A 72,089-nucleotide genomic window follows, 5' to 3' on the forward strand; every position below is an offset into this window, starting at 1 on the left:
AAGTATATTTGATCCTGTTTACATATACAAGTAAAAACTCATAATATAACAATGTAGTCACATTGAATAAGAGTATATTTGATCCTGTTTACATATAGAAGTAAAAACTTATGGTATAACAGTGTATTTACATTAAATACAAGTATATTTGATTCTGTTTACATGTAGAAGTATAAACTAATAATATAACAGTGTATTCAAATTGAATACAAGTACATTTGATCCTGTTTACATATAGAAGTAAAAACTCATGGTATAACAGTGTATTCACATTGAATACAAGTATATTTGATTCTGTTTACATGTAGAAGTATAAACTCGTAATATAACAGTGTATTCACATTGAATACAAGTATATTTGACCCTGTTTACATATAGAAGGAAAAATTCATGGTATCACAGTGTATTCACATTGAATACAAATATATTTGATTCGGTTTACATGTAGAAGTATAAACTCATAATATAACAGTGTATTCACATTGAATACAAGTATATTTGATTCTGTTTACATATAGAAGTAAAACCTCGTGGTATAACAGTGTAGTCACATTAAATACGAGTATATTTGATCCTGTTTACATATAGAAGTAAAAACTCATGGTATAACAGTGTATTCACATTGAATACAAGTATATTTGATTCTGTTTACATGTAGAAGTATAAACTCATAATATAACAATGTCTTCACACTGAATACAAGTATATTTGATTCCGTTTACATGTAGAATTATAAACTCATAATATAACAGTGTGTTCACATTGAATACCAGTATATTTGATTCTGTTTACATGTAGAAGTATAAACTCATAATATAACAGTGTATTCACATTGAATACAAGTATATTTGATTCTGTTTACATGTAGAAGTATAAACTCATAATATAACCGTGTATTCACATTGAATACAAGTATATTTGATTCTGTTTACATGTAGAAGTATAAACTCATAATATAACAGTGTATTCAAATTGAATACAAGTATATTTTATTTTGTTTCCATGTAGAAGTATAAACTCATGGTATAACAGTGTATTCACATTGAATACAAGTATATTTAATCCTGTTTACATATAGAAGTTGAAACTTATGGCATCACAGTGTATTCACATTGAATACTAGCATATTTGATCCTGTTTACATGTAGAAGTATAAACTCATAATATAACAGTGTATTCACATTGAATACAAGTATATTTGATCCTGTTTACATGTAGAAGTATAAACTCATAATATAACAGTGTTTTCACATTGAATACAAGTATATTTGATCCTGTTTACATATAGAAGTAAAAACTCATGGTATCACAGTGTATTCACATTGAATACAAGTATATTTGATTCTGGTTACATGTAGAAGTATAAACTTATAATATAACAGTGAATTCACATTGAATACAAGTATATTTGATTCTGTTTACATGTAGGAGTATAAGTTCATAATATAACAGTGTATTCACATTGAATACAAGTATATTTGATTCTGTTTACATGTAGAAGCATAAACTCATAATATAACAGTGTATTCACATTGAATACAAGTATATTTGATTCTGTTTACATGTAGAAGTATAAACTCATGGTATAACAGTGTATTTTTTTAATATAAACACGGAATCAACATTTGATTCAACTTCGGAACGTTTGCGAACGTCATACTTCGGAACGTTTGCCTATCGTCTGTTCTTCTCCCTTTTCTTTGTGGAGGAGAAGTATCTCTCTTAGTGTCTCCTGAGTCCTCTTAAGAGATCTACCTTTTGATTCAGAAGGCTACCAAGTTTACAACTTGAAGTCAATAAAAATTTTCTTAAAGCGTACAAAAGTGTGTATTTTGTCTCTTCGTTTTCTCTCATAATTTAACAGGTTATTGGCCCAGAGAATTATTTGTTTTTTGTTTAATTTACAAATTTGTAAGTGATGGCGGCATATTCTTCAAAAGATTTTAGTCACATTAAAAAGTTTGATGGAACAGATTTTTCGTTCTGGAAATTTCAAGTGGAGTTGGTACTAGAACAGCATCAACTTTTGAGTGTTATTAAAGGTCAAGAAATCTTCCCCTTGCCTGATGTCCAAGAAGAACTAATTGCTAATCAAGACGCAATCACTTTATGGAAGTCCAAAGATGTTGCAGCCCGTTCGTGTTTAATCAGCACAATTGAAGATTCCTGCAAAAGAAGTTTGTTAAACTGTCGCACAGCGGCTGAAATGTGGACAAGGTTAACTGTTCAGTATCAGCAAAATGTAGCTGAGAGTAAGCATATTCTTTGCAATCAATACTATCAATATGCCTTTGAACCCGGTAATTCAGTAATGGCACACATCTCTACCATTGAAGGCATGCAATTCAACTGAGAGATTTAGGAGTGGAAATTGGTGCTACGCCATTAATGACTAAGATTCTTCTTACTCTTACACCCAGTTTTCATTGTTTTCAGTCTGCCTGGGATCTTTTACCAGATCAAGAAAAAAACATGGCCACTCTGACATCGAAGCTTGTTTTAGCCGAAACAATGAATAAGCATTTTGGTGGCAACACGGAAAAAGATCAAGCATTTTTTAACAAACGAACAGGTTCATCACCTCCCAAATCTCGCGGTTTGTTTGCAAAACTTTTTTGTTCTGTTTGTGGGTATGGAACTCATTCTACTACCACTTGTCGTAGTCGTAAGCGTAAATGGAACCAAACTACTGATGTCCCACCTTCAAACAACAGTGAAAAACAACCTTCAGGTAGCAGTGACAAACAGGAAAAATGTACTTATTGTACCTGGGAAAATCATCGTGTTGAGGATTGTTCAATTAGATTTAAGCATGAACGAGAGTTAGCTGCCACAAAATCAAGAGTGAAGAAATCAAAGGATCGAAGCGGTTATGCTTCTAAAAAAAGAAGAAGATCCGAATGTTGATCGGCATCACAACAACGACACTTTGGCGTTTCCAGCGTATTCGTCTGCCTCTTCTAGACGGTCTGGATCAACTTTATTTGTAGCTGATTCCGAAGCTACTGATCATATGAGTGATCAGTTGCATATCTTCAACGTTTTTACAGCTGTTACACCTGGAGATTGGAAAATAAAGGGAATTGGAACTAATTCAGCACTACAAGTTCACGGCTACGGCACAGTTAAAATTCGTAGTAAAGTAGATGGCATCTGGTATGATGGTATTTTGGAAAAAGTCCTGTATGTGCCTAACTTGGGAATCACCCTCTTTTCAATCGGGACAGCAGCTGATCTTGGCTGTGTTGTATCTTTTGACAAAAATCAGATCCGACTTTGTCAGAATAATACTCCAGTAGCTGTTGGAACGCGCTCAAGTCAAGATGATTTGTATTATTTAAATATTGAGGTTGTACCAACCACGGCAAATGCTTTTTTGTCGGTCACATCTGTTCCTCTCACAACTTGGCATCTACGTTTGGGGCATATCAGCACAACAATTATCAAGTTAATGGAGTCAACAAATTGTGTTATTGGTTTACAATTGTCAAAATCAGAAGAACATCCAGTACAGCAATGTGAAGGATGTGCGTACGGCAAGAGTCAACGGCTGCCTATTCCAACTTCCGGACACATCAAAGCTGCCGAAATTGGTCATCTCATTCACTCGGATCTGTGTGGTCCAATGAGTGTAGCATCACCAAGGGGGGCTGTTTATTTTTTTATTTTCAAAGATTACTGCACTGGTTTTAGAGTTTTATATTTTTTAACTCACAAATCACAGGTGTTTCATTATTTTCAACTCTACTCATCTCGACTTACTACAGAAACTAATCAACACGTAAAGATTTTTAGATCGGATAATGGAAGCGAGTTTACTAGCAGTGAATTTTCAAATTTTCTGAGCAAAGAAGGGATCAGACATGAAACTAGTGCGCCGCATACCCCGGAGCAGAATGGAGTAGCCGAACGTGAAAACCGGATCGTCATGGAGTCGGCGAGGAATCTATTGCATGCAGAAGCCGTTCCTCTTCAACTTTGGGCTGAAGCCGTGGCATGCGCGGTTTATTGTCTTAATCGTGCCTTGAGTACCAACAACACCATCTGTACACCTTTTGAAGAATGGTACAAAAAGAAACCAACTATTTCTCATCTTAGAATTTTTGGTACAAAGGCATATGTTCATATCCCTGGGGTGGAACGTAAAAAACATGACGCAAAGAGTAAACTTTGCATTTTTGTTGGTAATAGTGATACTCAGAAAGCCTATCGTTTTTGGTGTCAGGAGACAAGAAAAATGGTAATCAGTAGAGACGCTATTTTTTGTGAAAAGACGGAACTTTTTTTTCCTGCCAATCCGCTTTTTCCAGAGAAAATCAGCAACGAACTCCCTCCGTCCACTTCATTTCTACCGAAGAGAAAGAATGACGTTTTTCCTCCATCTGAAATCAAAAAAGAAGTTCCGTCTCCGGGGAATCGCCGAAATCCAGCCAGAGTGAGACATCAAGCAGTTCCAAGAAGTTCGCTTCATGCTTTAAGTGCAGAAACTACAACTACAGAACCACTAACCTACGACGATGCTATCTCGTCACCAGATTTATTGCTCTGGGAACAAGCTATGGAGGAGGAGATGGCAGCACTCAATCGCAATCATACCTGGACATTGACTACCTTGCCCAGAGGTCGTTCGGCAGTAAAGTGCCGCTGGATATACAAGCTTAAACACCGAGTTGATGGTTCTATCGAAAGATGCAAAGCTCACTTGGTTGCTAAAGGATTTTCCCAACGTCCAGGAATTTATTACGATCAAACCTTTTCTCCAGTAGTCAAGTATGATTCCTTGCGTACTATTTTAGCAGTTACAGCTGCAGAAGATCTGAAATTATATCAACTATATGTGACCACAGCTTTTCTTCATGGTGTTTTGAAAGAGGAAGTCTACCTTACCCAACCAGAAGGCCGTGTCATCTCTGGACAAGAAACTCAAGTTTATCGTCTTCACAAAAGCCTGTACGGTTTGAAACAGGCGTCGCGAAATTGGAATGAGAAATTTGATGAATTTTTGATCAAATTTGGACTTGTCCCTAGTCAAGCCGATTCGTGTGTCTATTTTCTTCGAAAGAATGCAGAGATTACTATCGTAAGAATCTGGGTAGACGATGGTTTGGTGGCAAGCAGCAGTAAGAAAATTGTCTCAGAAATCATCGAGTATCTACAGCTCCAGTTCGAAATTGTATCAAGACCGGCTGATTTATTTGTTGGCCTCCTCATTAACAGAAACCGTGACAAGAAGTATCTGCATCTCTCACAGCCAAATTACATCAACAAAATCTTGTCCAAATTTTGTATGCAGGATTGTCACTCTAAAACTACACCAGCCGATCCATTCAATAGACTGACCAAAAATTCTTCAACTGCAGATTCAAGCAAGTTGTTCCCTTTTCAAGAAGCGGTCGGCAGTCTCTTATATTGCATGATCACTACAAGACCTGATATCAGCTATGCAGTGGGCCAAGTGGCTCAGTTCACTACCAATCCCGGAAAGTCTCATTGTGAGGCTTTAAAACGTATACTTTCCTATCTAAAGGGAACAATCACTTACGGTTTACGTTTTCAGAAGACTCAGTCAAATGGAATTTTGTTAGCATTCACGGACGCCGATTATGCTGGTGACTTGGATTCCCGAAGATCTACAACTGGCTATGTGATGACAATGAACGCCGGACCGGTGGCTTGGGGTAGCATCAAACAAAAAAGTGTAGCGCTCTCTACTACAGAAGCAGAGTATAACGCTGCCTGCCACACCGCAAAGAAGATAGTTTGGCTGCGCAATCTGCTTCATGAGATTGGTTTTGAGAAAGTTGATTCAACCACTTTGTTCTGCGACAACCAAAGTGCTGTTCGTCTTGTTTTCAATCCTGAATTTCACAAGCGAACTAAGCACATCGACGTTCAACATCACTTTATTCGTGAAAAGCAGAATGATGGATCTCTTCACATGCAGTACCTGTCTACAGAAGAACAGCTTGCGGATTTATTTACTAAACCCCTTCCCGGCCCACGTTTCAAAAAATTACGCCGGGAAATTGGTGTTGAAGATTTATCAGTTTAAATATGGTCTAACATTTACTCATGATGTAAACCTATTCTTCAAACTCTTATGCTTGCTTAAGCGATTTGTTTTCTTCCTTCTAAAACTTAGAAGAAGTATTATTTCTGACTGAAGATTCATCATCAGTTCTCACATTTAAATCTTATGTTTTTTCCTTCTGAACCTAGAAGAAGTAATTAACTTCTAATTCAATACCAAATTGTCTCCTAAAAACGTATTCCTTGTTTAAGGGAGGGTGTTGAATATAAAAACGGAATCAACATTTGATTCAACGTTTACTGAGAACCGGTATTTCCAAGTACTTCGGAACGTTTGCCTATCGTCTGTTCTTCTCCCATTTCTTTGTGGAGGAGAAGTATCTCTCTTAGTGTCTCCTGAGTCCTCTTAAGATTCACCTTTTGATTCAGAAGGCTACCAAGTTTACAACTTCAAGTCAATACAAATTTACTTAAAGCGTATAACAGTGTATTCACATTGAATATAAGTATATTTGATCCTGTTTCCATATAGAAGTAAAAACTCATGGTATCACAGTGTATTCACATTGAATACAAGTATATTTGATCCTGTTTACATATAGAAGTTAAAACTCATGGTATTACAGTGTATTCGCATTGAATACAAGTATATTTGATCCTGTTTACATGTAGAAGTATAAACTCATAATATAACAGGGTATTCACATTGAATACAAGTATATTTGATTCTGTTTACATGTAGAAGTATAAACTCATAATATAACAGTGTATTCACATTGAATACAAGTATATTTGGTCCTGTTTACATATAGAAGTAAAAACTCATGGTATCACAGTGTATTCACATTGAATACAAGTATATTTGATCCTGTTTACATATAGAAGTTAAAACTCATGATATCACAGTGTATTCACATTGAATACAAGTATATTTGATTCTGTTTACATGTAGAAGTATAAACTCATAATATAACAGTGTATTCACATTGAATACAAGTATATTTGATTCTGTTTACATATAGAAGTAAAAACTCATGGTATAACAGTGTATTCACATTGAATACAAGTATATTTGATCCTGTTTACAAATAGAAGTAAAAACTCATGGTATCACAGTGTATTCACATTGAATACAAGTATATTTGATTCTGATTACATGTAGAAGTATAAACTCATAATATAAGAGTGTATTCAAATTGAATACAAGTATATTTGATTCTGTTTACATATAGAAGTAAAAACTCATGGTATAACAGTGTATTCACATTGAATACAAGTATATTTGATCCTGTTTACATATAGAAGTAAAAACTTATGGTATCACAGTGTATTCACATTGAATACAAGTATATTTAATTCTGATTACATGTAGAAGTATCAACTCATAATATAAGAGTGTATTCACATTGAATACAAGTATATTTGATTCTGTTTACATAAAGAAGTAAAAACTCACGGTATAACAGTGTATTTTCATTGTATACAAGTATATTTGATCCTGTTTACATATAGAAGTAAAAACTCATGGTATCACAGTGTATTCACATTGAATACAAGTATATTTGATTCTGTTTACATGTAGAAGTATAAGTTCATAATATAACAGTGTATTCACATTGAATACTAGTATATTTGATTCTGTTTACATGTAGAAGTATAAACTCATAATATAAAAGTGTATTCACATTGAATACAAGTATATTTGTTTCTGTTACATGTAGAAGTATAAACTCATAATATAACAGTGTATTCACATTGAATACAAGTATATTTGATCCTGTTTACATATAGAAGTAAAAACTCATGGTATCTCAGTGTATTCACATTGAATACAAGTATATTTGATCCTGTTTACATGTAGAAGTTAAAACTCATGATATCACAGTATATTCACATTGAATACAAGTATATTTGATTCTAGTTACATGTACAAGTATTAACTCATAATATAACAGTGTATTCACATTGAATACAAGTATATTTGATTCTGTTTACATGTAGAAGTATAAACTCATAATATAACAGTGTATTCAAATTGAATACAAGTATATTTGATCCTGTTTACATATAGAAGTTAAAACACATGATATCACAGTGTATTCACATTGAAAATTAGTATATTTCATCCTGTCTAAATGTAGAATTATAAACTCATAATATAACAGTGTATTCACATTAAATACAAGTATATTTGATTCTGTTTACATGTAGAAGTATAAACTCATAATATAACAGTGTATTCACATTAAATTCAAGTATATTTGATTCTGTTTACATGTACAAGTATAAAATCATAATATAACAGTGTATTCACATTGAATACAAGTATATTTGATCCTGTTTACATATAGAAGTAAAAACTCATGGTATCACAGTGTATTCACATTGAATACAAGTATATTTGATTCTGATTACATGTAGAAGTATAAACTCATAATATAAGAGTGTATTCACATTGAATACAAGTATATTTGATTCTGTTTACATATAGAAGTAAAAACTCATGGTATAACAGTGTATTCACATTGAATACAAGTATATTTGATCCTGTTTACATATAGAAGTAAAAACTTATGGTATCACAGTGTATTCACATTGAATACAAGTACAGTAATCATCATTCACTTTGAACGCTTTTGCGTTTTACCATAAGCGCCCGTGTTAAATGCGCATGACTCCGACCCGCTTATTCTAGTCTAACATATAAGCTATTTCTTATACATTTATATCGCTTAATAGCTAAGACAATTTTCTATTTAGCGGTGAGATTGAAAAAATTTTCTGATTGCTGGTTTTTCCGTCAAAGTAAAACCCCGCTATCTTTGAACATGGTGTTTCTTATATGTTAGCTTATGGAGAAAGGGTGTTTTTATTTCTTTAATTGTACACAAACGGCTTGAACCATTTGCATGCCGTTTGTTGGCATTGATACGGATTTCATTCTTCTGTAGATGCTAGAAATCCCCTGGTTCTAACTTATGAAATGAATTCCCTGAATTAATTTTTTGTCGACACACGTGTAATTTTAAGCGAATCGGCGCGGTGTCCCCCTCTGGCATACTCCCAGTACCACCCGCTGAACCTTTGTTCAGGCGCGCTTGTAAGTACAAAGTAGAGGGTGGTACTGGGAGTATGCCAGAGGGGGACCTGTGCCATCCACATGTGTCGACAAAAAATTAATTCAGGGAATTCATTTCATAAGTTAGTACCGAGGGGATTTCTAGCATCTAAAGAGGAATGAAATCCGCATCAATGCCAACAAACGGCATGCAAATGGTTCAAGCTGTTTGTGTACAATTAAAGAAATAAAAACACCCTTTCTCCATAAGCTAACATGTAAGAAACACCATGTTCAAAGATAGCTGGGTTTTACTTTGATGGGAAAACCAGCAATCAGAAAATTTTTTCAATCACACCAATAAATAGAAAATATTTTTAGCTATTAAGCGATATAAATGTATAAGAAATAGCTTATACGTTTGACAAGAATAAGCGGGTCGGAGTCGTGCGCTTTTAACACGGGCGCTTATGGTAAAACGCACAAGCGTTCAAAGTGAATGATGATTACTGTATATTTAATTCTGATTACATGTAGAAGTACCAACTCATAATATAAGAGTGTACTCACATTGAATACAAGTATATTTGATTCCGTTTACATAAAGAAGTAAAAACTCATGGTATAACAGTGTATTTTCATTGTATACAAGTATATTTGATCCTGTTTACATATAGAAGTAAAAACTCATGGTATCACAGTGTATTCACATTGAATACAAGTATATTTGATTTTGTTTACATGTAGAAGTATAAGTTCATAATATAACAGTGTATTCACATTGAATACTAGTATATTTGATTCTGTTTACATGTAGAAGTAATAACTCATAATATAAAAGTGTATTCACATTGAATACAAGTGTATTTGATTCTGTTACATGTAGAAGTATAAACTCATAATATAACAGTGTATTCACATTGAATACAAGTATATTTGATCCTGTTTACATATAGAAGTAAAAACTCATGGTATCTCAGTGTATTCACATTGAATACAAGTATATTTGATCCTGTTGACATATAGAAGTTAAAACTCATGATATCACAGTGTATTCACATTGAATACAAGTATATTTGATTCTAGTTACATGTACAAGTATTAACTCATAATATAACAGTGTATTCACATTGAATACAAGTATATTTGATTCTGTTTACATGTAGAAGTATAAACTCATAATATAACAGTGTATTCAAATTGAATACAAGTATATTTGATCCTGTTTACATATAGAAGTTAAAACACATGATATCACAGTGTATTCACATTGAAAATTAGTATATTTCATCCTGTCTAAATGTAGAATTATAAACTCATAATATAACAGTGTATTCACATTAAATACAAGTATATTTGATTCTGTTTACATGTAGAAGTATAAACTCATAATATAACAGTGTATTCACATTAAATTCAAGTATATTTGATTCTGTTTACATGTAGAAGTATAAAATCATAATATAACAGTGTACCCAGGCAAAAATCCGACACAATTAAATGCATGTTTTAATATTGTGTTTATATTGGCACACTTTAGGACGATATAAATTATGTATTGAATCATACTAAAGTCTAAAATATAATTTTTAGATAAAAAGAATAATGAATTGTGTCCCACTTGTGGTATACTAGCATAAGTAAAATAATAAATTGAAACATGGAAGAATTGTACTCAATGCGTATCGAACTTCGGACCTATTTATCGGTAGCCGTACGTGCTACCAAGTGTGCCACCTTCGATAGTAGTTGACCCAAGAAATATCTATCCAAATTCGATTCAAGTGCTTTAGGTGATAGAAAAATTTTGGAGATTTTTTTAATATTTGGAAACATTTGATTTTACGTGATAGAATTTGGTTTTCGAACATCAACGATTCATAAAAATTGATTTTGTGAAATTTATAATGATAACTTAACTTAATTGAATTAACATAATAATTTGAAACAGAGAAATCGACATTATAAAGTTAAACTTTCGTATTTATGCGGATACTTGGAATAGAAGTGGCTAAACAAAATAAAAATACCCTGAAAAATTGGTTCTTCCCAACTTTCCAAGTCCATAAAATATTCGGGGTATAATCTCGTTTATTCGGTTCAGGCGTTCACAAGTCCAAAAAAAATAATGGGATATTATTTGATAATATAATGAATGGTATAAACACCTCCAAAAATTTGGGAAAATGTAAAAATTTTGCTTTTTCTCATTATTCCTGGGTTGCTAACCCCGAAAGAATTATATCCTTTTTAACAGTCATATAATAATTTTCCAAAATTTTACGCACTAATCACATCTATGCACTATGTTAACTTTTGTTTCATCGGTGTGAAACACGATCTATTGAAAACTATAATATAACTCATAATAATTGACTTCTAATAATATATACATTAAGCAATAATTGCCTCCGCCTTGTATCAAACTGCATAATATTACTTTTTTATCACATTTTATTACCAGTTTGTAAAGTAACAAATAATTAATTTTGATAGTATGCGATTTATTGAAAACTAGCATAATTAATTGCTTCTGTTTTATTAGCATGTATTAAATTGCATATTGTTACTTTATGATCATACTTAATACAAACTAGTATGATAAAATCAGGCTAATATATCATTAATTATACTAGTATGCGATTCATTGTAAACTTGTACAATTAATTGTCTCAGATTTTTGGCTGGGTATTCACATTGAATACAAGTATATTTGATCCTGTTTACATATAGAAGTAAAAACTCATGGTATCACAGTGTATTCACATTGAATACAAGTATATTTGATTCTGTTTACATGTAGAAGTATAAACTCATAATATAACAGTGTATTCACATTGAGTACAAGTATATTTGATTCTGTTTACATGTAGAAGTATAAACTCATAATATAACAGTGTATTCACATTGAATACACGTATATTTGATTCTGTTTACATATAGAAATAAAAACTCATGGTATAACAGTGTATTCACATTGAATACAAGTATATTTGATCCTGTTTACATATAGAAGTAAAAACTCATGGTATCACAGTGTATTCACATTGAATACAAGTATATTTGATTCTGATTACATGTAGAAGTATAAACTCATAATATAAGAGTGTATTCACATTGGATACAAGTATATTTGATTCTGTTTACATATAGAAGTAAAAAACGCATGGTATAACAGTGTATTCACATTCAATACAAGTATATTTGATCCTGTTTACATATAGAAGTAAAAACTTATGGTATCACAGTGTATTCACATTGAATACAAGTATATTTAATTCTGATTACATGTAGAAGTATCAACTCATAATATAAGAGTGTATTCACATTGAATACAAGTATATTTGATTCTGTTTACATAAAGAAGTAAAAACTCATGGTTTAACAGTGTATTTTCATTGTATACAAGTATATTTGATCCTGTTTACATATAGAAGTAAAAACTCATGGTATCACAGTGTATTCACATTGAATACAAGTATATTTGATTCTGTTTACATGTAGAAGTATATGTTCATAATATACCAGTGTATTCACATTGAATACTAGTATATTTGATTCTGTTTACATGTAGAAGTATAAACTCATAATATAAAAGTGTATTCACATTGAATACAAGTATATTTGTTTCTGTTACATGTAGAAGTATAAACTCATAATATAACAGTGTATTCACATTGAATACAAGTATATTTGATCCTGTTTACATATAGAAGTGAAAACTCATGGTATCTCAGTGTATTCACATTGAATACAAGTATATTTGATCCTGTTTACATATAGAAGTTAAAAGTCATGGTATCACAGTGTATTCACATTGAATACAAGTATATTTGATTCTAGTTACATGTACAAGTATAAACTCATAATATAACAGTGTATTCACATTGAATACAAGTATATTTAATTCTGTTTACATGTAGAAGTATAAACTCATAATATAACAGTGTATTCAAATTGAATACAAGTATATTTGATCCTGTTTACATATAGAAGTTAAAACACATGATATCACAGTGTATTCTCATTGAATATTAATATATTTCATCCTGTCTAAATGTAGAATTATAAACTCATAATATAACAGTGTATTCACATTAAATACAAGTATATTTGATTCTGTTTACATGTAGAAGTATAAACTCATAATATAACAGTGTATTCACATTAAATTCAAGTATATTTGATTCTGTTTACATGTAGAAGTATAAAGTTTTAATATAACAGTGTATTCACATTGAATACAAGTATATTTGATCCTGTTTACATATAGAAGTAAAAACTCATGGTATCACAGTGTATTCACATTGAATACAAGTATATTTGATTCTGTTTACATGTAGAAGTATAAACTCATAATATAACAGTGTATTCACATTGAGTACAAGTATATCTGATTCTGTTTACATGTAGAAGCATAAACTCATAATATAACAGTGTATTCACATTGAATACACGTATATTTGATTCTGTTTACATATAGAAATAAAAACTCATGGTATAACAGTGTATTTTCATTGTATACAAGTATATTTGATCCTGTTTACATATAGAAGTTAAAACTCATGGTATCACAGTGTATTCACATTTAATACAAGTATATTTGATTCTGTTTACATGTAGAAGTATAAACTCATAATATAACAGTGTATTCACATTGAGTACAAGTATATTTGATTTTGTTTACATGTAGAAGTATAAACTCATAATATAACAGTGTATCCACATTGAATACAAGTATATTTGATTCTGTTTACATATAAAAGTAAAAACTCATGGTATAACAGTGTATTTTCATTGTATACAAGTATATTTGATCCTGTTTACATATAGAAGTAAAAACTCATGGTATCACAGTGTATTCACATTGAATAAAAGTATATTTGATTCTGTTTACATGTAGAAGTATAAGTTCATAATATAAAAGTGTATTCACATTGAATACATGTATATTTGATTCTGTTACATGTAGAAGTATAAACTTATAATATAACAGTGTATTCACATTGAATACAAGTATATTTGATCCTGTTTACATATAGAAGTTAAAACTCATGGTATCACAGTGTATTCACATTGAATACAAGTATATTTGATTCTGTTTACATGTAGAAGTATAAACTGATAATATAACAGTGTATTCACATTGAGTACAAGTATATTTGATTCTGTTTACATGTAGAAGTATAAACTCATAATATAACAGTGTATTCACATTGAATACACGTATATTTGATTCTGTTTACATATAGAAATAAAAACTCATGGTATAACAGTGTATTCACATTGAATACAAGTATATTTGATCCTGTTTACATACAGAAGTAAAAACTCATGGTATCACAGTGTATTCACATTGAATACAAGTATATTTTATTCTGATTACATGTAGAAGTATCAACTCATAATATAAGAGTGTATTCACATTGAATACAAGTATATTTGATTCTGTTTACATATAGAAGTAAAAACTCATGGTATAACAGTGTATTTTCATTGTATACAAGTATATTTGATCCTGTTTACATATAGAAGTAAAAACTCATGGTATCACAGTGTATTCACATTGAATACAAGTATATTTGATCCTGTTTACATATAGAAGTAAAAACTCATGGTATCACAGTGTATTCACATTGAATACAAGTATATTTGATTCTGTTTACATGTAGAAGTATAAACTCATAATATAACAGTGTATTCACATTGAGTACAAGTATATTTGATTTTGTTTACATGTAGAAGTATAAACTCATAATATAACAGAGTATTCACATTGAATACAAGTATATTTGATCCTTTTTACATATAGAGGTTAAAACTCATGGTATCACAGTGTATTCACATTGAATACAAGTATATTTGATTCTAGTTACATGTACAAGTTAAAACTCATGAAATCACAGTGTATTCACATTGAATACAAGTATATTTGATTCTAGTTACATGTACAAGTATAAACTCATAATATAACAGTGTATTTTCATTGTATACAAGTATATTTGATCCTGTTTACATATAGAAGTAAAAACTCATGGTATCACAGTGTATTCACATTGAATACAAGTATATTTGATTCTGTTTACATGTAGAAGTATAAGTTCATAATATAAAAGTGTATTCACATTGAATACAAGTATATTTGATTCTGTTACATGTAGAAGTATAAACTTATAATATAACAGTGTATTCACATTGAATACAAGTATATTTGATCCTGTTTACATATAGAAGTTAAAACTCATGGTATCACAGTGTATTCACATTGAATACAAGTATATTTGAATCTAGTTACATGTACAAGTATAAACTCATAATATAACAGTGTATTCACATTGAATACAAGTATATTTGATTCTGTTTACATGTAGAAGTATAAACTCATAATATAACAGTGTATTCAAATTGAATACAAGTATATTTGATCCTGTTTACATATAGAAGTTAAAACACATGATATCACAGTGTATTCACATTGAATATTAGTATATTTCATCCTGTCTCAATGTAGAATTATAAACTCATAATATAACAGTGTATTCACATTAAATACAAGTATATTTGATTCTGTTTACATGTAGAAGTATAAACTCATAATATAACAGTGTATTCACATTAAATTCAAGTATATTTGATTCTGTTTACATGTAGAAGTATAAACTCATAATATAACAGTGTATTCACATTGAATACAAGTATATTTGATCCTGTTTACATATAGAAGTAAAAACTCATGGTATCACAGTGTATTCACATTGAATACAAGTATATTTGATTCTGTTTACATGTAGAAGTATAAACTGATAATATAACAGTGTATTCACATTGTGTACAAGTATATTTGATTCTGTTTACATGTAGAAGTATAAACTCATAATATAACAGTGTATTCACATTGAATACGCGTATATTTGATTCTGTTTACATATAGCAATAAAAACTCATGGTATAACAGTGTATTCACATTGAATACAAGTATATTTGATCCTGTTTACATATAGAAGTAAAAACTCATGGTATCACAGTGTATTCACATTGAATACAAGTATATTTGATTCTGTTTACATGTAGAAGTATAAACTCATAATATAACAGTGTATTCACATTGAGTACAAGTATATTTGATTTTGTTTACATGTAGAAGTATAAACTCATAATATAACAGAGTATTCACATTGAATACAAGTATATTTGATCCTTTTTACATATAGAGGTTAAAACTCATGGTATCACAGTGTATTCACATTGAATACAAGTATATTTGATTCTAGTTACATGTACAAGTTAAAACTCATGAAATCACAGTGTATTCACATTGAATACAAGTATATTTGATTCTAGTTACATGTACAAGTATAAACTCATAATATAACAGTGTATTTTCATTGTATACAAGTATATTTGATCCTGTTTACATATAGAAGTAAAAACTCATGGTATCACAGTGTATTCACATTGAATACAAGTATATTTGATTCTGTTTACATGTAGAAGTATAAGTTCATAATATAAAAGTGTATTCACATTGAATACAAGTATATTTGATTCTGTTACATGTAGAAGTATAAACTTATAATATAACAGTGTATTCACATTGAATACAAGTATATTTGATCCTGTTTACATATAGAAGTTAAAACTCATGGTATCACAGTGTATTCACATTGAATACAAGTATATTTGAATCTAGTTACATGTACAAGTATAAACTCATAATATAACAGTGTATTCACATTGAATACAAGTATATTTGATTCTGTTTACATGTAGAAGTATAAACTCATAATATAACAGTGTATTCAAATTGAATACAAGTATATTTGATCCTGTTTACATATAGAAGTTAAAACACATGATATCACAGTGTATTCACATTGAATATTAGTATATTTCATCCTGTCTCAATGTAGAATTATAAACTCATAATATAACAGTGTATTCACATTAAATACAAGTATATTTGATTCTGTTTACATGTAGAAGTATAAACTCATAATATAACAGTGTATTCACATTAAATTCAAGTATATTTGATTCTGTTTACATGTAGAAGTATAAACTCATAATATAACAGTGTATTCACATTGAATACAAGTATATTTGATCCTGTTTACATATAGAAGTAAAAACTCATGGTATCACAGTGTATTCACATTGAATACAAGTATATTTGATTCTGTTTACATGTAGAAGTATAAACTGATAATATAACAGTGTATTCACATTGTGTACAAGTATATTTGATTCTGTTTACATGTAGAAGTATAAACTCATAATATAACAGTGTATTCACATTGAATACGCGTATATTTGATTCTGTTTACATATAGCAATAAAAACTCATGGTATAACAGTGTATTCACATTGAATACAAGTATATTTGATCCTGTTTACATATAGAAGTAAAAACTCATGGTATCACAGTGTATTCACATTGAATACAAGTATATTTGATTCTGATTACATGTAGAAGTATAAACTCATAATATAAGAGTGTATTCACATTGAATACAAATATATTTGATTCTGTTTACATATAGAAGTAAAATCTCATGGTATAACAGTGTATTAACATTGAATACAAGTATATTTGATCCTGTTTACATATAGAAGTAAAAACTTATGGTATCACAGTGTATTAACATTGAATACAAGTATATTTGATTCTGATTACATGTAGAAGTATCAACTCATAATATAAGAGTGTATTCACATTGAATACAAGTATATTTGATTCTGTTTACATATAGAAGTAAAAACTCATGGTATAACAGTGTATTTTCATTGTATACAAGTATATTTGATCCTGTTTACATATAGAAGTAAAAACTCATGGTATCACAGTGTATTCACATTGAATACAAGTATATTTGATTCTGTTTACATGTAGAAGTATAAACTCATAATATAACAGTGTATTCACATTGAGTACAAGTATATTTGATTTTGTTTACATGTAGAAGTATAAACTCATAATATAACAGTGTATTCACATTGAATACAAGTATATTTGATTCTGTTTACATGTAGAAGTTTAAACTCATAATATAAAAGTGTATTCACATTGAATACAAGTATATTTGATTCTGTTACATGTAGAAGTATAAACTAATAATATAACAGAGTATTCACATTGAATACAAGTATATTTGATCCTTTTTACATATAGAGGTTAAAACTCATGGTATCACAGTGTATTCACATTGAATACAAGTATATTTGATTCTGTTTACATATAGAAGTAAAAACTCATGGTATAACAGTGTATTTTCATTGTATACAAGTATATTTGATCCTGTTTACATATAGAAGTAAAAACTCATGGTATCACAGTGTATTCACATTGAATACAAGTATATTTGATTCTGTTTACATGTAGAAGTATAAGTTCATAATATAAAAGTGTATTCACATTGAATACAAGTATATTTGATTCTGTTACATGTAGAAGTATAAACTTATAATATAACAGTGTATTCACATTGAATACAAGTATATTTGATCCTGTTTACATATAGAAGTTAAAACTCATGGTATCACAGTGTATTCACATTGAATACAAGTATATTTGATTCTAGTTACATGTACAAGTATAAACTCATAATATAACAGTGTATTCACATTGAATACAAGTATATTTGATTCTGTTTACATGTAGAAGTATAAACTCATAATATAACAGTGTATTCAAATTGAATACAAGTATATTTGATCCTGTTTACATATAGAAGTTAAAACACATGATATCACAGTGTATTCACATTGAATATTAGTATATTTCATCCTGTCTAAATGTAGAATTATAAACTCATAATATAACAGTGTATTCACATTAAATACAAGTATATTTGATTCTGTTTACATGTAGAAGTATAAACTCATAATATAACAGTGTATTCACATTAAATTCAAGTATATTTGATTCTGTTTACATGTAGAAGTATAAACTCATAATATAACAGTGTATTCACATTGAATACAAGTATATTTGATCCTGTTTACATATAGAAGTATAAACTCATGGTATCACAGTGTATTCACATTGAATACACGTATATTTGATTCTGTTTACATATAGAAATAAAACTCATGGTATAACAGTGTATTCACATTGAATACAAGTATATTTGATCCTGTTTACATATAGAAGTAAAAACTCATGGTATCACAGTGTATTCACATTGAATACAAGTATATTTGATTCTGATTACTTGTAGAAGTATAAACTCATAATATAAGAGTGTATTCACATTGAATACAAATATATTTGATTCGGTTTACATATAGAAGTAAAAACTCATGGTATAACAGTGTATTCACATTGAATACAAGTATATTTGATCCAGTTTACATATAGAAGTAAAAACTTATGGTATCACAGTGTATTCACATTGAATACAAGTATATTTGATTCTGATTACATGTAGAAGTATCAACTCATAATATAAGAGTGTATTCACATTGAATACAAGTATATTTGATTCTGTTTACATATAGAAGTAAAAACTCATGGTATAACAGTGTATTTTCATTGTATACAAGTATATTTGATCCTGTTTACATATAGAAGTAAAAACTCATGGTATCACAGTGTATTCACATTGAATACAAGTATATTTGATTCTGTTTACATGTAGAAGTATAAACTCATAATATAACAGTGTATTCACATTGAGTACAAGTATATTTGATTTTGTTTACATGTAGAAGTATAAACTCATAATATAACAGTGTATTCACATTGAATACAAGTATATTTGATCCTGTTTACATATAGAAGTTAAAACTCATGGTATCACAGTGTATTCACATTGAATACAAGTATATTTGAATCTAGTTACATGTACAAGTATAAACTCATAATATAACAGTGTATTCACATTGAATACAAGTATATTTGATTCTGTTTACATGTAGAAGTATAAACTCATAATATAACAGTGTATTCAAATTGAATACAAGTATATTTGATCCTGTTTACATATAGAAGTTAAAACACATGATATCACAGTGTATTCACATTGAATATTAGTATATTTCATCCTGTCTAAATGTAGAATTATAAACTCATAATATAACAGTGTATTCACATTAAATACAAGTATATTTGATTCTGTTTACATGTAGAAGTATAAACTCATAATATAACAGTGTATTCACATTAAATTCAAGTATATTTGATTCTGTTTACATGTAGAAGTATAAACTCATAATATAACAGTGTATTCACATTGAATACAAGTATATTTGATCCTGTTTACATATAGAAGTAAAAACTCATGGTATCACAGTGTATTCACATTGAATACAAGTATATTTGATTCTGTTTACATGTAGAAGTATAAACTGATAATATAACAGTGTATTCACATTGAATACAAGTATATTTGATTCTGTTTACATGTAGAAGTATAAGTTCATAATATAAAAGTGTATTCACATTGAATACAAGTATATTTGATTCTGTTTACATGTAGAAGTATAAACTGATAATATAACAGTGTATTCACATTGTGTACAAGTATATTTGATTCTGTTTACATGTAGAAGTATAAACTCATAATATAACAGTGTATTCACATTGAATACACGTATATTTGATTCTGTTTACATATAGAAATAAAAACTCATGGTATAACAGTGTATTCACATTGAATACAAGTATATTTGATCCTGTTTACATATAGAAGTAAAAACTCATGGTATCACAGTGTATTCACATTGAATACAAGTATATTTGATTCTGATTACATGTAGAAGTATAAACTCATAATATAAGAGTGTATTCACATTGAATACAAATATATTTGATTCTGTTTACATATAGAAGTAAAATCTCATGGTATAACAGTGTATTCACATTGAATACAAGTATATTTGATCCTGTTTACATATAGAAGTAAAAACTTATGGTATCACAGTGTATTCACATTGAATACAAGTATATTTGATTCTGATTACATGTAGAAGTATCAACTCATAATATAAGAGTGTATTCACATTGAATACAAGTATATTTGATTCTGTTTACATATAGAAGTAAAAACTCATGGTATAACAGTGTATTTTCATTGTATACAAGTATATTTGATCCTGTTTACATATAGAAGTAAAAACTCATGGTATCACAGTGTATTCACATTGAATACAAGTATATTTGATTCTGTTTACATATAGAAGTATAAACTCATAATATAACAGTGTATTCACATTGAGTACAAGTATATTTGATTTTGTTTACATGTAGAAGTATAAACTCATAATATAACAGTGTATTCACATTGAATACAAGTATATTTGATTCTGTTTACATGTAGAAGTATAAACTCATAATATAAAAGTGTATTCACATTGAATACAAGTATATTTGATTCTGTTACATGTAGAAGTATAAACTCATAATATAACAGAGTATTCACATTGAATACAAGTATATTTGATCCTTTTTACATATAGAGGTTAAAACTCATGGTATCACAGTGTATTCACATTGAATACAAGTATATTTGATTCTAGTTACATGTACAAGTTAAAACTCATGAAATCACAGTGTATTCACATTGAATACAAGTATATTTGATTCTAGTTACATGTACAAGTATAAACTCATAATATAACGGTGTATTCACATTGAATACAAGTATATTTGATTCTGTTTACATATAGAAGTAAAAACTCATGGTATAACAGTGTATTTTCATTGTATACAAGTATATTTGATCCTGTTTACATATAGAAGTAAAAACTCGTGGTATCACAGTGTATTCACATTGAATACAAGTATATTTGATTCTGTTTACATGTAGAAGTATAAGTTCATAATATAAAAGTGTATTCACATTGAATACAAGTATATTTGATTCTGTTACATGTAGAAGTATAAACTTATAATATAACAGTGTATTCACATTGAATACAAGTATATTTGATCCTGTTTACATATAGAAGTTAAAACTCATGGTATCACAGTGTATTCACATTGAATACAAGTATATTTGATTCTAGTTACATGTACAAGTATAAACTCATAATCTAACAGTGTATTCACATTGAATACAAGTATATTTGATTCTGTTTACATGTAGAAGTATAAACTCATAATATAACAGTGTATTCAAATTGAATACAAGTATATTTGATCCTGTTTACATATAGAAGTTAAAACACATGATATCACAGTGTATTCACATTGAATATTAGTATATTTTATCCTGTCTAAATGTAGAATTATAAACTCATAATATAACAGTGTATTCACATTAAATACAAGTATATTTGATTCTGTTTACATGTAGAAGTATAAACTCATAATATAACAGTGTATTCACATTGAATACAAGTATATTTGATCCTGTTTACATATAGAAGTATAAACTCATGGTATCACAGTGTATTCACATTGAATACAAGTATATTTGATTCTGTTTACATGTAGAAGTATAAACTGATAATATAACAGTGTATTCACATTGAGTACAAGTATATTTGATTCTGTTTACATGTAGAAGTATAAACTCATAATATAACAGTGTATTCACATTGAATACACGTATATTTGATTCTGTTTACATATAGAAATAAAACTCATGGTATAACAGTGTATTCACATTGAATACAAGTATATTTGATCCTGTTTACATATAGAAGTAAAAACTCATGGTATCACAGTGTATTCACATTGAATACAAGTATATTTGATTCTGATTACTTGTAGAAGTATAAACTCATAATATAAGAGTGTATTCACATTGAATACAAATATATTTGATTCGGTTTACATATAGAAGTAAAAACTCATGGTATAACAGTGTATTCACATTGAATACAAGTATATTTGATCCTGTTTACATATAGAAGTAAAAACTTATGGTATCACAGTGTATTCACATTTAATACAAGTATATTTGATTCTGATTACATGTAGAAGTATCAACTCATAATATAAGAGTGTATTCACATTGAATACAAGTATATTTGATTCTGTTTACATATAGAAGTAAAAACTCATGGTATAACAGTGTATTTTCATTGTATACAAGTATATTTGATCCTGTTTACATATAGAAGTAAAAACTCATGGTATCACAGTGTATTCACATTGAATACAAGTATATTTGATTCTGTTTACATGTAGAAGTATAAACTCATAATATAACAGTGTATTCACATTGAGTACAAGTATATTTGATTTTGTTTACATGTAGAAGTATAAACTCATAATATAACAGTGTATTCACATTAAATTCAAGTATATTTGATTCTGTTTACATGTAGAAGTATAAACTCATAATATAACAGTGTATTCACATTGAATACAAGTATATTTGATCCTGTTTACATATAGAAGTATAAACTCATGGTATCACAGTGTATTCACATTGAATACAAGTATATTTGATTCTGTTTACATGTAGAAGTATAAACTGATAATATAACAGTGTATTCACATTGAGTACAAGTATATTTGATTCTGTTTACATGTAGAAGTATAAACTCATAATATAACAGTGTATTCACATTGAATACACGTATATTTGATTCTGTTTACATATAGAAATAAAACTCATGGTATAACAGTGTATTCACATTGAATACAAGTATATTTGATCCTGTTTACATATAGAAGTAAAAACTCATGGTATCACAGTGTATTCACATTGAATACAAGTATATTTGATTCTGATTACTTGTAGAAGTATAAACTCATAATATAAGAGTGTATTCACATTGAATACAAATATATTTGATTCGGTTTACATATAGAAGTAAAAACTCATGGTATAACAGTGTATTCACATTGAATACAAGTATATTTGATCCTGTTTACATATAGAAGTAAAAACTTATGGTATCACAGTGTATTCACATTTAATACAAGTATATTTGATTCTGATTACATGTAGAAGTATCAACTCATAATATAAGAGTGTATTCACATTGAATACAAGTATATTTGATTCTGTTTACATATAGAAGTAAAAACTCATGGTATAACAGTGTATTTTCATTGTATACAAGTATATTTGATCCTGTTTACATATAGAAGTAAAAACTCATGGTATCACAGTGTATTCACATTGAATACAAGTATATTTGATTCTGTTTACATGTAGAAGTATAAACTCATAATATAACAGTGTATTCACATTGAGTACAAGTATATTTGATTTTGTTTACATGTAGAAGTATAAACTCATAATATAACAGTGTATTCACATTGAATACAAGTATATTTGATTCTGTTTACATATAGAAGTAAAAACTCATGGTATAACAGTGTATTTTCATTGTATACAAGTATATTTGATCCTGTTTACATATAGAAGTAAAAACTCATGGTATCACAGTGTATTCACATTGAATTCAAGTATATTTGATTCTGTTTACATGTATAAGTATAAATTCATAATATAAAAGTGTATTCACATTGAATACAAGTATATTTGATTCTGTTACATGTAGAAGTATAAACTCATAATATAACAGAGTATTCACATTGAATAGAAGTATATTCGATCCTGTTTACATATAGAAGTAAAAACTCATGGTATCTCAGTGTATTCACATTGAATACAAGTATATTTGATCCTTTTTACATATAGAAGTTAAAACTCATGGTATCACAGTGTATTCACATTGAATACAAGTATATTTGATTCTTGTTACATGTACAAGTTAAAACTCATGAAATCACAGTGTATTCACATTGAATACAAGTATATTTGATTCTAGTTACATGTACAAGTATAAACTCATAATATAACAGTGTATTCACATTGAATACAAGTATATTTGATTCTGTTTACATATAGAAGTAAGAACTCATGGTATAACAGTGTATTTTCATTGTATACAAGTATATTTGATCCTGTTTACATATAGAAGTAAAAACTCATGGTATCACAGTGTATTCACATTGAATACAAGTATATTTGGTTCTGTTTACATGTAGAAGTATAAGTTCATAATATAACAGTGTATTCGCATTGAATACAAGTATATTTGATTCTGTTTACATGTAGAAGTATAAACTCATAATATAAAAGTGTATTCACATTGAATACAAGTATATTTGATTCTGTTACATGTAGAAGTATAAACTCATAATATAACAGAGTATTCACATTGAATACAAGTATATTTGATCCTGTTTACATATAGAAGTAAAAACTCATGGTATCTCAGTGTATTCACATTGAATACAAGTATATTTGATCCATTTTACATATAGAAGTTAAAACTCATGGTATCACAGTGTATTCACATTGAATACAAGTATATTTGATTCTAGTTACATGTACAAGTTAAAACTCATGAAATCACAGTGTATTCACATTGAATACAAGTATATTTGATTCTAGTTACATGTACAAGTATAAACTCATAATATAACAGTGTATTCACATTGAATATAAGTATATTTGATTCTGTTTACATATAGAAGTAAAAACTCATGGTATAACAGTGTATTTTCATTGTATACAAGTATATTTGATCCTGTTTACATATAGAAGTAAAAACTCATGGTATCACAGTGTATTCACATTGAATACAAGTATATTTGATTCTGTTTACATGTAGAAGTATAAACTCATAATATAACAGTGTATTCACATTGAGTACAAGTATATCTGATTTTGTTTACATGTAGAAGTATAAACTCATAATATAACAGTGTATTCACATTGAATACAAGTATATTTGATTCTGTTTACATATAGAAGTAAAAACTCATGGTATAACAGTGTATTTTCATTGTATACAAGTATATTTGATCCTGTTTACATATAGAAGTAAAAACTCATGGTATCACAGTGTATTCACATTGAATACAAGTATATTTGATTCTCTTTACATGTAGAAGTATAAGTTCATAATATAACAGTGTATTCACATTGAATACAAGTATATTTGATTCTGTTTACATGTAGAAGTATAAACTCATAATATAAAAGTGTATTCACATTGAATACAAGTATATTTGATTCTGTTACATGTAGAAGTATAAACTCATAATATAACAGAGTATTCACATTGAATACAAGTATATTTGATCCTGTTTACATATAGAAGTAAAAACTCATGGTATCTCAGTGTATTCACATTGAATACAAGTATATTTGATCCTGTTTACATATAGAAGTTAAAACTCATGGTATCACAGTGTATTCACATTGAATACAAGTATATTTGATTCTAGTTACATGTACAAGTTAAAACTCATGAAATCACAGTGTATTCACATTGAATACAAGTATATTTGATTCTAGTTACATGTACAAGTATAAACTCATAATATAACAGTGTATTCACATTGAATACAAGTATATTTGATTCTGTTTACATATAGAAGTAAAAACTCATGGTATAACAGTGTATTTTCATTGTATACAAGTATATTTGATCCTGTTTACATATAGAAGTAAAAACTCATGGTATCACAGTGTATTCACATTGAATACAAGTATATTTGATTCTGTTTACATGTAGAAGTATAAGTTCATAATATAAAAGTGTATTCACATTGAATACAAGTATATTTGATTCTGTTACATGTAGAAGTATAAACTCATAATATAACAGAGAATTCACATTGAATACAAGTATATTTGATCCTGTTTACATATAGAAATAAAAACTCATGGTATAACAGTGTATTTTCATTGTATACAAGTATATTTGATCCTGTTTACATATAGAAGTAAAAACTCATGGTATCACAGTGTATTCACATTGAATACAAGTATATTTGATTCTGTTTACATGTAGAAGTATAAGTTCATAATATAACAGTGTATTCACATTGAATACAATTATATTTGATTCTGTTTACATGTAGAAGTATAAACTCATAATATAAAAGTGTATTCTTATTGAATACAAGTATATTTGATTCTGTTACATGTAGAAGTATAAACTCATAATATAACAGTGTATTCACATTGAATACAAGTATATTTGATCCTGTTTACATATAGAAGTAAAAACTCATGGTATCTCAGTGTATTCACATTGAATACAAGTATATTTCATCCTGTTTACATATAGAAGTTAAAACTCATGGTATCACAGTGTATTCACATTGAATACAAGTATATTTGATTCTAGTTACATGTACAAGTATAAACTCATAATATAACAGTGTATTCACATTGAATACAAGTATATTTGATTCTGTTTACATGTAGAAGTATAAACTCATAATATAACAGTGTATTCAAATTGAATACAAGTATATTTGATCCTGTTTACATATAGAAGTAAAAACTCATGGTATCACAGTGTATTCACATTGAATACAAGTATATTTTTTCCTGTTTACATATAGAAGTAAAAACTTATGGTATTACAGTGTATTCACATTGAATACAAGTATATTTGATTCTGATTACATGTAGAAGCATCAACTCATAATATAAGAGTGTATTCACATTGAATACAAGTATATTTGATTCTGTTTACATATAGAAGTAAAAATTCATGGTATAACAGTGTATTTTCATTGTATACAAGTATATTTGATCCTGTTTACATATAGAAGTAAAAACTCATGGTATCACAGTGTATTCACATTGAATACAAGTATATTTGATTCTGTTTACATGTAGAAGTATAAGTTCATAATATAACAGTGTATTCACATTGAATACAAGTGTATTTGATTCTGTTTACATGTAGAAGTATAAACTCATAATATAAAAGTGTATTCACATTGAATACAAGTATATTTGATTCTGTTACATGTAGAAGTATAAACTCATAATATAACAGTGTATTCACATTGAATACAAGTATATTTGATCCTGTTTACATATAGAGGTAAAAACTCATGGTATCACAGTGTATTCACATTGAATACAAGTATATTTGATCCTGTTTACATATAGAAGTTAAAACTCATGGTATAACAGTGTATTCACATTGAATACAAGTATATTTGATCCTGTTTACATGTAGAAGTATAAACTCATAATATAACAGTGTTACCGAGTTGCCATGGCAACTAGGCCGGGCTTCGCGCGCGCCTTTAATTACCCCCCTTTCTTCATCTATTGTTTATCTAATTCACGCAACCTTTTTCTTTTGTTTTTGCGTAAGTTATTGGATGACGTGTATTATTAAGGTACATAGCTAATAAATTTGTTTTCGGATATTCATAATTATCATTACCTTACTGGAGAGTGAGCCTTTAGGAAAATAAGAGAAGGAACAAGTTAGATTAGTTGATTAAGCCGTTTTATTTCTAGCCCTTTTTAAAGTTCTCGTAAATGCGCGCCATCTTTCTCTAATGCATTCCGGTAGGTCATCGTCCCAATCCGCTTCTTTACCAGGCCGCCCATCTTGCAAGATTATTTTTGATACGATGGTCACACAAGCCAAAATACCCAGTGGATCGAAGATACTCGCAACGGCGCTGGCGATTTGTCGGTTACTGGTTGCTTCCTGCCCGACGTTTAGTGTAAACGAAAAGATGTCAGATTCGCCTCGCCACAAAAGCCCTAGCGTCCTCTCCATCGGTAGTCCGTCCAGGTCGGCATTCATCTCTGGGCCAGCTCGCTCTTCGGGGGGAAAAGATGACCAAAGCTCCATCGATGAGGTCATGACATGTGTCAGTCTGAAGCCTCCTTTTTTTAGCAGCTCCGTCAAGCGATGACAATTCTTTCTGCGGTTGCGACGTTGTCAAACGAGTCAAGATAATTGTCGACGTAAAATTGGCAATGATCTTTTCTGAAACGTCGCCGTAAGCGGGATTGTCTTTTCCTGTTTGTCGTAAAACACACGCACACGACGTAGGGGACGAGGAAGCACCAAATATCTCAACCATCATCTGGAACTCCAATGGCGGGCCGCCACTACCTGGGCTGCTCCACAGAAAGCGGAATGCGGATTGATCCTCCTCCTTAACACGCACCTGAAGGAACATTTTTTCTATATCCATTGAGACAGCACAGGGTCGTACGCGGAAGATCACTAGTAGGTCATGAAGGTCGGTTAACAACGACGGTCCATTTATCAAGGCGTCGTTAAGGCTTACGCCGTTGTGTCGGCTGGCTGCATCAAACACTAGTCGTGGCTTGTCTTGCTTGTTTTGATGGGTTACCAGGAAATGCGGCACGTACCACGTCCTACCAATGGGACCTTCGAGTTCAGTTTTCGTCAAACGTCTGGCAAATCCATTCTTCATATTGGCCTCGATGGCTTTCGTGTAGCGACGACCGTGCTCGGCATATAGTTGAAATCGGCTCTCTGTTGCATACAACCTCCTGAGGGCGCTGGCAAGATTATTTGGGAGGTAGACGTCGTCCGACTTCCATGGTAGGCCAATTTCGTATCGATCGCCAAGATATCGAACGGTTGTCTCCAGTATTTTCAAGGCGCGTTTTTCTTGCTCGTTTGAGTACGCTTGACGCTCAGCTCTCGACGTGAAGAATTCTGGCGTCCACAGTTCTTGGATAGCCTCGTCGGCCTTGTCCTCTCGAAGCGATAAGGCTTGACAATTCTCTAGCCGTTCGCCCATACATGTGATTGGTATATCGCTGATCACAGACCAACCGAATTGTGTCAATATTCCGATGGGTTCCTCCTCGCTTAGCGTTCCGTTTTCCAGCTGCAGAAGTGCCTTTGGTACGTTGATTCCGATGAAGCAGCCTACTTGATTTGTATCAATCGCAGGGATGTCTAATTCGCGAAGATGAGGCCATCTCCTCTTCAGTCTCGGCCAATCCACGTAAACGTCAGCTACTTTCAACTTTGGCACCACCAAAATGCGCGAGATATTAAACGATGGTGTCTCTTTTCCACAAGGTGTAACGCGGCACCTAGAGGAACTCACTGGTATTTTCGGGTCATTTCCATGGAAGGTGGTTAGACGGCATTGTACCATCTTGCAGTTCAGTCCTAAAGATTCAGCCACTTCTTCGTGATTAAGGTCGTCGTGCACCCAGAGTCTATTAGGGCCAAAACAGTCAGCATCTTGTTGTTATTCCACACGGCGACCCACGCGTACAAGGGGAGCGTGATCATTCTTTGGGCGGTTCCGAGGCCAACCGCATTCACTTCTCCGTCTAGTCATTTTCTCGCCACTCGATCCGCTCCGTGGAGTAGGGTGTGGTGGCGTTGATTGCATCTTTGTATCCCGCAGATCGCGTCAGCCTTACGACATTCGTGGCTGCTGTGATTGCGGCCAAGGCAGCGGAAACAATTGCCTAAATCAAAAACTGTCTGCGCTCTTGATGTTGGTTCCATCGCGATGAATTTCGGGCACAACGTCAAGTGATGTCCTGGCGTTGTTTTGCAGACAGTGCACTTATTTTCACTTATCGTTTCTCCCTTTTCGTTCTGCGTCTCCTTCTCCTTTTCTCCAACAAAGTTTATCGTCGGCTGAAACGGCGGCGGTGCTCGACGCGGGGCGAAATTCGATATCCGCCGTGGTGTTGAGTAGTTCCCTTTTATTTCACGAATATTTTTAACGCTCATCATCTCCTCTTCGACCCAGACGTCTAGATCACGCAACGTGGGAGTCCGAGGTAAAAGTCGGTTTACGCGGCGTCCCCATCGCGCTACCATGGAAGGCGGAAGCTTGGCTACTATTCCGTTCAATGCAACACTGGAATTTAACTCATGGCCGTAGCCGGACGCTTCGAGGGTTGCTACTGCTCCATGCAGTTTGGCGGAGAAGTTGTCAACATCTTCTCCCTCCCGGATAGAAGGGAGTTCCATTAAACCCTGGATATAACTCCGGACGACCAGGTGGGGATGGCCGTACTTTCGATGTAATTCCTGCAAGGCCTCGCGATAAGCCATTGGGGCTGTGAGAACCTGGCTCATTCCTTCACGTAACCGTGGTGCTAGTCGCGAATGCAACATGGCCAATCGCTGCGCGTCCGAGTTGAAAACGTCGTGAACCATGCTTTTGAACGACTGAATGAACATTGGTCATTCCCTTGAGTCGCCACCGAATTGCGGAAGGTTTGGAAGCATGGCCATTGTAACAAGTTGCTGGCCTTCCGCCCCAGGCATCGGTGAGGTGAAGGGTTTGTAGATCCAGTCGTCTAAAACGAAGTTTTTGCTGACGTTGGTATCGACCGGGCTGCTGGATACATCGTTGTTCCGTTTCTGGATCGTGCTCTGGTCATCTGACTGGAAGTCTCCAGTGAACGTCAGTCTACCCGTCTTCTTTAAGGGCGTCGAATGCAGCCTTTGCTCTTTTTCAAATTCCTGGGCGGCGGCCAATTCCAGCTCCATCTCGCGTTCTTCTCTCGCTGCCTTGCGACGGATATCAGCAACTCTTCGTTCTTCCGCAATCTGGGAATCTTCAAGCTCCGCCTCGACTTTCCTTTTCCTAGCTTGGATATCGGCTTCAATTTGTCTAACACTCCGATTAAGTGGACCGTTGTCCTCCTTACTCTTTGAAAATTCTTCAATATTGGCCAACAAGTCTCTGTAAATTTTGTCCAATCCTTCACACCACTTATTCGATTTTGCCAAATCCTTATCTGCTGGGCGTATTTTCTCCGTGTAAGCAGTGTGTAGACCAGAGTTGCCGTGATCGAACTCAATTTTTGATCGAGATCAAACTCAAACTCAAAAATTGATCGATCGCTCAACTCATTTAAGAATGAGTTTGATCGCGATCAAACTCAAAATTTTTGATCGAACTCAAACTCAATTTTGCAATCAATATTTCTTACTGCACGCCATCTAGTAATAGTAAATATAATTAAGTGCTAAGAATGTTACTATTGAAGTCGTGCACTAGTGAAACTTTTTAGTCAAGCTGGACTAATTTTTACCGCGAAGAGATATCAACTTAACAACAAACATTTTGAAAAGTTACTTTTTTTTTAAGTCAACAACGTAATGCTAAATAATTGGTAAAATCAATAAATGGTTGAAAGAGTTAATCAATTATTTGTGTGTCGAATTAATTCTTTTGGCTTGTTCGATATAAGTAAAAATAAGGAAATTAACAAAAGAAAACGGTTTAAGTCTTAAATGAAAGCTCAAAGAACAAATATCTGTATAAATTTTACATTGTGTTTATTTTATTGACCGATAGATGGCGCAGGAAATTAATCGCGACGATAAGTTTGATCGAACTCAAACTCATTGTCAGTTGAGTTTGAGTTTGATCGAACTAAAAAAATTGATCGCACGGCAAGTCTGGTGTAGACGGATGCAATCGTTATACAACTCCTTTAAGTTGTCGCGGTGAACTCTGAGGACAGATTGTTCGCCATCACCTTCCATGTGGGCCGAGATGGTTGCTAGTAATCTCGTGAACTTCGCTTTTGCCGTCGTCCGAAGCCTCTTAATCACTTCGGGTCCCTCCGACTCGTTTTCGTCTAGTTCCGAGTCATCGGCGTCCGACATTATGCTGAAATCCTACGTGAGAAACGTTTATTTTACTTGCCTTATGGCCGAACGATTCTGTTTAACAATTACCGATACGATATTAGTTGACAGCGAGCGAGCCTTCCGGCAGTGCTACTTAATTCAAGGCGGCGAAGCCTGGACGATTCGGGTCTTTCCTTCAACAGACCTCGTTAACTTTGCGACTCGAATAACGTGCTTTAAATATTTCATTACCTGATGAACACGTATTGACTTGAGTCTGTACGATCTTGGCTCTTCGACTATTTTACTAGATATGTAGCTTGAGCCTCTATCCGTGTACCTGTAGAAATATCTGGTTAGCAACGAGTTCAATCTAAAGGTCCCTGGTATCCCGGGTTTCGGCACCAAAAGTTAAGGTTCATAGCTAATAAATTTGTCTTCGGATATTCTTAATTATCATTACCTTATTGGAGAGTGAGCCTTTAAGAAAATAAGAGAAGGAACACGTTAGATTAGTTGATTAAGCCATTTTATTTCTAGCCTTTTTGAAAGTCGGTAAAGGGGAGCCTTTCTACCTGCCACACACACGAGGGCATGAACCCAGCCAAAAAAAAAAGCAGAAGAAAAACCGTCTGCTCGCGTTCCCTTGGGAACCGGCATTGCCCCCTCGTTCTTACGGATCTTTTTGATTCGTAACATGTATTAACGAAGCAGTCACGTTTTTACAACGGTAGCGTCTCGTCGCCATTTTTTGTCACCTCATTTATTTTTATTTTCGCCTGCGTCTTAAAGTTTAATACAAGTTCTTAGGCCCTGCCCGTTCGGTTTTGATCGTTGTTTCGCATCGCCTTTCAAACGATCGTTATCTTACGGTTAGTTTACAACAAACAGTGTATTCACATTGAATACAAGTATATTTGATTCTGTTTACATGTAGAAGTATAAACTCATAATATAACAGTGTATTCACATTGAATACAAGTATATTTGATTCTGTTTACTTGTAGAAGTATAAACTCATAATATAACAGTGTATTCACATTGAATACAAGTATATTTGATCCTGTTTACATAAAGAAGTATAAACTCATGGTATCACAGTGTATTCACATTAAAAACAAGTATATTTGATCCTGTTTACATATAGAAGTTAAAACTCATGGTATCACAGTGTATTCACATTGAATACAAGTAAATTTGATTATGTTTACATGTAGAAGTATAAACTCATAATATAACAGTGTATTCACATTGAATACAAGTATATTTGATCCTGTTTACATATAGAAGTAAAAACTCATGGTATCACAGTGTATTCACATTGAATACAAGTATATTTGATTCTGTTTACATATAGAAGTAAAAATTCATGGTATAACAGTGTATTCACATTGAATACAGGTATATTTCATTCTGTTTACATGTAGAAGTATAAACTAATAATAGAACAGTGTATTCATATTGAATACAAGTATATTTGATTATGTTTACATGTAGAAGTGTAAGCTAATAATATAACAGTGTATTCACATTGAATATAAGTATATTTGATTCTGTTTACATGTAGAATTATAAATTTATAATATAACAGTGTATTCACATTGAATACAAGTATATTTGATCCTTTTTACATATACAAGTAAAAACTCATGGTATAACAGTGTATTCACATGGAATACAAGTATATTTGATTCTGTTTACATGTAGAAGTATAAACTCATAATATAACAGTGTATTCACATTTAATACAAGTATATTTGATTCTGTTTACATATAGAAGTATAAACTCATGGTATCACAGTGTATTCACATTGAATACAAGCATATTTGATCCTGTTTACATATAGAAGTTAAAACTCATGGTATCACAGTGTATTCACATTGAATACAAGTATATTTGATTATGTTTACATGAAGAAGTATAAACTCATAATTTAACAGTGTATTCACATTGAATACAAGTATATTTGATTCTGTTTACATATAGAAGTAAAAACTCATGGTATAACAGTGTATTCACATTGAATACAAGTATATTTGATCCTGTTTACATGTAGAAGTATAAACTCATAATATAACAGTGTATTCACATTGAATCCAAGTATATTTGATTCTGTTTACATTTAGAAGTATAAACTCATAATATAACAGTGTATTCACATTGAATACAAGTATATTTGATTCTGTTTACATGTAGAAGTATAAACTCATAATATAACAGTGTATTCACATTGAATACAAGTATATTTGATTCTGTTTACATGTAGAATTATAAACTCATAAAATAACACTGTATTCACATTGAATACAAGTATATAAGATTCTGTTTACATGTATAAGTATAAACTCATAATATAACAGTGTATTCACATTGAATACAAGTATATTTGATTCTGTTTACTTGTAGAAGTATAAACTCATAATATAACAGTGTATTCACATTGAATACAAGTATATTTGATCCTGTTTACATAAAGAAGTATAAACTCATGGTATCACAGTGTATTCACATTAAAAACAAGTATATTTGATCCTGTTTACATATAGAAGTTAAAACTCATGGTATCACAGTGTATTCACATTGAATACAAGTAAATTTGATTATGTTTACATGTAGAAGTATAAACTCATAATATAACAGTGTATTCACATTGAATACAAGTATATTTGATCCTGTTTACATATAGAAGTAAAAACTCATGGTATCACAGTGTATTCACATTGAATACAAGTATATTTGATTCTGTTTACATATAGAAGTAAAAATTCATGGTATAACAGTGTATTCACATTGAATACAGGTATATTTCATTCTGTTTACATGTAGAAGTATAAACTAATAATAGAACAGTGTATTCATATTGAATACAAGTATATTTGATTATGTTTACATGTAGAAGTGTAAGCTAATAATATAACAGTGTATTCACATTGAATATAAGTATATTTGATTCTGTTTACATGTAGAATTATAAATTTATAATATAACAGTGTATTCACATTGAATACAAGTATATTTGATCCTTTTTACATATACAAGTAAAAACTCATGGTATAACAGTGTATTCACATGGAATACAAGTATATTTGATTCTGTTTACATGTAGAAGTATAAACTCATAATATAACAGTGTATTCACATTTAATACAAGTATATTTGATTCTGTTTACATATAGAAGTATAAACTCATGGTATCACAGTGTATTCACATTGAATACAAGCATATTTGATCCTGTTTACATATAGAAGTTAAAACTCATGGTATCACAGTGTATTCACATTGAATACAAGTATATTTGATTATGTTTACATGAAGAAGTATAAACTCATAATTTAACAGTGTATTCACATTGAATACAAGTATATTTGATTCTGTTTACATATAGAAGTAAAAACTCATGGTATAACAGTGTATTCACATTGAATACAAGTATATTTGATCCTGTTTACATGTAGAAGTATAAACTCATAATATAACAGTGTATTCACATTGAATCCAAGTATATTTGATTCTGTTTACATTTAGAAGTATAAACTCCTAATATAACAGTGTATTCACATTGAATCCAAGTATATTTGATTCTGTTTACATTTAGAAGTATAAACTCCTAATATAACAGTGTATTCACATTGAATACAAGTATATTTGATTCTGTTTACATGTAGAAGTATAAACTCATAATATAACAGTGTATTCACATTGAATACAAGTATATTTGATTCTGTTTACATGTAGAATTATAAACTCATAAAATAACACTGTATTCACATTGAATACAAGTATATAAGATTCTGTTTACATGTATAAGTATAAACTCATAATATAACAGTGTATTCACATTGAATACAAGTATATTTGATCCTGTTTACATATAGAAGTAAAAACTCATGGTATCAAAGTGTATTCACATTGAATACAAGTATATTTGATCCTGTTTACATATAGAGGTATAAACTCATAATATAACAGTGTATTCACATGGAATACAAGTATATTTGATTCTGTTTACATGTAGAAGTATAAACTCATAATATAACAGTGTATTCACATAGAATACAAGTATATTTGATCCTGTTTACATATAGAAGTATAAACTCATAATATAACAGTGTATTCACATGGAATACAAGTATATTTGATACTGTTTACATATAGAAGTAAAAACTCATGGTATAACAGTGTATTCACATTGAATACAAGTATATTTGATCCTGTTTACATATAGAAGTAAAAACTCATGGTATCACAGTGTATTCACATTGAATACAAATATATTTTATTCTGTTTACATATAGAAGTAAAAACTCATGGTATAACAGTGTATTCACATTGAATACAAGTATATTTGATTCTGTTTACATGTAGAAGTGTAAGCTAATAATATAACAGTGTATTCACATTGAATATAAGTATATTTGATTCTGTTTACATGTAGAATTATAAATTTATAATATAACAGTGTATTCACATTGAATACAAGTATATTTGATCCTTTTTACATATACAAGTAAAAACTCATGGTATAACAGTGTATTCACATGGAATACAAGTATATTTGATTCTGTTTACATGTAGAAGTATAAACTCATAATATAACAGTGTATTCACATTGAATACAAGTATATTTGATTCTCTTTACATATAGAAGTATAAACTCATGGTATCACAGTGTATTCACATTGAATACAAGCATATTTGATCCTGTTTACATATAGAAGTTAAAACTCATGATATCACAGTGTATTCACATTGAATACAAGTATATTTGATTATGTTTACATGAAGAAGTATAAACTCATAATTTAAAAGTGTATTCACATTGAATACAAGTATATTTGATTCTGTTTACATATAGAAGTAAAAACACATGGTATAACAGTGTATTCACATTGAATACAAGTATATTTGATCCTGTTTACATGTAGAAGTATAAACTCATAATATAACAGTGTATTCACATTGAATCCAAGTATATTTGATTCTGTTTACATTTAGAAGTATAAACTCCTAATATAACAGTGTATTCACATTGAATCCAAGTATATTTGATTCTGTTTACATTTAGAAGTATAAACTCCTAATATAACAGTGTATTCACATTGAATACAAGTATATTTGATTCTGTTTACATGTAGAAGTATAAACTCATAATATAACAGTGTATTCACATTGAATACAAGTATATTTGATTCTGTTTACATGTAGAATTATAAACTCATAAAATAACACTGTATTCACATTGAATACAAGTATATAAGATTCTGTTTACATGTATAAGTATAAACTCATAATATAACAGTGTATTCACATTGAATACAAGTATATTTGATCCTGTTTACATATAGAAGTAAAAACTCATGGTATCAAAGTGTATTCACATTGAATACAAGTATATTTGATCCTGTTTACATATAGAGGTATAAACTCATAATATAACAGTGTATTCACATGGAATACAAGTATATTTGATTCTGTTTACATGTAGAAGTATAAACTCATAATATAACAGTGTATTCACATAGAATACAAGTATATTTGATCCTGTTTACATATAGAAGTATAAACTCATAATATAACAGTGTATTCACATGGAATACAAGTATATTTGATACTGTTTACATATAGAAGTAAAAACTCATGGTATAACAGTGTATTCACATTGAATACAAGTATATTTGATCCTGTTTACATATAGAAGTAAAAACTCATGGTATCACAGTGTATTCACATTGAATACAAATATATTTTATTCTGTTTACATATAGAAGTAAAAACTCATGGTATAACAGTGTATTCACATTGAATACAAGTATATTTGATTCTGTTTACATGTAGAAGTGTAAGCTAATAATATAACAGTGTATTCACATTGAATATAAGTATATTTGATTCTGTTTACATGTAGAATTATAAATTTATAATATAACAGTGTATTCACATTGAATACAAGTATATTTGATCCTTTTTACATATACAAGTAAAAACTCATGGTATAACAGTGTATTCACATGGAATACAAGTATATTTGATTCTGTTTACATGTAGAAGTATAAACTCATAATATAACAGTGTATTCACATTGAATACAAGTATATTTGATTCTCTTTACATATAGAAGTATAAACTCATGGTATCACAGTGTATTCACATTGAATACAAGCATATTTGATCCTGTTTACATATAGAAGTTAAAACTCATGATATCACAGTGTATTCACATTGAATACAAGTATATTTGATTATGTTTACATGAAGAAGTATAAACTCATAATTTAAAAGTGTATTCACATTGAATACAAGTATATTTGATTCTGTTTACATATAGAAGTAAAAACACATGGTATAACAGTGTATTCACATTGAATACAAGTATATTTGATCCTGTTTACATGTAGAAGTATAAACTCATAATATAACAGTGTATTCACATTGAATCCAAGTATATTTGATTCTGTTTACATTTAGAAGTATAAACTCATAATATAACAGTGTATTCACATTGAATACAAGTATATTTGATTCTGTTTACATGTAGAAGTATAAACTCATAATATAACAGTGTATTCACATTGAATACAAGTATATTTGATTCTGTTTACATGTAGAATTATAAACTCATAAAATAACACTGTATTCACATTGAATACAAGTATATAAGATTCTGTTTACATGTATAAGTATAAACTCATAATATAACAGTGTATTCACATTGAATACAAGTATATTTGATCCTGTTTACATATAGAAGTTAAAACTCATGGTATCACAGTGTATTCACATTGAATACAAGTATATTTGATCCTGTTTACATATAGAGGTATAAACTCATAATGTAACAGTGTATTCACATGGAATACAAGTATATTTGATTCTGTTTACATGTAGAAGTATAAACTCATAATATAACAGTGTATTCACATAGAATACAAGTATATTTGATCCTGTTTACATATAGAAGTATAAACTCATAATATAACAGTGTATTCACATGGAATACAAGTATATTTGATACTGTTTACATATAGAAGTAAAAACTCATGGTATAACAGTGTATTCACATTGAATACAAGTATATTTGATCCTGTTTACATATAGAAGTAAAAACTCATGGTATCACAGTGTATTCACATTGAATACAAGTATATTTGATTCTGTTTACATATAGAAGTAAAAACTCATGGTATAACAGTGTATTCACATTGAATACAGGTATATTTCATTCTGTTTACATGTAGAAGTATAAACTAATAATAGAAAAGTGTATTCATATTGAATACAAGTATATTTGATTCTGTTTACATGTAGAAGTGTAAGCTAATAATATAAGAGTGTATTCACATTGAATATAAGTATATTTGATTCTGTTTACATGTAGAATTATAAATTTATAATATAACAGTGTATTCACATTGAATACAAGTATATTTGATCCTTTTTACATATACAAGTAAAAACTCATGGTATAACAGTGTATTCACATTGAATACAAGTATATTTTATCCACTTTACATGTAGAAGTATAAACTCATAATATAACAGTGTATTCACATTGAATACAAGTATATTTGATCCTTTTTACATATAGAAGTAAATACTCATTGTATAACAGTGTATTCAAATTGAATACAAGTATATTTCATTCTGTTTACATGTAGAAGTATAAACTCATAATATAAAAGTGTATTCACATTGAATACAAGTATATTTGATCCTTTTTGCATAAAGAAGGTGAAACTCATGGTATCACAGTGTATTCACATTGAATACAAGTAAATTTGATTCTGTTCACATGTAGAAGTATAAACTCATAATAAAACAGTGTATTCACATTGAATGCAAGTATATTTAATCCTGTTTACATATACAAGTATAAACTCATAGTATAACAGTTTATTCACATTGAATACAAGTATATTTGATTCTGTTTACATGTAGAAGTATAAACTCATAAAATAACAGTGTATTCACATTGAATACAAGTATATTTGATCCTGTTAACATATACAAGTAAAAACTCATGGTATAACAGTGTATTCACATTGAATACAAGTATATTTTATCCAGTTTACATGTAGAAGTATAAACTCATAATATAACAGTGTATTCACATTGAATAAAAGTATATTTGATTCTGTTTACATTTAGAAGTATAAACTCATAATATAACAGTGTATTCACATTGAATACAAGAATATTTGATTCTATTTACATGTAGAAGTATAAACTCATAATATAACAGTGTATTCACATTGAATACAAGTATATTTGATTCTGTTTACATGTAGAATTATAAACTCATAAAAAAACACTGTATTCACATTGAATACAAGTATATAAGATTCTGTTTACATGTAGAAGTATAAAGTCATAATATAACAGTGTATTCACATTGAATACAAGTATATTTGATCCTGTTTACATATAGAAGTAAAAACTCATGGTATCACAGTGTATTCACATTGAATACAAGTATATTTGATCCTGTTTACATATAGAAGTATAAACTCATAATATACCAGTGTATTCACATGGAATACAAGTATATTTGATTCTGTTTACATGTAGAAGTATAAACTCATAATATAACAGTGTATTCACATTGAATACAAGTATATTTGATTCTGTTTACATATAGAAGTATAAACTCATGGTATCACAGTGTATTCACATTGAATACAAGCATATTTGATCCTGTTTACATATAGAAATTAAAACTCATGGTATCACAGTGTATTCACATTGAATACAAGTATATTTGATTATGTTTACATGAAGAAGTATAAACTCATAATTTAACAGTGTATTCACATTGAATACAAGTATATTTGATTCTGTTTACATATAGAAGTAAAAACTCATGGTATAACAGTGTATTCACATTGAATACAAGTATATTTGATTCTTTTTACATGTAGAAGTATAAACTCATAATATAACAGTGTATTCACATTGAATACAAGTATATTTGATTCTGTTTACATGTAGAATTATAAACTCATAAAATAACACTGTATTCACATTGAATACAAGTATATAAGATTCTGTTTACATGTATAAGTATAAACTCATAATATAACAGTGTATTCACATTGAATACAAGTATATTTGATCCTGTTTACATATAGAAGTAAAAACTCATGGTATCACAGTGTATTCACATTGAATACAAGTATATTTGATCCTGTTTACATATAGAAGTATAAACTCATAATATAACAGTGTATTCACATGGAATACAAGTATATTTGATCCTTTTTACATATAGAAGTAAAAACTCATAATATAACAGTGTATTCAATATTGTCACACGAGTTGTATTGGGACAAGAACAAACAAATACAACAAGTGATGACTTAAATTCTAAACAATGGTTTAACTCAAACAAAAGGGATAACCATTACCAAAAGTTGGAGAAGCGTCTGAAGAACTCTAGGGAAACCAGGGAACTTCTCCTACGGAGCCCAGCTCCGGGAGCTCACCCGATGGAGACTCATCTAACGCAGATTCGGGGCAGCGTTTTATACCGTCGCGCGAATTACTCCCCTTCCGGACTGCGTATCTGCGTATCTTTCTTCGAGCGGACTTCTGCCGATAATTTCTTCACCACGATCGCAGCGTTGTCCAAGGAGCGGATGACTCATCTCTGCGAAGAGATAACCAATCTCCCTTTTCACCCGCGACAGGTCCCCCTTCTTCAAAACAGGCGACTCGACTGTACTAATCTTCTGCGAACCACGAAGGTTGATGAGACTAAAAATCAGCTTGCGTCCTATTGGCAAATAAGGGACTTTTACTCCTTTTTTTTTCTTCTTTCCGGTTGCGCTTACTTGTTTAAATGTTTCTTGTATTTCCCGGATAGTCTTAAGGATTTTCCTTTTTTTTTTTTTTTTCTTTTCTTTTTTTCCCTTTAAACCGCCTGCCTTCGGCCACGGAAGTGGCGCTGCAATCGCATATCTTCCGGCCGTTTAAGATTTACCATCCACTCGTTCGGGAGCCTTGTACACTTGAACCAGCTCCTGGCGGCGTCATCAAAATACTTTTCAAAATTACTTTTTTTTTTTCCAATATCACCCCATCTGTTGTGGGTAGAATGTTATTCAAAGCGCTCCATCCATTGGTGCGCATCTTCTTCTGAATTTTTCCAGAAGATTGGCGGGCTAATAAATTTTCTGACAGCTTCCATAGCTTGTCTTTTCGGCTGCTCAATATGCCTTGATGGCACTATAAATTGTTGTCCCCCGACCGGAACAACTGGACTCGTCGCCGCTCTCAAATCGACCTCGGTTTCTGGATCCGAGTATAAGTCTCTTGAAGTCTCGACTGATTCACCCTGACTGTCAGCTTCTTTGGTCAAATGGTCCTTTGGAATAGGACCTTCAAAATTTAGGGCTTCACCAACAAAGGAAGTTCCACTCTCCAACGATGAGGCTGGGATAGGTGAAGTTTCTACCGGAACGCTTGACAGTTCTCGAAGCGGATGTAATCGTCGGCTGTGGTCTCTTGGGCAACTAGGTAGCCGTGGGTTTGTCCTCTTCAGCATCGGCTAACAATGATGGTAACGAGCTGCGTCTCAAAAATTAAAATTCTGCAGCTTTAATTCGTCACTTACGGGTAACGAGCTGCGTCTCCACCAATTGTCACTTAAAGCACGATTTCGTACTCACGGGTAACGGACTGTATCTCCACCAATTGTCACACGAGTTGTATTGGGACAAGAACAAACAAATACAACAAGTGATGACTTAAATTCTAAACAATGGTTTAACTCAAACAAAAGGGATAACCATTACCAAAAGTTGGAGAAGCGTCTGAAGAACTCTAGGGAAACCAGGGAACTTCTCCTACGGAGCCCAGCTCCGGGAGCTCACCCGATGGAGACTCATCTAACGCAGATTCGGGGCAGCGTTTTATACCGTCGCGCGAATTACTCCCCTTCCGGACTGCGTATCTGCGTATCTTTCTTAGAGCGGACTTCTGCCGATAATTTCTTCACCACGATCGCAGCGTTGTCCAAGGAGCGGATGACTCATCTCTGCGAAGAGATAACCAATCTCCCTTTTCACCCGCGACAATATTGAATACAAGTATCTTTGATTCTGTTTACATATAGAAGTATAAACTCATGGTATCACAGTGTATTCACATTGAATACAAGCATATTTGATCCTGTTTACAAATAGAAGTTAAAACTCATGGTATCACAGTGTATTCACATTGAATACAAGTATATTAGATTATGTTTACATGAAGAAGTATAAACTCATAATTTAACAGTGTATTCACATTGAATACAAGTATATTTGATTCTGTTTACATATAGAAGTAAAAACTCATGGTATAACAGTGTATTCACATTGAATACAAGTATATTTGATCCTGTTTACATATAGAAGTAAAAACTCATGGAATCACAGTGTATTCACATTGAATACAAGTATATTTGATTCTGTTTACATGTAGAAGAATAAACTCATAATATAACAGTGTATTCACATTGAATACAAGTATATTTGATCCTGTTTACATATAGAAGTATAAACTCATGTTATCATAGTGTTTTTACATTGAATGCAAGTATATTTGATTTTGTTTACATGTAAAAGAAACTCATAATATAACAGTGTATTCACATTGAATACAAGTAAATTTGATTCTGTTTACATGTAGAAGTATAAACTCATAATATAACAGTGTATTCACATTGAATACAAGTATATTTGATCCTGTTTATATATACAAGTATAAACTCATAGTATAACAGTGTATTCACATTGAATACAAGTATATTTGATTCTGTTTACATGTAGAAGTATAAACTCATAAAATATCAGTGTATTCACATTGAATACAAGTATATTTGATCCTGTTTACATATACAAGAAAAAACTCATGGTATAACAGTGTATTCACATTGAATACAAGTATATTTGATCCTGTTAACATGTAGAAGTATAAACTCATAATATAACAGTGTATTCACATTGAATACAAGTATATTTGATTCTGTTTACATGTAGAAGTAAAAACTCATTGTATAACAGTGTATTCAAATTGAATACAAGTATATTTGATTCTGTTTACATGTAGAAGTATAAATTCATAAAATAACAGTGTATTCACATTGAATACAAGTATATAAGATTCTATTTACATGTAGAAGTATAAACTCATAATATAACAGTGTATTTACATTGAATATAAGTATATTTGATTCTGTTTACATGTAGAATTATAAATTTATAATATAACAGTGTATTCACATTGAATACAAGTATATTTGATCCTGTTCACATATACAAGTAAAAACTCATGGTATAACAGTGTATTCACATTGAATACAAGTATATTTGATTCTGTTTACATGTAGAAGTATAAACTCATAATATAACAGTGTATTCACATTGAATACAAGTATATTTGATCCTTCTTACATATAGAAGTAAAAACTCATTGTATAACAGTGTTTTCAAATTGAATACAAGTATATTTGATTCTGTTTACATGTAGAAGTATAAACTCATAATATAACAGTGTATTCACATTGAATACAAGTATATTTGATTCTGTTTACATGTAGAATTATAAACTCATAAAATAACACTGTATTCACATTGAATACAAGTATATAAGATTCTGTTTACATGTAGAAGTATAAACTCATAATATAACAGTGTATTCACATTGAATACAAGTATATTTGATCCTGTTTACATATAGAAGTAAAAACTCATGGTATAACAGTGTATTCACATTGAATACCAATATATTTGATCCTGTTTACATATAGAAATAAAAACTCATGGTATCACAGTGTATTCACATTGAATACAAGTATATTTTATCCTATTTACATATAGAAGTTAAAACTCATGGTATCGCAGTTTATTCACATTGAATACAAGTATATTTGATTCTGTTTACATGTAGAAGTATAAACTCATAATATAACAGTGTATTCACATTGAATACAAGTATATTTGACTCTGTTTACATGTAGAAGTATAAACTCATAATATAACAGTGTATTCACATTGAATACAAGTATATTTGATCCTGTTTACATATAGAAGTATAAACTCATAATATAACAGTGTATTCACATTGAATACAAGTATATTTGATTCTGTTTACATGTAGAATTATAAACTCATAAAATAACACTGTATTCACATTGAATACAAGTATATTTGATTCTGTTTACATGTAGAATTATAAACTCATAAAATAACACTGTATTCACATTGAATACAAGTATATAAGATTCTGTTTACATGTAGAAGTATAAACTCATAATATAACAGTGTATTCACATTGAATACAAGTATATTTGATCCTGTTTACATATAGAAGTAAAAACTCATGGTATCACAGTGTATTCACATTGAATACAAATATATTTGATCCTGTTTACATATAGAAATAAAAACTCATGGTATCACAGTGTATTCACATTGAATACAAATATATTTTATCCTGTTTACATATAGAAGTTAAAACTCATGGTATCGCAGTTTATTCACATTGAATACAAGTATATTTGATTCTGTTTACATGTAGAAGTATAAACTCATAATATAACAGTGTATTCACATTGAATAAAAGTATATTTGATTCTGTTTACATGTAGAAGTAAAAACTCATTGTATAACAGTGTATTCAAATTGAATACAAGTATATTTGATCCTGTTTACATATAGAAGTAAAAACTTGTAATAGACTGCAGCAACTCCTCCCAGCAACAGCAGCCCCACCCAGCAAGAAGGTCGTTACGAATGCAACCTTCTCTGCGGATAATAGTTAATGATGAAAGTAAAAGTTATTGTAAACCCCTCCCTTTTTAACCTTCAATCTTTTGGTATATAAGCGCATGGTTGTATCGTCTTAAGTAGAGTTAGTTTACTGGCAAATACACAGTCTAGAAACTATTACATTTGGAGGTCCCAACGAGACTGCAAGAATAACAACGAGACTGCAAGAATAACAACGAGACTGCAAGAATAACAACGAGACAGCAAGAATAACAACGAGACTGCAAGAATAACAACGAGACTGCAAGAATAACAACGAGACTGCAAGAATATCAACGAGACTGCAAGAATAACAACGAGACTGCAAGAATAACAACGAGACTGCAAGAATAACAACGAGACTGCAAGAATAACAACGAAACAGCAAGAATAACAACGAGACTGCAAGAATAACAACGAGACTGCAAGAATAACAACGAGACTGCAAGAATAACAACGAGACTGCAAGAATAACAACGAGACTCTGGAAGAAAAGTTTCTGATCTGTGCTTCATTTGCTAGCTGCAAGTATTCAACGCTTCTGTCACCAATTCTTCAAGAGACCGACATCGGAACATCATCGAGGTAAGCGAATGCCGTTTGATTCACCTGTACAAAAGACTGCTCTCAACGAGAACACACTACTACCTTTATACCCCGTACTACAAGAATCTGATTTAACCGACCAAGACCCAAACCTAAGTCACCATCGAGAACAATTTTTGGACCATTGGAAGACCTTAATAGACTTAGAATTTAAGCAAGACTTAGAAAGAAGTAAATCATACCAGACAATCTCAACAACTGAAAATATCCAACAGTTACAAACACAGAAACAAGAAGCAAGTCAGGCGACGCAAAATTCGCTGCATTTTTACACTTATTACCTTCTAGAAAAAACTTTAAAAGTAACAGATGGTGTAACAGTAGAAACCATTGCTAATGCTACTAAAACACTCAAAGACGATATAGTCGCACAAGGTGGGAACACCAGAACACTCGATAGTTTACTCCAACAGCTACACACATTGCACGGAAAAGAAAAAGAATTTTTGTTCGGTACCATCAGTGTATTGCAGAAAGAGTCAGTAACTGCACTAATTGAAGATAAAAAGCAGATATCCACGCTAAAATTTGAACTTTCAAACGTGCAAAAACAATTGGAGAGTAACAGAAAGAAGGCAAAGAGTTCCAAATACACTTTAAGCAGTTCGTTAGAGCAACTTCAAGAAAACAACGAGGCTCTGAAAAACTCCCTTGAAAAAGCCAATTCCCGAATCGCCGACCTAGAACAAAACCTTGAAACCACCTTAGCAACCGAGATTCAATTGCAGAATCTTCTCAAAAGAAAAGAGGAAAACAACGCAGCTGTCGAGACCGAAGGGCAAGAAATAATTAACAAACTTGAAGGTGAGAAGACCAGACTGATCCAGAAACTCAGTAGTGCGGAAAACCAGATAAAACAAGTATCAGAAACAGCAGAGCAGCTCCAGAAAGAAATAAAAGTTTTGGCAGACAGACTCGACAAGGCTTCAACAGAGAAAATCAATTTAAAGAAAAACTTGCTAGATTTTACTTCGAAGAACAAGAACCTTGAAAAAAACCTTCAAGAACTACAAGATCGGGTACGAGGACAAGAAAATCAAATAATAATTCTAGAAAACCAGGTGAAAGAATACAAAAAACTTCAAGTTAAATTCATCGAGACTGAAGACTCCAACGACTCAAGGCTAGACGAGGACGAACCAGGAGAAACAACCAAACTAGTGGGAGATATAAACGAACTGACCTTGCCGACAGACAGTGGAGACAAGTCACTCCACTACGAGCTGGAAATAGAACAAGCAAACGATTTTGAACAAACAATAGAAAACCTGAAAACGCAAATAGAACACTTAAACAAAACAATCATCTATTTGGAGCAAGTAAATCAGCAGCTTAAAAAGAAGGTCGACATGGGCGTAACACACGACGACGAGGACGCTTCGGAAAAAACGTTTGCGAATACCCGCAAGAAAAATCCCAAGGATGACGATATTCCAGCAACTGAGCAGGACGACGAAGACGCAAAGAAAGTGAATAGGTACTTCACTCAGCCAATAGTGAAGGCCTTAGGAGAGCTATTCTTCAGAGAAGACAAAAAGGCAATTCCAATCTTTAAAGGAAAAAGCACTGATAAATTAATATCAGAGTGGCTACGCGGCGCCGAACACGTAGCACGAAACAATGAATGGGACGACAATCAAAAGATACGTTTCTTTTCTGATCGATTGAAAGGCGAAGCCTTCGAATGGCATGAAAACTACGCTGAAGAGGAAGGCGATGATCTAAATTACCATGATTAAAAAGAAGCACTAATAACAAGATTTCAAGACACCTACGACTTAGCTACACTGGAGAAAAAACTTTCAAAATTAACTCAAAAACCGGAAAAAAACTGCAGAGATTTTGTGTCAAGGTTAAAAATCTTTACGATACCATCGCTGGTAAAGAAGAAAGGGCTGACCATAACCAAACTATTATTGAAGGGCAATTACTAAACAAAGTGAAAAAGATGAGGGATCACAGAAAAAGCAAAATCCTACTACAAGGATTACTACCAAAGTATAAAGCAGAACTTTATCTACGAATGCCAGAAAGCACAGAAGACTTTGACGCATTATGTAAACAACTTTTCATTTCTGAAAAAATTCTACACACAAAAGAAGCTACAGACGACAAGGAGATGTCAGCTGTTATAGCTGGGATAACGCATCACGAAAAACCACAAGACGATAAAATCCAACTACTTGAGCAAAAATTATCAGAGGCTCTGTCAGAATTAAAATGTACTAATACGAAACGTGGATCCTCACAGGAAAACGACGTTACCATAGCTGCAACTGACCAATACGAAAACAGAAGACCACGTCCAAGTGAACGTTACTCAAGATCACGTGATTCACGAGTGCGATTTGCTGACAGTCATAACAGTCGAGAATCAAGTCGAGAAAGAAGTCTAAAAAGAAACAGAGACAACAGCCCCTACCGCAGAGATTACAATTCGTCAGGACGAAGAAATTATAATCCTTCAGGATACAGGCAAACCAGATTTCCATCTCACCAACGTCCCTCATATCGGAACGACTACCCCAACCGACAAGGAAACTACAGCGGACCAAACAACTACAGACAACAAGCACGTTATAACAGCAACCAACATCTACAGCAACAACAACAAACTGGCAACAACCCTCGAACTACTGAAAATCGAGAAATAACCTGCTACAAGTGTAACCGAAGAGGACATATTGCAAGAGAATGTTGGACAGATATTACACGTACCAACAACCAAGGTCCCCGATAAACACCATAAAACCAACCAGTAACTCCCAACTAACATACAATTTAGGATCAGATGTAGAAGTAGAAATTCCAAAACTGATACGTATTCCCGTTAGAATTTTTAATAAGGAAATCATAGCTTTAGTGGACACAGGCGCAGCAGCTAGTTTAGTACCCAGTAAAATATTAGATACTCTAGAGTGTAATGAGAACCTAAAACAAGTAGAAAATGCGAATCATCCTATTTTTAGAACAGTGTCTGGGCAAGAACTTAAATCGATAGGGAAATTTGAATTTTCAGTTATTATCAATGATAATCATATTATTAACCACCACTTTTATATTATGAAAAACTTAAATGAACAATGCATCTTAGGATTAGATTTCTTATCTAACAATAATGTGAAGATTAACACTAGAAATCGTCAAATATGTTATGATCACTTTAGAGTAGAACATAATTTTGGAAGTAATACCATGCCCATTTATAGCGTAACATTTAGCAAAGCAGGCATCCATATACCACTAATCCCGATTGATAGAGAAGACGAAGATCTTACACAACAAGATTATCGTAATTTAGAATCCTTCACTCAATTAGACTTTAATAATAAAACTAAGCAGATAGCTAAGATTGTTGAAAAAGAAGAACAAGCACTCAATGTATCAGACGACATACAAATTAAAATTTTACTAAAGAAACACGAAGATCTTTTCGCAGACCAAGAATCCGACTTGGGTCTAGCTACACAAGTGAAACATCACATCAACATAGGCCATAACGCTCCCATTAATCAAAGACTACAAAGAACACCCGAATCCCTAAAACTTGTTGTTAAGACTAAAATAGAGGTAATGCTAAGTAACAAAATAATAAGAGAAAGCCACAGTCCTTTTGCTGCAGCCATAGTAATGGTACCTAAAAAAGATGGAGAGATGCGAATGTGCATCGACTACAGAGCTTTGAACAAAATTACGGTTAAGGATAAGTACCCTCTACCTAGGATAGATGACACAATTGACGCGTTGTGCGGATCGGTTTATTTTTCTACATTGGACTTACTAAGCGGCTACTGGCAGATAGAAATAGAAGAAAGTGATAAACACAAAACAGCTTTCATTTGTGAATTTGGCCAATACAAATTTAATCGAATGCCATTTGGTTTAACAAATGCACCCAGCACTTTTCAAAGAGCAATGAATAACATATTGAAAACGGTATTGTACAAATTCGCATTGGTTTACCTAGATGACATCATAGTGTTCAGTAATTCAATTACTGATCATGTGACACACTTGGAAGCAGTTTTTAGACTCCTTAAACAAGCGGGTTTAAAGTTGAAAAGGAAAAAGTGCGAATTTTTTAAAGAAGAATTAGATTATTTAGGATACATCGTATCCGAGAAAGGAATAACACCAAGTACAAAAAAGTTAGACGCGATTATTAAATATCTCGCTCCCAAAAACGTAAAAGAATTGAGCTCATTTTTAGGTCTAGCTAGCTACTACAGAAAATTTATTCGGGCTTTTGCTGATAAAGCCCATCCACTAACTGCGCTCACTAGAAAGTCAGCGGAATGGAAATGGGGGGGAGGAACAAAGGAACGCCTTTGATTGTATTAAGAACTGTCTCATCACTAGACCTGTTCTAGGTTATCCGGATTTTTCTCGAGAATTTATCATCTACACGGATTGCTTACGCGGATTGCTTCAGGATATGGAATAGGAGCAGTCTTGGCTCAAATACAACCTCCACCTCAATCAGCGGATTTAGTGGAGTCCGACGGACAGGACCTTCGTAAATCAGACGACGTAGAAGTCGTCATAGCCTATACCTCTTAACATCTGAACGACCGCGAGGCCAAGTGGTCAACCACAGAGAAAGAGGCATACGCAATAATCCACGCCATCGACGTGTTTAGGACGTACCTATACGGGCGTAAGTTTACCGTATTTACAGATCATAGACCTTTAGAATGGTTAATGAGTAAGACAGAACCAGCAGGAAGATTAGCTCGATGGGCTCTTAAGATCCAAGAATTTGATATCATTATTGGGTACCGACCAGGAAAGTCACACCAAAATGCTGACACACTTAGTCGCACCCCAATAGTGCCGCTAGCGAAAGTAGAAACAAGGTCAACAGGTACAAAAGAGAATACAGAAGTAAAAAACGAAACCAAGGAAACTAGAACAAAACAAGTAATTTTTGAAACGGAAAGTAATCAGTCCAAGGACACGGAAAAATGGATAGAACTCCAACACAAAGATGAGTATTGCAGAACAATATTAAAAGAAATGGCAAAGGCCAATCCAAATAAGGACGTTAAAAATAAATTTAAAATAAACGACAAAGGACTATTAGTAGATACCAGAAGAAGAATTGTAACGCCAGTAAGACTGGTACCACAAATTTTAAAGGAAAATCACGATCACATATTGGCAGGACATTTAGGAGTAGGAAAAACGTTGGCTAGACTTCAAAGACAGTATACATGGCCATGCATGCGTACCTCCGTAATAGAATACGTTAAAAGTTGTTTGATGTGCAATAAGAGAAAAGCGGTAGGTGGAAGTAAGGCACCATTGCACCCTTTGCCTTTAGTTGAAGGAGTATGGGAAAGGATCGCAATGGATATAGTGGGCCCAATTCAAGAAAGCGCTAAGGGATACAGATATATATTAGTTATATCAGATTATGCCAGTAGGTTTGTTTTTACGGTTCCAATGAGAAATCAAACTGCCCAAACAATTGCAAAGATTTTAGTTAATAAAATATTTACTAAATATGGATCTCCAGAAGTAGTTCTAACAGACCAAGGTACTAACTTTCTATCCAGTCTAATACAAGAGGTGTGTAAACTATTCAAAGTCAAACAAATAAGGACTACGGCCTATCATCCACAAACTGATGGATTAGTTGAGAGGTTCAATCGAACTCTCTGTGACATGCTAGCTTGTTATGTCGCAGACCAACCTGCTAACTGGGACAAATACCTTCCGTTCGTTACTTTTGCTTACAACACAGCAAAACAAGCTTCAACTCAAGAAACACCATTCTTTCTATTTTTCGGACGAGAACCAATAATGCCCAATGATATCAAGATTAACAGAAGATACGAGACCTATGAAGATACTAGTATGGTGTATTCACAGCAATGGGAAAAAGCTCAAAAACTGGCAAGAGAACATCTCTTCAAATCCCAAACAAGACAGAAAAAATACTACGACGTAACCACGAAAACTATTAAATACAACATAGGTGACTACGTATTACTGAAGGCGCCACCAGCATCAGGAAAATTCATAAATCGATGGAACGGACCATTTCAAATTTCAAGAAGCTTCTCGGATATCAACTACGAGATCCAACACACTGAAAACAAAAAACTTAAATCTATCGTACATACCAACCGTCTCAAACTTTACATACCAAGAAAGCAAGAAACAACTAAGGAAGAAGAAATACTACAAAACCTACCAGAAGCCCAACAACGACCAACAATTCACCAACGCCGACCAGGCCGACCAAGGAAGCAGCAGCTGATACATCCAGTGAAGATGAACATCAAACCACGCAGGAACGAAGGAGAACCAAAAGAACAACCAAACCATACAATACCTAACCTTTACCGTAACCAAAACCGAAACGATCCTATAACGAATCACCAATACCACTTAAGAAGACGATATCAAGGAACGGATTACTAAACATTTTCATTTTTCACAGATGCAGACATTACTCTTCCTTCTTTGCCTCCTTCATTCACTTAACCCTACTTACCCTATCTACGCATCCGTCTGCGATTGTAACAACATGAAAATACGAGGAATCCTAGACTTCGAATTGCCTTACTACTGTGACAATGAAAAACCAGAAACACAACATTTACCAAGGATACCAACTACTTACACCTTAGTAACCAAGCAAAAACCAGCAGCCACTTGGAAAGGATGGACATGTCGACAGTGGACTAAAACAAAGAAAATAACCGGATCGTTCTGGATCGGATCCTTCGATACAGTTTACTCCCAAGAAACAATACTAATCACCCCTTTGGAATGCTGGCGGATGGTCAACGATAAAAAATGTGGCGACAATAATATGCAAACCGGACCGACGGGACTCAGTTTCACAGCCACTCCTACAGGAGAAGGTAAATGGTACGCCATCAAGGAATACCAAACACTCAACTGTATAGCGGAACAGATCACGCTACGTCAGGAGAAACCAGATAGTCCAATCGAAAGCCCTTTCGGATTACTAAACACCACCCAACAGGAAGGACAATTCATCCAAAATCAAAATACAATCGTGTGGGGAGAAAGAACAACCAACAGTTCATACACTCAGACGCTACTAAAAGGGAAAGGATACCTGGAACTTCCTCGAGAACCGGAGTCGGATAACTCCAGCCGCCTTTACGACACCAGTCGGCAGATTGAAATATCTTTTCTTAACAAACCAGATACGGATATCGTACCAGTAGGACATAAAGTGGTTGGAATCCCTCTAACGTACTTGACGTTTCCTGCAGAAACAACAAAAATTTTGTATGAAATGTTCAAGAACACAATCGCAACATGCCTTAAAAATACCAACCTTGCCACACCCGTGTTCGAAGACTACAGAGAGTTGTACAAATCCAGACCACAACGTTCAGTTCTTCAAGAAGTTCACTTTCTCTTCGACACCCAAGTCGAAGACGAACAACTTGGGATTCGTCTCTACAGTATTTCATACGCCTGGGGAACTCTAAGATTGGCACATAGAAGACCAAAGATAATCAAGGAAGATGGAAAAATCGTACAAAAGGATACAACAATATACATTATTTACGAGTCCGGAAGCAGACCCTTTGACAACGTACAGTCAACTTTCAAAGGACGACCCTCTCCCATCAGGATCGAAATTTGAGTACATTGTCGACCAAACGATACGCGTACAAAATACTCACATCTGCATCACGGAGACAACCCACGATTACGTATTTGTTGGAGCCTGTTCGGAGGAATCAACGAGATGGATTTTAGAAAAAGAGAACAGCTACCTAATTTCCCAAGAATCAGAAATGTGTCTTACCGTAGGGGTCGACGAAACCTTAAAATTGGAAAAGTGTGCTTTGGAAGGAGATACCAGAAAAAACCAGCCGTGGTTCTTTCAAACAATGAATACCAATCCGGATGTTATAGAAAATTTTCCCGACGTAACATTGCAGGATATTCAAGAAGTCCGATTAGAACAACATAGAGCAATTACAACCACAATCAGCTCACCCATATTTGGCGGTATCTTGAAAGCAAATCACGGCAGTGGAAACATCATCTGGGACATGATCGCCTGGGGATTGTTGAAAAATTGACAATATGCAAACGGGAAATGTGTCACACATCATGGGCTTGAAAAACAACTAACCATGGAAGATTGTGACGCAGATTGGACAAAATGTCAAGAAGAACTAAAAACATTTATCACAATTAACGATCCCCTGGTGCAATCACAAGTATCCGTAGGAAACTGCAGTAAAGCAACTAACAAAGGCCAAGCTTTCGAGTATACGTCTGATTTCACCATCAGACCGTTCAACACTAATGCTTGCGTCAAGGCAAACACAACAATGCTTATTCTGCAGGAATGTGCCAACACCAGTTCAATTTGGGGCACTTTCGAACACACAGGACAGCTCATGGCAACAGACAGACCTGGCCTACATTCACCGGCGTCAGACAGAAAATGTCTCACACTAAAAGTAGCACTACCAATTCCTTGTCCTCGGGTCGAAATCGAGCAAAGAAACGAGACGGCGAAGAAAACAACAACGCCCCCATCAGATGCAAAACATCATCAAAATTGCCCCGATGGCGCAACAAAAATTGTAAAGAGTCAACCTCCATTTTATAACTCAAAACAAACGACACGAAACGACAACGAACGACAGAAAACCAAGAACCTACGTAAAAGAACGGCAAGAAAAAACTAAAAGAAGAGAAGAGAAGAAAAGCATACAAGAAAGATGATTGATGAATGATTGAAATCTGTAGTAGCATTTCAGTAGAAAGGAACGTAGTCCATCAATATTAACTAACACTTTATTAGCCTAAAGACAATGAATAACGGTACGGGAAACATATCTTGTATTTTGTGCCTCATACTGTAGCCCAACAAACAAGAATAACGGTGAAGGAAAGAAAGTAGGTGACGGGAAAAAACAAGTTTTCACCTAAACATTGCCACGCCACATGCCGAAGAGAAGTAAGGAGAAGAAGAAAATCAGAAGAAAAAGAGGAAAATTGGAGGACCAATTTCTTCTTGCCGAAGGGGGGAAGGAATGTAATAGACCACAGCAACTCCTCCCAGCAACAGCAGCCCCACCCAGCAAGAAGGTCGTTACGAAGGCAACCTTCCCTGCGGATAATAGTTAATGATAAAAGTAAAAGTTATTGTAAACCCCTCCCTTTTTAACCTTCAATCTTTTGGTATATAAGCGTATGGTTGTATCGTCTTAAGAAGAGTTAGTTTACTGGCAAATACACAGTCTAGAAACTATTACAAACTCATGGTATCACAGTGTATTCACATTGAATACAAGTATATTTGATCCTGTTTACATATAGAAGTTAAAACTCATGGTATCGCAGTGTATTCACATTGAATACAAGTATATTTGATTCTGTTTACATGTAGATGTATAAACTCATAATATAACAGTGTATTCACATAGAATACAAGTATATTTGACTCTGTTTACATGTAGAAGTATAAACTCATAATATAACAGTGTATTCACATTGAATACAAGTATATTTGATTCTGTTTACATGTAGAATTATAAACTGATAATATAACAGTGTATTCACATGGAATACAAGTTTATTTGATTCTGTTTACATGTAGAAGTATAAACTCATAAAATAACAATGTATTCACATTAAATACAAGTATATTTGATCCTGTTTACATATAGAAGTAAAAACTTATGGTATCACAGTGTAATCACATTGAATACAAGTATATTTGATTCTGTTTACATGTAGAAGTATAAACTTATAATATAACAGTGTATTCACATTGAATACAAGTATATTTGATTCTGTTTACATGTAGAAGTATAAACTCATAATATAACAGTGTATTCACATTAAATACAAGTATATTTGATCCTGTTTACATATAAAAGTAAAAACTCATGGTATCACAGTGTAATCACATTGTATACAAGTATATTTGATTCTGTTTACATGTAGAAGAATAAACTCATAATATAACAGTGTATTCACATTGAATACAAGTATATTTGATTCTGTTTACATGTGGAAGTATAAACTCATAATATAACAGTGTATTCACATTGAATACAAGAATAATTGATTCTGTTTACATGTAGAATTATAAGCTCATAATATAATAGTGTATTCACATTGAATACAAGTATATTGATTCTGTTTACATGTAGAAATATAAACTCATAATATAACAGTGTATTCACATTGAATACAAGTATATTTGATCCTGTTTACATATAGAAGTAAAAACTCATGGTATCACAGTGTAATCACATTGAATACAAGTATATTTGATTCTGTTTACATGTAGAAGTATAAACTTATAATATAACAGTGTATTCACATTGAATACAAGTATATTTGATTCTGTTTACATGCAGAAGTATAATCTCATAATATAATAGTGTATTCACATTGAATACAAGTATATTTGATTCTGTTTACATGTAGAATTATAAACTTATAATAAAACAGTGTATTCACATTGAATAAAAGTATATTTGATCCTGTTTACATATACAAATAAAAACTCATGGTATAACAGTGTATTCACATTGAATACAAGTATATTTGATTCTGTTTACATGTAGAAGTATAAACTCATAATATAACAGTGTATTCACATTAAATACAAGTATATTTGATCCTGTTTACATATAAAAGTAAAAACTCATGGTATCACAGTGTAATCACATTGTATACAAGTATATTTGATTCTGTTTACATGTAGAAGAATAAACTCATAATATAACAGTGTATTCACATTGAATACAAGTATATTTGATTCTGTTTACATGTGGAAGTATAAACTCATAATATAACAGTGTATTCGCATTGAATACAAGAATAATTGATTCTGTTTACATGTAGAAGTATAAGCTCATAATATAATAGTGTATTCACATTGAATACAAGTATATTTGATTCTGTTTACATGTAGAAATATAAACTCATAATATAACAGTGTATTCACATTGAATACAAGTATATTTGATCCTGTTTACATATAGAAGTAAAAACTCATGGCATCACAGTGTATTCACATTGAATACAAGTATATTTGATCCTGTTTACATATAGAAGTAAAAACTCATGGTATCACAGTGTATTCACATTGAATACAAGTATATTTGATTCTGTTTACATGTAGAAGTATAAACTCATAATATAACAGTGTGTTCACATTGAATACAAGTATATTTGATCCTGTTTACATATAGAAGTAAAAACTCATGGTATCACAGTGTATTCACATTGAATACAAGTAAATTTGATTCTGTTTACATGTAGAAGTATAAACTCATAATATAACAGTTTTTTCACATTGAATACAAGTATATTTTATTCTGTTTACATGTAGAAGTATAAACTCATAAAATTACAGTGTATTCACATTGAATACAAGTATATTTGATCCTGTTTACATATAGAAGTAAAAACTCATGGTATCACAGTGTATTCACATTGAATACAAGTATATTTGATTCTGTTTACATGTGGAAGTATAAACTCATAACATAACAGTGTATTCACATTGAATACAAGAATAATTGATTCTATTTACATGTAGAAATATAAGCTCATAATATAATAGTGTATTCACATTGAATACAAGTATATTTGATTCTGTTTACATGTAGAAGTATAAACTCATAAAATAACAGTGTATTCACATTAAATACAAGTATATTTGATCCTGTTTACATATAGAATTATAAACTTATAATAAAACAGTGTATTCACATTGAATAAAAGTATATTTGATCCTGTTTACATATACAAGTAAAAACTCATGGTATAACAGTGTATTCACATTGAATACAAGTATATTTGATTCTGTTTACATGTAGAAGTATAAACTCATAATACAACAGTGTGTTCACATTGAATACAAGTATATTTGATTCTGTTTACATATAGAAGTAAAAACTCATGGTATCACAGTGTAATCACATTGAATACAAGTATATTTGATTCTGTTTACATGTAGAAGTATAAACTTATAATATAACAGTGTATTCACATTGAATACAAGTATATTTGATTCTGTTTACATGTAGAAGTATAATCTCATAATATAATAGTGTATTCACATTGAATACAAGTATATTTGATTCTGTTTACATGTAGAATTATAAACTTATAATAAAACAGTGTATTCACATTGAATAAAAGTATATTTGATCCTGTTTATATATACAAATAAAAACTCATGGTATAACAGTGTATTCACATTGAATACAAGTATATTTGATTCTGTTTACATGTAGAAGTATAAACTCATAATATAACAGTGTATTCACATTAAATACAAGTATATTTGATCCTGTTTACATATAAAAGTAAAAACTCATGGTATCACAGTGTAATAACATTGTATACAAGTATATTTGATTCTGTTTACATGTAGAAGAATAAACTCATAATATAACAGTGTATTCACATTGAATACAAGTATATTTGATTCTGTTTACATGTGGAAGTATAAACTCATAATATAACAGTGTATTCACATTGAATACAAGAATAATTGATTCTGTTTACATGTAGAAGTATAAGCTCATAATATAATAGTGTATTCACATTGAATACAAGTATATTTGATTCTGTTTACATGTAGAAATATAAACTCATAATATAACAGTGTATTCACATTGAATACAAGTATATTTGATCCTGTTTACATATAGAAGTAAAAACTCATGGCATCACAGTGTATTCACATTGAATACAAGTATATTTGATCCTGTTTACATATAGAAATAAAAACTCATGGTATCACAGTGTATTCACATTGAATACAAGTATATTTGATTCTGTTTACATGTAGAAGTATAAACTCATAATATAACAGTGTGTTCACATTGAATACAAGTATATTTGATCCTGTTTACATATAGAAGTAAAAACTCATGGTATCACAGTGTATTCACATTGAATACAAGTAAATTTGATTCTGTTTACATGTAGAAGTATAAACTCATAATATAACAGTGTGTTCACATTGAATACAAGTATATTTTATTCTGTTTACATGTAGAAGTATAAACTCATAAAATTACAGTGTATTCACATTGAATACAAGTAAATTTTATCCTGTTTACATATAGAAGTAAAAACTCATGGTATCACAGTGTATTCACATTGAATACAAGTATATTTGATTCTGTTTACATGTGGAAGTATAAACTCATAACATAACAGTGTATTCACATTGAATACAAGAATAATTGATTCTATTTACATGTAGAAATATAAGCTCATAATATAATAGTGTATTCAGATTGAATACAAGTATATTTGATTCTGTTTACATATAGAATTATAAACTTATAATAAAACAGTGTATTCACATTGAATAAAAGTATATTTGATCCTGTTTACATATACAAGTAAAAACTCATGGTATAACAGTGTATTCACATTGAATACAAGTATATTTGATTCTGTTTACATGTAGAAGTATAAGCTCATAATATAATAGTGTATTCACATTGAATACAAGTATATTTGATTCTGTTTACATGTAGAAATATAAACTCATAATATAACAGTGTATTCACATTGAATACAAGTATATTTGATCCTTTTTACATATAGAAGTAAAAACTCATGGCATCACAGTGTATTCACATTGTATACAAGTATATTTGATCCTGTTTACATATAGAAGTAAAAACTCATGGTATCACAGTGTATTCACATTGAATACAAGTAAATTTGATTCTGTTTACATGTAGAAGTATAAACTCATAATACAACAGTGTGTTCACATTGAATACAAGTATATTGTCACGTGGAGATCACGTGACATACGCGTGAGACACACCACACACTCACCTCCTTCTTGGAAACAAGCAAGGGCGAATGTACGAGTACATTCGACCTTGTTTTGTCTGAATGTTGCGGTAGCATCACAGGACGCTTGCACCTTCTCTAACGCTTCGGGGAAACAAGCAAGGGCGAATGTACTCGAACGTTCGGCCTTGCTTTGTAGTAAATGGTTAAGGGTATCTTCTTCTTTTGTAGAAACAAGCAAGGGCGGATGTACTCGTACAACCGACCTTGCTCAGTAATAAGTCATACGGGTTATTTCGATTGTTCGTAGAGACAGCAAGGGCGAAAGCACTCGATGATTCAACCTTGCTGTTCACCTACCATAAATAGGCGGTGTAGTGTCTCTTGAATGCAATGTTCTTACTTGACGTCTTACCGTGTGGACGTCCTAATACACTCTGTTACACATCACCCCCAAGTGTAACAAATGGTGGAGATGCAGCATTACTAAGGAGACAAGGCAAGGAAGTTTATCTTATAGTATTATTCATTGTCAGAGGCGAAAATCGTTTAGGGGCTCTACCACAAGCGGTTTAACCAACGGGTTGTGCCAAATCTTAAATTGTTGGATACGGAGCCACGTTTTCGGCTGACAGTGGGGAAGACTATTTGGTTTCTATTAGCTTTCTCTCAAGGAAATCGTTTATTGCTGTGACAAGATTTTGAGGTATTGTAATGCAGAAAGACATTAATCATGTTTTTTTGCCGGAGGTAAATGAGAAAGTCATCGAATCGACGTTGGCCTAGTTGTCCAAGGGATCTGAGCAGACGTTTACACCCCTTTGCCTCCATCTACGCGCCCGGTACCGGAACAGCATCTGGAAGAAAAAACTGTTGAGCCGGACAGCACAGAGGACGTAGTGGGAAGTGGGCAGCGGATAATCCAGGCGGAAAAAGGTTGGAGAGTACTGCGAAAGATCTTGAAGAATCTTACGTAGACAAGAGTATTGAGGCAGTTAAAGAAGGTAGCGAAAAAAGTGAAGACGACGAGTTGGAGAGTACTGCGAAAGATCTTGAAGAATCTAACGTAGACAAGAGTATTGACGACGCACACGAAAGTAGCGAAGAAAGCGAAGAAGAGGAAAACGGGGACAGCACTGACGAGGAGCAGTTATTTGCAGATACCGATAGTGATTCAGGTACTGGCATTATGCCTCCTCAGATAAAGTTTTTGAGTCCCAAGGTCTTTAAGGCAACGCCGGAAGATGACGCCTTCGACTGGCTTGAGCGTTACGAGTCAACGGGAGCGTACAATCAATGGGGCGATACGGAGCTAAGGGCGAATTTCAGCATGTATCTGGATGGAGCGGCAAGAAAATGGTACCTGTGCTCCACACTTCCGACGGAGTGGCGTGATTTACCCATACGACCGGGGGTTGGCCTCAACGCAGCTGATCTTCCGGCAGTAACTGGAGTCAGAACACTGTTTTTGAAAGAATTTCAGCAACAAAACTACAAGCTGTTCCAGGAAACACGCTTGCGGAACCGGGTTCAAGGTATCGAAGAAGCGACAACTAACTACTATTACGATGTTATTGATCTTTGTAGGGTGGTGGATCCAACAATGGCGGAAGCCACCAAAGTCGACTATCTTTTTTGGGGGATTACGGCCCTCGTTGGTCGAAAAATTGTACCCGTTACAACCCAAAACAGGCGAAGAATTTTTAGAGGCGGCGAAACGGTTTACTGATGCCAAGCTCTTGGCCAATAGACGAAACTGGCCGGACGCGGTGCTCGGGGTGGCAGCAACCAGAGTGGCGGATGTTCCAATTGATTTCATTCGGACCCTTCCAAAACCAGCTCCAACTGTGGCTGATACGGAATTATGGAAAGTAATTAAAGAACTGCAAGGTGCGGTAGAAAGTTTGAAGATTCAAGCAACTCCACCTCCGAAGAGACCAGGAAACGAGAAGACAGTTACGTGGGGAGAGTCGGAGAGAATCTACAGAAACAATAACGGAGTACTCAAATGCTACTGTTGTAACGGAACGGGGCACATGGCCCGGAATTGTTGGGAAAATCCGCAATCTGCTCGTTTCCGACAACGATCCTACTCAGGTCCTCCTGGCCCACAGAGAGGGCCGTTGGGTCCTCCCGCGCCAATCAACATCGTGTCCCAGCTAGCCGAGACGACTGCAGATTCATCAACACAGGAGGAGATAAAAGAGCAACCTATCCTTAGAGTAGATTTCAGCAAGCTGATCAGAGAAGAAGTCACTTGTGGAACACGGCAAGTAATGGCAGTCGTCGACACACAGGGGCAGCACTGACAGTTATATCACCGGAGCTGCTACGTGCATCCCAGTTTGTGCTGCGTCCATGGGACGGACCGCGGGTGGTGATGGCTAATGGAGAACAAGCAACGTTGATGGGAGCAGCCACCATTTCGGTCAACCACAAAATGGGAACAGCAACTGGCGAAGCGGTGGTATTTGGGATGGACGGAATTGATTTGATTTTGGGCAATGATTTCCTGAAACAGTATGGCAAAGTACAAATTGATTATCGAGAGCCGAAGGCCTCAATTACTTTTGGAGATCAGCCTCTTGCAGCCATTACATCGCAGCGGACAGATCACCAAACACGGTCGGTTAAATTGATTACCAACGCTGATGTAACAATCCCTTCTTTCTCAGTGGCCAATGTGATGACAGTAGCGCCAGCTTTACAGGCGGAGAACTTTTGTTTCGAACCATCAGGAAAACTTCTACAAACCAAGGGAGTGTCGGTGGGACACGCGTTACTGGCAGCCAAAGTGGATTTCACCCCGTTGGCCAATTTAACGTCGACTAGCGTGTGGATTCCAAAGGGGACGACATTGGGAGTCATCAGTGGCTACGACGGAGAAGTGCTGAGCTGTGGCCTAACGACAAAAGAAGAGAACTCCCCAATGACCAGACCACCAACAAAGGAAGAAGTGAATCAGCAGAGGACACTCATAGACGACCTCAAAAAACAAGTCAATCATGGCATTCCGAAAGACAAACGTGAAAAAATGTTCCAATTGCTAGAAGAAAATTTGGAATGTTTTGCGGCACACGCTTCGGAAGTAGGCCGCTGCAACATATCTGAACATAACATTGAAACGGGAGATTCCCCGCCAATCCATCAGGCCCCGTATGCCAGCGCGTAGAAGGCTAGAACCATCGTGAACGAACAAGTAAAAAGTTTGGAAGAGGCGGGAATTATCGAAATTTCGGACAGCTCGTGGTCCGCACCGGTGGTGCTAATCAGAAAGAAGGATGGAACATGGAGATTCTGTGTCGATTACAGAAAGCTGAATTCGGTCACGGTACGGGATGTTTATCCTCTACCAAGAATTGCGGATGTGCTGAGCCGATTGGAAGGAGCAGAATTTTTTTCCATCCTCGACTTACAAGCCGGATATCATCAGATTCCGGTGAGAGACGAGGACCGTCACAAGACTGCCTTTATTACGGCTGATGGGTTGTACCAGTTCAAGGTACTCCCATTTGGCCTATCGAACGGTCCCAGTTCATTCCAGCGGTCCATGGATATTATACTGGCCGGACTTCGATGGACAGCGTGCCTCGTCTACTTGGATGATGTTATAGTGTACTCGTCAACAATCGACCTCCATGTCGAACGACTAAGGTTGGTATTGGAGAGTTTAAAGAAAGCGGGCCTTAAGTTGAAGGTGTCCAAATGTCATTTTGCGGAAACCAGTTTGAAAGTATTAGGTCATGTAGTGGATGCGGATGGTATTCGTCCAGACCCGGACAAATTAGCAGCGGTAAAGGAGTTCCCACCGTGCAACGAAGGAAAGACGGTGCCTCTTAAAGTGAAGAAAGTACAGAGCTATCTTGGCCTGTGCTCTTATTATCGTCCACACATCAAAGATTTTTCTATAATTGCACGCCCGTTAATTTTGTTAACCAAAAAGGATGCAGTGTTTGATTGGGGTCCTGACCAGGAGTCCAGCTTCAACACACTGAAGCAAGCGCTGCTTGCAGCCCCAGTCCTGGCTCATCCGAATTATGACCTACCAATGGAAATCATTCCCGATGCCTGTGGCTACGGCATTGGTGCGGTATTGGCACAACGAGTGGAAGGGCAAGAACATCCGTTGGCCTATGCCAGCCGCCTGTTAAGCAGCTCCGAAATAAACTACAGCATCACCGAGAAAGAATGCCTGGCCTTGGTTTGGGCCTTAAAAAAATTTAAAGGTTATGTATGGGGATGCAAGATCGTGGTAGTTACAGACCACCAGGCGCTGTGTTGGTTGTTAACCAAACGAGATCTCGCTGGACGGCTAGCCCGTTGGAGCTTGTCGATACAGGAGTATGACATCGAAATCCGGTATAGAAGCGGAAAACTCCATGACAACGCAGATTGCCTCTCGCGATGCCCTTTACCCGTGACCGAAGACCAAGAAGAAGATCGCTGTGTGGCCATTGGACTTGTGGGGAGTGGCAGATCGGTGGATTTTGGACCGGAGGAAGAATTCGTTGCGGAGCAGCGTCGGGTCCCGCGGTGGCGTAGTCTGATGGACCAGTTGGAAGCAGGTCGTGCAACGTTAAAAAACTTCTGTCTATTCAATGGGCGACTATGCTTACAGACCATTAAAAACGGTAAACAGTATCGTCGCCTGTGCGTCCCACGTTCCTTTCGGGAACGCGTCGTAAAGGCATACCATGACGACTTGATATCAGGGCATATGGGAGTTCGACGCACCCTAACGAAAATTGCTAATCGATTCTTTTGGGAGCGTTTGGCGATTGATGTTACGAATTATGTGCAATCATGTCCTAATTGCCAGGGTCGAAAAGGAGTGAACAAACGGCCAGCCGGTTTCCTGCAGTGTATTCAGGTGGCACGTCCATTTCAAAAGGTGGGAATCGACCTCTTAGGTCCGTTTCCTATGTCCAACACCGGAAATAAGATGATCATCGTTGCTGTTGACTACTTAACGAAGTGGGTGGAACTACGGGCCATGCCCAACGGAAAGGCGGATATGGTGGCAACATTTTTCGTTGAACAAATTGTGCTGCGTCATGGAGCACCGAAATCCATCATTTCGGATCAAGGGAAATGTTTTATAGCTGAGCTTACCCAAGAAGTCATGAAGAATCTTGGAACCAACCACAAGACAACGTCAAGTTACCATCCACAGGCAAACGGATTGGTTGAGCGAATGAATCACACCTTGGCGGCTATGCTCTCAATGTATGTCAGCGCGGACCATAGAGACTGGGACGAGGCATTACCTTACGTGTGTTTTGCTTACAACACGGCGCGGCAGGAATCTACGGGATATTCACCATTTTTTTTGCTTTACGGGCGTGAACCAATGTTACCTATTGATTTGGAATTAGGTGCGGATGCCAACCCTCGGCTGGTTACGTCGGGAACGGCTCCGGATTATGCAACCCAGGTTGTGACCGAATTGGCGAAGGCTCGAGCATTGGTGCACACGCGATTGGGAGTCGCCCAGGACAACCAGCGACGAGAGTATGACAGTGGACACAGAGAGCTTCAATTTCAAGTAGGAGACCAAGTCCTGGTGTACAAACCCTTTCGAAAAGTAAAACGAGCAGAAAAATTGCTTCATCGCTGGCAAGGACCGTTCAAAGTGATCCGACAGACAACTCCCGTGAACTACGAAGTGAAGTTAAGTTCCGGATCAAGAAAATCGGAGATTGTGCACGTCGTAAAAATGAAACTTTTTCACGACTTGGTCGAACGAGGTCCAAATTTGAATACGGAATCCACAGAGGCGACACGTGAGACACCTCTACCAAACGCCCCTCAACCACCTGTGAGGATTCATCGGGAGACGGGTACGGATAATGGAAACCACGGTGAGAGGGCTGCAGTTTTATCCGACAACAGCGTCCATCCAGTACCGTCATCTGGGGGAGTTCGTCAGCCAGAGACAGCAAGCAGGCCGGCCCGCCTCCCCACAAGGATACAGCCGGCTCGTCGAGCTGGTCGACCGAATCGTTACCTCGCTTTGTTGCTACCTTACACAATTTGTGTATTGACCTTTCTCGGGTCAGTCAATGTAGATGCGTTGCTTGTCCGAGACACCGTGATTTTCAATGAAAAACCGGGTGTCGCGTTCGGAGAATCATTCTGGACAGTCATAACAGACCTCGATATACGACCGGCAGAGGCAGTGGTTCAGACATTGAAAGTGAGGCTGAAGGAGTACGCGGACATGGCCGTTAAGTGCCGTCAAACAGGAAATCAACAAGGTGCATCGGCGGCCAAAAAACTTGATGTCAAGTGTCATTGGTTTGAACGTGAATTAAATCAATCCGAACATCGACTAGCAACTTTTCGGGACGCCATTGGTTCTCCTTCCAAACAACGTCGAGCGGTGATCGATGGCGGCGGATCAGCGTTAAAGTGGCTGTTCGGAGTAGCCACCCAGGCTGATCTCGCTGGATTGAATAAGAAGATCACCGGCCTTACACACCGGGAAAATGAAATAGTCCATTTGATGGACCAGCAGGCAACTGTAGTGAACGAATCACTTTGGGAGATCCGGACAAATACCAAGCTGATCCAGGAGTTGGAAGGGCAAACGGCGGAACTAACAAAGAATTACAAAAATTTGCTTGGACGAATGGCAGAGCGTCAAGCTTACATGATCGAGTATTTCGATTTTTTCATCAATCTAGACACAGCATTCGAGTCGATGGAAGCGAGCCTGCAGTGGCTTCGAGACTTGGCAGACGCTCTTGACGAAGGGTTGGCCCTCTTGGCAAACGGCCGATTAGCGCCTCAGATATTTCCACCTGCTCAAATGGCTTCGGTGTTGAAAGCAGTTAATCGACAACTACCCTTGGGTTGGGCAGTATCGAGTGAAGAATTATGGGTGACCTATCGTGAAGCTATGGTGACGGTGGCAGCGGTGGAGGGACGTTTTCGTCTCTTTATCAAAATTCCGATCTACGATCACGCACAGCAGTATACCCTGTTTGAAATTTTCAGTTTACCACGAGCAACAGACAATGGCACCCATGGAGTGGCGATCGGGGACCTACCGAATTTTCTGGCCGTTTCCACAGATTTGGAGACTTTTATTGAACTTTCGACTGCCGACGTTCGGGGTTGCAAACAATTGGAACGATTAATTTGTAATTTTCATACAGGTTTAGGAAAACGGGGAGCACGGAGATCCTGTGCGATTTCGTTATTCACCAATGACGCCAACCGTAAGCTAACGCAATGCAGACAACAATTTAAAGAATGGAAAGGATCCGAAGTAGCTTATCTTGGAGAGAATCGCTGGGTGTTCTCAGCCGTTACAGCTCATGAAGTGGTGTTCTCATGTCCGATCGGTAGCAGCCAAGGGCCCCCGCAATCACTGTTGCTGCCTCCGTTTGGGATTTTTGATGTCCCTCCTGGATGTACGGCTCGAACGGAAGACTGGGTCTTCCCCGCCAGTTTAGACGGACGATTGGAGGCCTCGTTAGATCCTCTGGTGGCACCCACGCTGGCCGCAGTGGGGTTTAATGTAACAACGTTCAAATCGGTCGCCATCATTGAGCTCCCGAAGGCGAATGCCACATCAATTAATTTCATCAGCGACCTACTGCGCCGAAACGACGGCGCTCGTGCGTCGTCTGAAATGACAGGATTCCAGATTCAATAGTTAATGAAGAAGACGACCGAAGAATTTCAGCTGTCGGAGCCAAGATATCCGTTTGAACTTCTGATCATGTTACTATTACTAGTGGTGGCAACAACTTATCTCAGTTACCAAACTGTTTGGCTGAGAGGCCGTATGAGGGCCCACGAACAATTAGATGTTCAAGACGATCACTTCCTACCGCACCTCGAACAGGTGGCGGAGGTTTGACACGACATTTCCTTTGTTTTTTTTTAATGCTTCTTTTGGGGTGTTTGTTTGGAATTTTTTGTTTTCGGGATTTTTTGTTTGTTCTTTATTTTGGTGTGTTGGGTTTTCTGATTTAGGGTTTTAATACTTTTTGGGGGTTACCGTTCTGGGGGTTTTATTTTTATCAAGCAGTCGGGGGCGACCACCTTCACGAGGGGGATCTGTCACGTGGAGATCACGTGACATACGCGTGAGACACACCACACACTCACCTCCTTCTTGGAAACAAGCAAGGGCGAATGTACGAGTACATTCGACCTTGTTTTGTCTGAATGTTGCGGTAGCATCACAGGACGCTTGCACCTTCTCTAACGCTTCGGGGAAACAAGCAAGGGCGAATGTACTCGAACGTTCGGCCTTGCTTTGTAGTAAATGGTTAAGGGTATCTTCTTCTTTTGTAGAAACAAGCAAGGGCGGATGTACTCGTACAACCGACCTTGCTCAGTAATAAGTCATACGGGTTATTTCGATTGTTCGTAGAGACAGCAAGGGCGAAAGCACTCGATGATTCAACCTTGCTGTTCACCTACCATAAATAGGCGGTGTAGTGTCTCTTGAATGCAATGTTCTTACTTGACGTCTTACCGTGTGGACGTCCTAATACACTCGTGTTACACATCACCCCCAAGTGTAACAATATTTGATTCTGTTTACACGTAGAAGTATAAACTCATAAAATTACAGTGTATTCACATTGAAAACAAGTATATTTGATCCTGTTTACATATAGAAGTAAAAACTCATGGTATCACAGTGTATTCACATTGAATACAAGTATATTTGATTCTGTTTACAAGTGGAAGTATAAACTCATAATATAACAGTGTATTCACATTGAATACAAGAATAATTGATTCTGTTTACATGTAGAAATATAAGCTCATAATATAATAGTGTATTCACATTGAATACAAGTATATTTGATTCTGTTTACATGTAGAAGAATAAACTCATAATATAACAGTGTATTTACATTGAATACAAGTATATTTGATCCTGTTTACATATAGAAGTAAAAACTCATGGTATCACAGTGTATTCACATTAAATACCTGTATATTTTATCCTGTTTACATAGAGAAGTAAAAACTCATGGCATCACAGTGTATTCACATTGAATACAAGTATATTTGATCCTGTTTACATATAGAAGTTAAAACTCATGGTATCGCAGTGTATTCACATTGAATACAAGTATATTTGATTCTGTTTACATGTAGAAGTAAAAACTCATGGTATCACACTGTATTAACATTGAATACAAGTATATTGGATTCTGTTTACATGTAGAAGTAGAAAATCATAATATAACATTGTATTCAGTTTAAATACAAGTATATTTAATCCTGTTTACATATAGAAGTAAAAACTCATGGCATCGCAGTGTATTCACATTGAATACAAGTATATTTGATTCTGTTTATATGTAGAAGTATAAACTCATAATATAACAGAGTATTCACATTGAATACAAGTATATTTGATCCTGTTTACATATAGAAGTAAAAACTTATGGTATCACAGTGTATTCACATTGAATACAAGTATATTTGATCCTGTTTACATATAGAAGTTAAACCTCATGGTATCACAGTGTATTCATATTGAATACACGTATATTTGATTCTGTTTACATATAGAAGTAAAAACTCATTATATAACAGTTGTATTCACATTGAATACAAGCATATTTGATCCTGTTTACATATAGAAGTAAAAACTCATGGTATCACAGTATATCCACATTGAAAACAAGTATATTTGATTCTGTTTACATATAGAAGTAAAAACTCATGGTAAAACAGAGTATTCACATTGAATACAAGTATATTTGATTCTGTTTACATAAAGAAGTAAAAACTGATTTTATAACAGTGTATTCACATTAAATACAAATATATTTGATTCTGTTTACATATTGAAGAAAAAACTCATTTTATAACAAATTATTCACATTGAATACAAGTATATTTGATCCTGCTTACGTATAAAAGTAAAAACTCATGGTATCACAGTGTATTCACATTGACTACAAGTAAATTTGATTCTGTTTACATGTAGAAGTATAAACTCACAATATAACAGTGTATTCAAATTGAATACAAGTATATTTGATCCTGTTTACATATAGAAGGTGAAACTCATGGTATCACAGTGTATTCACATTGAATACAAGTATATTTGATCCTGTTTACATGTAGAAGTATAAACTCATGATATAACAGTGTATTCACATTGAATACAAGTATATTTGATTCTATTCACATGTAGAAGTATAAACTCATGATATAACAGTGTATTCACATTGAATACAAGTATATTGGATTTTGTTTACCTGTAGAAGTATAAACTCATAAAATAACAGTGTATTCACATTGAATACAAGTATATTTGATCCTGTTTGCATATAGAAGTAAAAACACGTGGTATCACAGTGTATTTACATAGAATACAAGTATATTTGATTCTGTTTACATGTAAAAGTATAAACTCATAATATAACAGTGTATTCACATTGAATACAAGTATATTTGATCCTGTTTACATATAGAAGGTGAAACTCATGGTATCACAGTGTATTTACATTAAATACATGTATATTTGATCCTGTTTACATATAGAAGTGAAAACTCATGGTATCACAGTGTATTCACATTGAATACAAGTATATTTGATCCTGTTTACATATAGAAGGTGAAACTCATGGTATCACAGTGTATTCACATTGTATACAAGTATATTTGATTCTGTTTACATGTAGAAGTATAAACTCATAATATAACAGTGTATTGACATTGAATACAAGTATATTTGATCCTGTTTACATATAGAAGCAAAAACTCATGGTATCACAATTTATTCACATTGAATACAAGTATATTTGATCCTGTTTACATATAGAAATAAAAACTCATGGTACAACAGTGTATTCACATTGAATACAAGTATATTTGATTCTATTTACATGTAGAAGTATAAACTCATAATATAACAGTGTATTCACATTGAATACAAGTATATTTGATTCTGCCTACATGTAGAAGTATAAACTCATAATATAACAGTGTATTCACATTGAATACAAGCATATTTCATCCTGTTTACATATAGAAAAAAAAACTCATGGTATAACAGTGTATTCATATTGAATACAAGTATATTTGATTCTGTTTACATATAGAAGTATAAACTCATAATATAACAGTGTATTCACATTGAATACAAATATATTTGATCCTTTTTACATATAGAAGTAAAATCTCATGGTATCACAGTTTATTCACATTGAATACAAGTATATTTGATCCTGTTTACATGTAGAAGTATAAACTCATAATATAACAGTGTATTCACATTGAATACATGTTTATTTGATCCTGTTTACATATAGAAGTTAAGACTCATGGTATCACAGTGTATTCACATTGAATACAAGTATATTTGATTCTGTTTACATGTAGAAGTATAAACCCATAATATAACAGTGTATTCACATTTAATACAAGTATATTTGAAACTGTTTACATATAGAAGTATAAACTCATAATATAACAGTGTAT

At 33.3% G+C, this 72,089-nt stretch overlaps 2 protein-coding genes and 1 pseudogene across 2 annotated transcripts; 1 reads left to right on the top strand and 2 right to left on the bottom strand.

Annotated features, from left to right (window-relative positions):
• Nucleotides 1-28,562: 28,562 nt before the first annotated feature.
• Nucleotides 28,563-29,972, bottom strand: LOC116934945. The gene has a single exon (XM_032942353.2). It carries the CDS (start codon nt 29,970-29,972, stop codon nt 28,563-28,565), a length of 1,410 nt encoding a protein of 469 aa, XP_032798244.2.
• Nucleotides 29,973-31,024: 1,052 nt separating this feature from the next.
• Nucleotides 31,025-32,470, bottom strand: LOC123477567 (annotated as a pseudogene).
• Nucleotides 32,471-61,334: 28,864 nt separating this feature from the next.
• Nucleotides 61,335-62,929, top strand: LOC123477568. The gene is made up of 4 exons (XM_045180950.1): nt 61,335-61,370; nt 61,507-61,705; nt 61,814-62,064; nt 62,735-62,929. Exons 1-4 carry the CDS (start codon nt 61,335-61,337, stop codon nt 62,927-62,929), a joined length of 681 nt encoding a protein of 226 aa, XP_045036885.1.
• The last annotated feature ends 9,160 nt before the right edge of the window (nt 62,930-72,089 follow it).

The sequence above is a fragment of the Daphnia magna genome, unplaced genomic scaffold, assembly GCF_020631705.1.
Source record: "Daphnia magna isolate NIES unplaced genomic scaffold, ASM2063170v1.1 Dm_contigs092, whole genome shotgun sequence".
Lineage (NCBI taxonomy): Eukaryota > Metazoa > Arthropoda > Branchiopoda > Diplostraca > Daphniidae > Daphnia > Daphnia magna.

Bases quoted from the DNA above. Each gene is read 5' to 3' on its own strand.
- LOC116934945 (XM_032942353.2), bottom strand. From the start codon at position 29,972: ATGGTACAATGCCGTCTAACCACCTTCCATGGAAATGACCCGAAAATA.
- LOC123477568 (XM_045180950.1), top strand. From the start codon at position 61,335: ATGCAGAAAGACATTAATCATGTTTTTTTGCCGGAG. The intron at 61,706-61,813 runs ACGCACACGAAA...CTGGCATTATGC, and splicing joins CGTAGACAAGAGTATTGACG to CTCCTCAGATAAAGTTTTTG. The intron at 62,065-62,734 runs GTAACTGGAGTC...CCTGGCCCACAG, and splicing joins ACGCAGCTGATCTTCCGGCA to AGAGGGCCGTTGGGTCCTCC.